Source organism: Hyperolius riggenbachi, chromosome 10, assembly GCF_040937935.1.
Source record: "Hyperolius riggenbachi isolate aHypRig1 chromosome 10, aHypRig1.pri, whole genome shotgun sequence".
Lineage (NCBI taxonomy): Eukaryota > Metazoa > Chordata > Amphibia > Anura > Hyperoliidae > Hyperolius > Hyperolius riggenbachi.
In genome coordinates, this window is record NC_090655.1 from 296,211,744 (window position 1) to 296,283,832 (window position 72,089).

A 72,089-nucleotide genomic window follows, 5' to 3' on the forward strand; every position below is an offset into this window, starting at 1 on the left:
TTATAGCTTGCGTGGGGCGTTGGCTGTTGCTGTTGTTGGGAGTGCTGCTCACAGCGGAGGTCTCTGGGGAACTCATGTTGAGCTCATATAGTGGTTGACGGTGAGTGGAGTATTACTGATCCCAGCAATATACACACTGACTGGCAGAGTACGCAATGCTATATAGTGTGGCTGAGCGGTGTACACAGAGTGGCAGTAAACACAATGCTATATAGTCTGGCTGAGCGAGCGGTGTACTACTGTTCCCAGCAGAATCAGAGTGGCAGTAAACAATGGTATATAGTCTGGCTGAGCGGTGTACACAGAGTGTCAGTAAACAATGGTATATAGTCTGGCTGAGCGAGCGGTGTACTACTGTTCCCAGCAGAATCAGAGTGGCAGTAAACAATGGTATATAGTCTGGCTGAGCGGTGTACACAGAGTGTCAGTAAACAATGGTATATAGTCTGGCTGAGCGAGCGGTGTACTACTGTTCCCAGCAGAATCAGAGTGGCAGTAAACAATGGTATATAGTCTGGCTGAGCGGTGTACACAGAGTGTCAGTAAACAATGGTATATAGTCTGGCTGAGCGGTGTACACACAATGCTATATAGTCTGCTATATAGTGTCAGTAAACAATGGTATATAGTCTGGCTGAGCGAGCGGTGTACTACTGTTCCCAGCAGAATCAGAGTGGCAGTAAACAATGGTATATAGTCTGGCTGAGCGGTGTACACAGAGTGTCAGTAAACAATGGTATATAGTCTGGCTGAGCGAGCGGTGTACTACTGTTCCCAGCAGAATCAGAGTGGCAGTAAACAATGGTATATAGTCTGGCTGAGCGGTGTACACAGAGTGTCAGTAAACAATGGTATATAGTCTGGCTGAGCGGTGTACACACAATGCTATATAGTCTGCTATATAGTGTCAGTAAACAATGGTATATAGTCTGGCTGAGCGAGCGGTGTACTACTGTTCCCAGCAGAATCAGAGTGGCAGTAAACAATGGTATATAGTCTGGCTGAGCGGTGTACACAGAGTTTCAGTAAACAATGGTATATAGTCTGGCTGAGCGGTGTACACAGAGTGTCAGTAAACAATGGTATATAGTCTGGCTGAGCGGTGTACACAGAGTGGCAGTAAACACAATGCTATATAGTCTGGCTGAGCGAGCGGTGTACTACTGTTCCCAGCAGAATCAGAGTGGCAGTAAACAATGGTATATAGTCTGGCTGAGCGGTGTACACAGAGTGTCAGTAAACAATGGTATATAGTCTGGCTGAGCGGTGTACACAGAGTGTCAGTAAACAATGGTATATAGTCTGGCTGAGCGGTGTACACAGAGTGGCAGTAAACACAATGCTATATACTCTGGCTGAGCGAGCGGTGTACTACTGTTCCCAGCAGACACAGAACAGTGAACAGAATGCTATATAGTGTGGCTGAGCGAGCGGTGTACCACTATTCCCAGCAGACACAGAACAGTGAACAGAATGCTATATAGTGTGGCTGAGCGGGCGGTGTACCACTATTCCCAGCAGACACAGAACAGTGAACAGAATGCTATATAGTGTGGATGAGCGAGCGGTGTACCACTATTCCCAGCAGACACAGAACAGTAAACAGAATGCTATATAGTGTGGCTGAGCGAGCGGTGTACCACTATTCCCAGCAGACACAGAACAGTGAACAGAATGCTATATAGTGTGGCTGAGCGAGCGGTGTACCACTATTCCCAGCAGACACAGAACAGTGCACAGAATGCTATATAGTGTGGCTGAGCGAGCGGTGTACCACTATTCCCAGCAGACACAGAACAGTAAACAGAATGCTATATAGTGTGGCTGAGCGAGCGGTGTACCACTATTCCCAGCAGACACAGAACAGTAAACAGAATGCTATATAGTGTGGCTGAGCGAGCGGTGTACCACTATTCCAAGCAGACACAGAACAGTGAACAGAATGCTATATAGTGTGGCTGAGCGAGCGGTGTACCACTATTCCCAGCAGACACAGAGTGGCAGTAAACAGAATGCTATATAGTGTGGCTGAGCGAGGTACACAGAGTGGCAGTAAACAGAATGCTATATAGTGTGGCTGAGCAAGCGGTGTACTACTATTCCCAGCAGACACAGAGTGGCAGTAAACAGAATGCTATATAGTGTGGCTGAGCGAGGTACACAGAGTGGCAGTAAACAGAATGCTATATAGTGTGGCTGAGCAAGCGGTGTACTACTGTTCCCAGCAGTGACACAATGACAGGGGGGACCCTGGCTAGCGTGGCTGGAGCGCGAACTACCCTGCCTGCCTACCCAAAGCTAAACCCACAGACAAATGGCGGAGATATGACGTGGTTCGGGTATTTATTTACCCGAACCACGTGACCGTTCGGCCAATCAGAGCGCGTTCGGGTCCGAACCACGTGACCCGTTCGGCCAATCACAGCGCTAGCCGAACGTTCGGGGAACGTTCGGCCATGCGCTCTTAGTTCGGCCATATGGCCGAACGGTTTGGCCGAGCACCGTCAGGTGTTCGGCCGAACTCGAACATCACCCGAACAGGGTGATGTTCTGCAGAACCCGAACAGTGGCGAACACTGTTCGCCCAACACTATTGCCAATGACCAGCGAAGGCAGGTCAGCTGACGCGCCTTCTTCCAGCATAAAGGTCCTGTCTCCATGCGTGCCCACGTGAGACAGCGACCCTATGAGCAAGAGACAGTAGCGTTCCCGGTGTGCTAGACGCCGACGGAATGGATGAAGCCTGTGAACAGGAAACAAAGGCGGCTGCGGGTATACCATGCATGTCTGCACTCCGCAGCCGCCATAGTTGCAGATGTTACAGTACCCCCCCTCTAGGCGTGGACTCCGGACACGATCCCCCTGGCCTGTCAGGATGCAATCAATGAAACTGCTCCCTGAGTTCTTCTTCTGCATGCATGCGAGAAGCAGGTACCCACGATCTCTCCTCTGCACTATACCCTCTCCAGTGGACTAGGTACTGTATGGAGTTACGCACCACCCAAGAATCCAAAATCTGCTCTATCTTGTACTCTGGTTCTCCATCAATCACCACAGGGGGGGGGGGGGGGGGGCGGAACCTGTGCAGGTTTCAAGAGGGACACATGAAACGTTCTACCACCCATGAAACTGGGTGGGAGCGAGACACCATAGGTAACATTGTTGACCCTTTTGGACACAGGGTATGGCCCTATAAATTTGGGACCCAGTTTAGCAGAAGGTTGCTTTAAGGCAAAGTGTCGAGTAGAAACCCACACTAAATCTCCTGGGACTAAATTCCATTCCAAAGAACGTTTCTTATCTGCCTGTCTTTTCTGGGTGGCAAAAGCCTTTTTTAAGTTCCCTTTGACTTTCCCCCAGATCTCCTTTAATGTCCCTTGCCACTCCTCCAATGCCGGGAAGGGTGATGACACCACCGGCAGAGGAGAGAATTTCGGTGATCTCCCCGTTACCACCTGAAAAGGGGAGAATCCCGAGGAGGTACATTTCAAATTATTATGGGCAAATTCTGCAAAAGGCAAGAATTTGACCCAATCCATCTGAGCATCAGCCACGTAACATCTAAAGAACTGCTCTAAAGATTGGTTGACCCTTTTGGTCTGCCCGTTTGTCTGTGGGTGGTAGCCGGAGGAAAACGATAGATTCATTCCCATTTGATGACAGAAGGCTTTCCAAAATCTGGACATGAACTGGACTCCCCTATCTGACACCACATTTTCCGGAATCCCATGCAGTCTGAAAATGTGATGGATGAAGAGCTCTGCCAGCTCCTGTGCAGTGGGGAGTCCGTCCAAGGGAATAAAATGGGCCATCTTGCTAAACCTATCGACTACCACCCACATGACTGTTTTACCTTCTGATCTTGGCAGTTCCCCCACAAAGTCCATGGACACATGGGTCCAGGGCTGCTCAGGCACTGGAAGTGACTGTAAGGTACCCACAGGAGCCCGTCTAGACGACTTACTCCTAGCACAAACGGAGAAATTATTGACAAATTCCTTACAATCCGACACTATCGAGGGCAACCAGACGCAACGGTATAACAACTCTGTGTACGAGCAATTCCTGGGTGACCAGCATTCTTATGGGTATGGAATGCATGAATAATCTTAAATCTGAATTGTAATGGTACAAACAGAACCCCCTCTGGTTTCCCTTCAGGGACCTCTTGTTGGAATGGGCTTAACGTAGGTACCCAATCTTCCCAGGTATCTATCTCAGGGGGTTCAGAGGATGACTCAGAAGTCCCGTCCACTTGAAGTTCGGTGGCGGCTATGGTAACTTTCTCCAAATAATGATGATGACAATAAGGAGACCAACAACTGTCTGGAACTCCAGTCAATGTGAGGAGAATGTTTTTTAAGCCCCGACATACCCAGAATGACGGTGGAGGTGGACATTCTGAGTACCAGAAACTGTATTTGTTCCTTATGTCAGACCCCTAGTTGGCATAATAATACAGGAGTCTGGGTGATTGACTGTTTAATCAGTAATGGGGAATCATCCACTGTGGTAATCTGTGCCTGACGTCCCACAGGAGTTAAAGGAAAACCGAATTTGATAGCAAAATCATAAGCCATGACATTCACAGCCCAACCTGAGTCTATAAACTCCTGAGTGGAGTGAACCTGCTCCCTCCAGGTGATAGAGCACGGGAGTAATAATCGTTTATTGCTTAGAGGTAAGACTGGATCGCCTAGGGTAGTACCTCCAGCTACTCCTAGGCGATAGAGCACGGGAGTAACAGACGTTTATTGCTTAGAGGTAAGACTGGATCGCCTAGGGTAGTACCTCCAGCTACTCCTAGGCGATAGAGTTTTCCGCCTTCTTGGGACAAGCCGCCACTATTTGCCCTTTCTCAGCACAATAAAGACATCATTTGTCATTGCGTCTCCTGTGTTTCTCGACCTCTGTGAGCTTGGTTTGCCCAATCTGCATTGGCTCATCATGAGGTGGAGAGGAAGACACTGAAGCAGAAAAGGTACCAGAAGCAAATCTCCCTGGTCCTTTACCCCGAGCTTGCTTCTGATAGCGAACTCGCCGATCAATGTTGATAGCCAGTGAGATGGCCTCGTCCAATGATTTAGGTTCAGGATGTCCCAACATTAAATCGGCAACTGTATTAGATAACCCCGATAAAAAGCAATCTAAAAGTGCTGATAGCCTATGGGTGACTGCAGGTGGCGGGGAGGATTTGAGTGAAGTTGCGGAGAGCGACTAAGGAGCCGTGTTACTGAGCGGCAAAAGTGAAGAGGGGCGTGACGTAGCGCTGGGGAGCGTATGACGCGGTCCGTGTTTGTTGCGCATGAGTAATAAGTGAGCGTACCCATGTGTCTCAATTAGATGGTGGGTAGCTCGTATGTGTTATATGCGCATGCGCAAATGGTAGCATGTGCGGCTAAGGCCATATTTGTTGCGGGCAAAACGGCCAGAGGGTCGGAACATGATGGTAACAAATAGAAAGAAAGTTTAGCTTTTAAGAATATAAGATGACATAAGTGCAGGATATAGGGTATTTATGGACAGTGAGAAAAATATAAAGATTGGCAACTGTAAAAAGGGAGAAAAGATTCTATCCTTATGGCAATGTTTGTTATAATGGGCTGCTGCCATCTGGTGGCAAAAATTAAGAATGCATATTGGTATAAATAGTTATCAGAATATCAGTAGTGTACAGTGTGTATAAAAACATTGAAACAAACTAACATGAATAAATAGATAAATCATTAACATCAAAAATAAAAAACGGATAATCTTTCTTTAAAAAAGGCGTAAAAATGAATGATGATAACAACAATAGTAATAATAATGATAATATCCATGATAATAAAATGTAGAATAATAATATGTAAAATAATAGTAGTAGTACAATATAAATAGAAATAAAAGAAGATCCAGAATGACTGCTAAAAGAAAGGACCGAATTAAAAAAGAGAAAAGGATTCGCTGTTGGTGGGATGAGCAAGGCCGGGCCGAGGCATAGGCTGGAGAGGCTCCAGCCTCAGGGCGCAGTGTAGGAAGGGGCGCACAATTCATTCAGCTGTCATTCCTAATTGTGTATGAAGCAGAGAGAAATAAGAAAAGGGGATACGTAGCAGTGACTGCAAGCCAGATAACTAGAGATTAAGGTGTTGGGGAGGTTGGGGGCCCTGTGGCGCCTCTTAGTCTAATAGCAATCAGTGTGTGACAGCTGGGGTGGCAGGGATGGAGGGGCGCACTGGTGTCTCAGCCTTGGGTGCTGGAGGACCTTGTCCCGGCTCTGGGGATGAGTTAGTAGACTTTTTCCAGTACTTCATTGAGACTGTCTGGAGTTCGAGTTTTGAGTATTTGGATCTAATGCATTTCACGTTTCCAAGAGTCAGAGCGATTGTGCGGGATGGATTCCATGAGTGTGATACGGAATAAATCCGGATTATTGTTGTGGTGAGTGGAAAAGTGACGTGATACACTGTGTAGGGGAAATTTGTTCAGTATATTCCTTTTATGTTGCCCTATTCTACTTCTGGCTAGTTGTGTGGTTCTACCCACATGCTGCAGCTGGCATGGGCATGAGATTACGTAGATAATATATTTGGATTTGCAGGTGATGACGTCCTTTATTTCATATTCTATATTGGTAACAAAGGAGGAAAGGGATGAGGTGTCAAGAATAAATTGACAGGCTAGGCACCTACTATGGTTGCAGGGTGCACTTCCTGGTATCTGGGTAGTGTGGGGGGCGTGTGGTGTCAGTTGGATTCTGTCGTAATCTGCTAGGAGCTAGAATGCTGCGGAGCTTGGGGGCCCGTCTGTAGGTTATGGCGGGTTTGATGGGTATAATTGGCCATAAATGGGGATCTTGTAAAAGAATCTCCCATCTATTGTTTAAAATGCTACGGATGGAATTATATTGGTGGCTGAATTTCGTGATGAAGCGGGGCATGTCGGGATTCTGACTGTCGGATGGTGGTGGTGGTGGACCGTGGGTTTTGGCTTTAAGTTGTGCGTCCTTCAAAAGTTTTTTAGGGTACTTCCGGTCTGTGAATTTGGATGTCAAGATGTTGGACTGGGTGTTATATTGTGATACGTCTGTACAGTTTCGGTATATTCTTTTGTATTGACTGTATGGGATGCTTTTTGTCCGCACATGCTACCATTTGCGCATATAACACATACGAGCTACCCACCGTCTAATTGAGACACGTGGGTACGCTCACTTATTACGCATGCGCAACAAACACGGACAGCGTCATACGCTCCCCAGCGCTACGTCACGCCCCTCTTCACTTTTGCCGCTCAGTAACGCGGCTCCTTAGTCGCTCTCCGCAACTTCACTCAAATCATCCCCGCCCCCTGCAGTCACCCATAGGCTATCAGCGCTTCCTGCCCCCACACCCACCACTTGCCGACCTAATCGTAATATGGCTATTTAAAGGTCCCACGCTGACACATGGCCACAGAGGTGCCAAGCGCCGTATACTGGACCACTAGCTGGTAAGTCTTATTAATCGCATGCACAATAGCCTAAGGTGTATTACTCCTCAGTGCTTAAAGGTATATTTATTTTTACTTGAGATTCTCCCCTCGCTGTCCCCCCACCCCTCCTTTTACCTCACCAAGCCCCCGCTCCCTGACACAACAAACAAACCCCCCTCCCCTTCCCTCCACATGTCCCCACTGCATGTACATGTACAGTTATGGTGGCATATGTGTGTATATATATGTATATATGGGCACGCATGAGGGGATACTCATGTATCTATATCCGCATATTTGAATACATCCTCTCAGTACTAATGTAGTGGGGGTGTCTCAGCACCTTGCAGGAAAAAAATATAGGAGACAAATACGGGAGCCCAATAGTGTAGTATATTAGTATGCAATTGAAAAAAGGAATTTCAATAAATTACTACGCACAAAAGGAGGGTTGCAAGGGGCAACCAACCGTAGGAAGCAGGTGGAGACCATAAACCCGACTCCACTCGGGGTAGTCCCAGCCGGGACCTGGATGTGGTCGCTCTCCTTGGAAAAGTAGGGACAGGTGTCCACTGTGGAGCACCCACAGGTGGTCTGTCACCACCCCTCAAACACAGATTGTTTGGGGGTATAGCTATGCACAATTGAAGGTAAAGAGGCGCCCTGGTTGAAATAAAAGCATCTAAAAACAGCTTAAAATCGAGGAAATAATATGAGGTGGCTTACCTCAATAGCGAAATCCTTGTATGTGACAAAAGATTTTTATTTAGCTCAGGCAACGCGTTTCGCGAGTCCAAGCCCGCTTCATCAGGCCAATAAAAGTGCTTACAATAGTGAAAGAGCTCCTCAGTATAACTGTATTGACAGCGTTATAGGTTAATACAATGAATACTTATGCATTATACATGTATATCCTAATAGTATACATACCATTATGGTTAAATGAAAAACGATCAAATGATTCGATAGATCCATCAATCAGAAAAACGATTTTTCAAAAAAGTAAATATAACCTAATTTAAGGATCTGGACTGCTGATCTAAAATGGGAGATGGTAAATATGCAAATGAATTTTTGCATATGCATATATGCAATATGCAAATATGCAAGTGCATTTGCATATTTACCATCTCCCATTTTAGATCAGCAGGAGTCAGGTAGAAATACAATAAATAAATACATAAATAAATTCATAGGTAAATCAATGCAGCAGGCCAGCAGGAGGAGGAGGAGGAGTCGTCACGTATGGCAGGCAGCAGGCAATGTATTGTAATTCCCAGGCAGGCACCTCATGTCCTCCTTTCGCCAACAACAGGTGCCAGGAACGTGCTTTCTATCCAGGCCTGGTTAATCTTCAAAAATGTCAGTCTGTCCACACCCTCTGTGGACAGACGAGAGCGCTTCTCGGTGACCATGCTACCGGCCGTACTGAAGCTCCTCTCAGACAGCACGCTGGAAGGGGGGCAAGACAATACCTCCACGGCGTACTGCGCAAGCTCCCTCCAGATGTGCAAGCACTCCACCCAGTACTCCATGGGGTCCACAGGCTCATCGCTGCCGGTGTCAAGCCCACTGAAGGACCCCATGTAGTCGGCCACCATCCGGATCATGCGCTGGCTGTGACTCTCACCGAAGGTGGCTGCTGCCCGCACCTCCTCTCTCGGCTGCTGTACCTTCATGTAGAACGCCTGCGTCAATGACAGAAGGTCTCCTGGGCGCCTGATGCAGCTGCTGGCCGCAGGCACCTGCTGCTGTGCTGCTGGCTGCTGGACAGGGACAGAGGGAGTGGAAGGCGGGTGGAAGGCTTCCTCCAGTCACCGAACAAGGATCTCCTGAAACTCCCTTGCTCGCTGCTCACGGTCTCTGGCAGGCAGAAACTGATCCCACCTCCCCCTCAGCCGTGGATCCAGGATCATGCTGATGCAGGCGTCCTCCCTCGCTTGCATCCGCTTGACCCTGGGGTCTGTGCGCAGGCAGCGCAGCATGTGCGCTGCCATGGGGAACAGGGTGGACCGTCTAACAGAGACATCAGGGTCAGTGTCTTCCTCCTCCTCTTGCCCCTGAGACTCTTCCTCCTCTCTCCACCCTCGCACCACTGCTGCTGCGCTCCGATGTTCCCCCCCAGCAGCAACGTCCAGCACCTCCAACTCCTCCTCCTCCTCCTCCAGGGACTCAAATACCTGCGGAGCAGTGGACTGCACAGGCGGCTGATGTTCCAGCTGCTTCAGGGCCTCCTCTCCCAAATCCACCAAATCGCCAAGTGCCCCGTCCAGCAGACAAACAAAGGGCACCCACTGGCAGAGTGATGCCCGTTGTTCACTCACCAGGTTGGTCCCTGCAGGAAGGGAGCCAACACCAAGCAGACCTGCTGCATCTGCCCCATTGTGCGTTGGTGAGGAGCTGGAGTCTGGTGCTGCTGCTGCCGGCGACAGTGGCATCATAGATGTACCGGTTGACAGCCCTCCTCTGCTCAACCAGCCGCTTCAACATCGCCAGGGTGGAGTTCCAGCGAGTTGGCACATCTATGATGAGGCGGTGTCATGGCAGGCCCTCCTGCTGCTGGATGTCTGCCAGTTTTGCTGCGGCAGCTGCTGAGCGGTGGAAAGTGCGCACAATTTTCCGCGCCGCTTCTAACAGCTCCTCCATCCCCAGGTAGGTGCGCATGAACTTTTGCACCACCAGGTTCAGGACGTGGGCCAAGCAAGGGACGTGCAGCAAGTCTCCACTGCTGATGGCAGCCAGCAGGTTGGCGGCATTGTCGGACACCACCAATCCCACAGTGAGGCCTCTGGGGGTCAGCCACATCCTCTCCTGCTCCCTGAGGTACCGAAGCACGTTAGTTGCCGGCAAGGAGTGTTTCCCCAGGCTTTTCATCTCCAGCAGCGCTTGGCAGTGGCGGGCCTTCACGCTGCTGGAGAGACGGGATCGCTTGGTGGTGGGAGCTGCTGCTTCTCCCCTGACCCCGCGCGGTGGCATCACGTAGTGGGCGACTGGTGCTGCTGCGCCCGAGGATGGACCTGCTGCTTCCTCGCTCGGGCTTTCCACCAGGCTGACCCAGTGGGCCGTAAAGGACAGATAGCGCTCTGTCCCAAACCGGCTGCTCCAGGAATCCATGGTTATGTGGATCCGCACACTCACAGCGTGATCCAGCGTGCGGCCTACGTTCTCCATGGCAAAGCAGTGCAGTGCTGGGATCGCCATGCGGGAGAAATAGTGGCGGCTGGGGACTTGCCACTCCGGGATCCCAACCTGCAGCAGCGCTCTGATGTCACTCCGCTCCTGCACAAAGGAATATGGCAGGAGCTGGGAGCACATGGCCCGGGCAAGCAACCCGTTCAGCAACCGGATGCGCCTGTGGGCGGGAGGCAGCACCTTGGTCACACCGGGGAATGCTTCGCTGAGCAAGGTCTGGCGGCGTTTGCCTGCACGGGAGGATGAGGAGGCCACTGTGGAGGGAGCTGATGAGGCCACTGAGGACTGGCTGCCCAAAGGGGGGGGGGGGGGGGTGGGAGTTGCTGCTGTGCTCCTGCTGCTGCTGCTGGATGGGCAGGAGGGTCGGCTGCTGCTGCTGAAATCTGTGCAGTGGCTGCCTGGCTCTGACCACTGCCTGCACCACTTTGCATCAGCTTCTCCAACTCATTAAAGTCCTCAAAATGTCTGCTCTGTAATTGGGTCTGCAGGCACGAGGTACCCAACTTGAGCAGATTGCGACCTCTGCTGAGCCTGACACCGCAACTGTTGCAAATTGCACGTGTCGCGTCCACTGGGCACTTGGTGAAGTAGCGCCAGACTGGGGACTTCAACCTGCTCTTTGCGCTTGAGGGCTGGGGTTTTTGGGTGCCCTAGGAGGATTGTGCCTTTTTGGTTTTAGTTGGAGGTTTTCTGCGGGTGGTGGTAGCGACTGAAGCAGTAGGCTGTGGCTCCTGCCTTCCACGCCCTGTGCTGGCAACTTTGCTGCTGCTGCGCCTCTGCACCAGAGATGCCTCCTCCTCCGATGACGAGCTGCCTTCAACCAACTGTGCTGGTGGTACTGGTGGCACATAGGAAGTATCCAGCAAGTCATCATCATCAACCCCAAACATATCCTGTGAGCCCGCCTCAACCAACTCCTCTACCCCAACATCCCCTGCATCACGCCCCTCCTCCTCAGCGCCAACAACAAACTTCTGCACCTCAAACTCCTCCTCCTCCTCCTCCTTGGATGGCCCCATGATCTCCAACTCATACTTCTCAAAAACATTCCTGTACATGGTCACAGTCTTAGGGGAGAAGAGCGTGCTCATTGAGGGCAGGCTGGTTGATGGGGTCACCGTGACCATGGCCTCAAGCGCTGGTGGAGGCCTGCTGCGGAACGGAGTGCTGGTGGTGGTGGCACTGGTCTCGCTGGTGCTGGAGGCCTGGCTGGTAACGGTGGCTTCCTGCTCCGCCATCATTTCCACCACAGCCTGCACCTGACTCTCCACAATGGGCCATAGGTGACGACCCATCTCAAAGATGTGCGCAACATGCTGCTATTGCGCCTCTGCTCCCTCCTCCCTGTGGTCAGTGGCTGGCAGTGGACCAGTCCCAGACCTGCTGCTGCTGGCAGTGGCTCCTGCAATGGCGCTGCCTCTCCTGGTGGTGCCTCGCCCTCTAACTCTGCCAGTCAATGTGCACTATACAAATACAGTTAAAAAAAAAAAGTAGAAGAGGGCGGGAAAGGGTGTAAACTTTAATAAAGTCTGTGTAGGTGGTGACTTGGTGGTGACTAGTAGTAGTAGTAGGCAGTAGTAGTACGCACGCACGCAGGTAACTAAGAAATACCTCGTGTACTACACTATAAGTAAGGCGTGCGGCAGACAGTCGGTGACAATTACAATCGGTCACACACGGTCAGACGCAATCAATCAATCAATAGGCTCAGGCAGGTGACAGACAGTCACAGGTCACTCACAACGGATGCTGGTGTGGTGGCCTGTATGTGTCGTAACTCTTATTTATTACACACTACAGATGATAATAAAATCACACAGTAACAGTTAAAAAAAAAAATAAGTGAACGGGTACTAGTAGTATAGTAGTAGACACTAGTAGTAGTACGCACGCAGGTAACTAAGAAACACCTAGCATACTACACTATAAGTAAGTCATGCGACAATTACAATCGGTTACACATGGTCAGACGCAATCAATCAATCAATAGGCTCGGGCAGGTGACAGACAGTCACAGGTCACTCACAACGGATGCTGGTGGTGGCCTGTATGTGTTGTAACTCTTATTTATTACACACTACAGATGATAATAAAATCACACAGTAACAGTGAAAAAAAAAATAAGTGAATGGGGTACTAGTAGTAGACACTAGTAGTAGCACGCACGCAGGTAACTAAGAAACACCTAGCGTACTACACTATAAGTAAGGCGTGCGGTAGACAGTCGGTGACAATTACAATCGGTCACACACGGTCAGACACAATCAATCAATCAATAGGCTCGGGCAGGTGAGGTGACAGACAGTCACAGGTCACTCAGATGCTGGTGGTGACGGCCTGTACAGTCAGTAAGTAACTAACACAGTACTGAAACTAATAAAGTAACATACTACAGCAGTAAGTAATAAATAATTAACTACACTAGTACTAAGTAAGTACACAACTAACTAGAATACCTAACCTACCTAAGCTAGAATTAGGCTAATGTATTATGAACTGAACAGAGGCGCCAAAAGGATAAAAACAATATTTAAAATGTTTAAAAAATGCTTAGGAGGCAGTGGTGGACTTACCTCCCTCCAGCAGACACAAGAATGCTGTGTTATTCAACAAAGGTAAATTTAATGGTACACTCCAGGGGTTTAGTACAACGCATTTCGCAGGTCTACACCCGCTTCATCAGGCAGTAAAAATAGGAGTACACAGCTGGCGACAAAAGGCAAACGTTATGTATTCAATGCTGCTGCGCTTTAAATCCTCATAGGTTCATCCATTAGCATATGTGGGGGGAAGAAGGAAACAACATATAGTGTGTAACGTTTGCTTAATAACACCCTCAGTAATAAGCACACACTTCTGAATAATGTGATAAAGCCCCCAACCAGGAGAACCTCCACCACTTGCTATAGAGTGGCCGCTCACCCTCAGTTTTCTTGTAAACAAGCCCAACTCCTGGCAGCCATTGCCTCTGTAAAAAACTTCCTAGAGCCAATATAAAGGTAAAACATAGCGTAATTCCGTTTATTAAAACAAAAAGATCCCTGCTAACAAAACTGCTTACAATGTAATCTCTTGGGTATGAGCATATCGTATAATATACTGCACCAGGTCATCAGCGCGTCCGCCGGCCAAGTGTGACTGTAAACCTCGCTCCTTCCCCAGTGTGCGTGCGTGCGTACGTCCAAGCTCCGCCCAATTATTATTGACACTCAATGATTATTGACAAAAGGCAAACAATGGTGTGTAATCAGAAAAGACGTGTCAAATATATTACTCAATTTCTTTACTGTGTTGTGTGTATTTTTTCAGATAGGGAGATGTGGAGGACGGGTAACTGGGGTTGTCGTTCCAAAAGGGGGGGGGGGGAGTGGTGAGTTTTGTTTAAGGGGGGGGGGGGCAGTGAGGGAAGAAAGTTAGGTTTAATTGTCAAGGGAGGCAGTGAAAGTAAGGTATGGTGGTGGGGATAGGCAGGACTGGTTGGTGTAGATAGTGGGTTAGAAACACATAGTGCTGTGGTGCTGTTTCAATATAATAATGGTGGGATGATAGTACACAGTATGCTAATGGTGAAGAACACATGGACATTTATTCGTATGGAGAGTAGATGGTACAGGATTAGTGTAAATCAATGGGAGGAATAGAGGTGGGGGAGATAAAAGGCAGGAAAAGCATACAGGAGAGTTGAGAAATGATTCATGGAACTTACCAGCGTAATGTCAGAGTCACACCTGGCGCCTTTGTGCTCAGGTGTTGCTGACATGCTGTTTAAATAACCCAGGTAACGCCCCTAATTGCTTGATGACTGGGCGGGCAGTTGTGGTCGCGCTGGAGGTGAATGTGACCATCTAGCCGCGTCATCAGAGGGCGCCTATGTACCGCTATGATGCAGCACGTAGGGTAGTGACGGCGGCTTTGATGCGTGCAAATTTCCGCATTGGGAAGTATGGGGCATCACGTCACTTCTGCCAGGCGGCGGAAGTGCTATGGAGGGCTAGGGGCGCTGTATGTGCGCATGTGTAAGTTGAAGCTGCGCCATATTGTTTGTGGGCAATGTCCAGGAGGGGTCGTATATATTGAGACAGGGACGGGGGAATGGATCGAGGGGCTATGATGCGGCTCTTTGTAATACATAGATAAATAAAGTACTTAATGTGTTTATAACTTATGTGTTTAAGTTATTTTGGCCTCGATTTATAAAGCATTACCTCATGCGGTAATGCTGAAAACAGCAGACTTTCCCAACCACTTAGCAAAATGTCAATTCATAAAGGCTGTTACCGCATGAAAGCTGACATTACCGACCAGGGAGCTAAATTACCGACTTGGCTGCAGTTATCTCCAACACATTGTGTTGTCAGCAAATGTCAATTCATAAAGCCTGCAACAAGTGGTAATCCTGGCGGTAGTTACCGACACCTCTGGTGAGGCGATAACAAGTTACCGACAGCTCTGACAGCTCTGATGAATGCAAAAGTGCAGAGATCCGAAGTCTGTTTGCGTCATCTGTGGAGAGAGCCAGAGAGCCCTCTGTGCGAGTCATTTCTGCAGGCAGGGAAAGACTGTGTGACTCATCTGTCTGAGTCATCAGTGGAGAGAGCCGGCTGTGTGATTCATTTCTGCAGGCAGGGAAAGACTGCGTGACTCATCTGTCTGAGTCATCTGTGGAGAGAGCCAGAAGCCGTCTGTGTGAGTCATTTCTGCAGGCAGAGAAAGACTGTGTGACTCATCTGTCTGAGTCATCAGTGGAGAGAGGCTCTGTGTGAATCATTTCAGCAGTCAGGGAAAGACTGTGTGACTCATCTCTCTGAGTCATCAGTTGAGAGAGCCGTCTGCGTGAGTCATTTCTGCTGGCAGGGAAAGACTGTGTGACTCATCTGTCTGAGTCATCAGTGGAAAGAAAAAAAAAACGTTTAAAAACACACGATTGGTTCGCACGATGGCCAGGGGCCCCGGACCTCTCTCACTGGCCGGGGCCCCAAGGCCAATGCGCGATACCTGGAGGGGAGTGCAGGTGGGCCTGGACCTCTCACACCCAGGCTATGGACCTCTCACATCCAGAAAACCCACCAACACTGCCTCCATACTGAATGCTAAATTCGACACACACAAGCAATAGAACACAGCAATACATGCATGCAGCTACATTTGAGTCGTCAGCAGGTGCTCGTCAGCCAATCAGGATGCACTGTCATACACCCTTTACCTGCCATACCACATCTAGCAGCCATTAGCATTCAGGTGGGAGGCTTCAGTTGGACGCAAATCGCAAGATTGTGTCGCTAGCAGGACCGCCCCGTGTAGGCATCCCTCCCACAGGGGTCCCTCCCTAACCGCTCACCTGTCCGCCATGTCCTAGAGCTGAAAAAAAAAACGTTTAAAAACACACAATTGGTTCGCACGATGGCCAGGGGCCCCGGACCTCTCTCACTGGCCGGGGCCCCAAGGCCAATGCGCGATACCTGGAGGGGAGTGCAGGTGGGCCTGGACCTCTCACACCCAGGCTCTGGACCTCTCACATCCAGAAAACCCACCAACACTGCCTCCATACTGAATGCTAAATTCGACACACACAAGCAATAGAACACAGCAATACATGCATGCAGCTACATTTGAGTCGTCAGCAGGTGCTCATCAGCCAATCAGGATGCACTGTCATACACCCTTTACCTGCCATACCACATCTAGCAGCCATTAGCATTCAGGTGGGAGGCTTCAGTTGGACGCAAAACGCAAGATTGCGTCGCTAGCAGGACCGCCCCGTGCAGGCATCCCTCCCAAGGCTCAAATGTAGCTGCATGCATGTATTGCTGTGTTCTATTGCTTGTGTGTGTCGAATTCATCAGTGGAAAGAGCCAGAGAGCCGGCTGTGTGAGTCATTTCTGCAGGCAGGGAAAGACTGTGTGACTCATCTGTCTGAGTCATCAGTGGAGAGAGCCCTCTGTGTGAATCATTTCAGCAGTCAGGGAAAGACTGTGTGACTCATCTGTCTGAGTCATCAGTGGAGAGAGCCGTCTGCGTGAGTCATTTCTGCAGGCAGGGAAAGACTGTGTGACTCATCTGTCTGAGTCATCAGTGGAAAGAGCCAGAGAGCCGTCTGTGTGAGTCATTTGTGCAGGCAGGGAAAGACTGTGTGACTCATCTGTCTGAGTCATCAGTGGAAAGGGCCGTCTGTGTGATTCATTTGTGCAGGCAGGGAAAGACTGTGTGACTCATCTGTCTGAGTCATCAGTGGAGAGAGCCGTCTGTGTGAGTCATTTGTGCAGGCAGGGGAAGACTGTGTGACTCATCTGTCTGAGTCATCAGTGGAGAGAGCCGTCTGTGTGATTCATTTGTGCAGGCAGGGAAAGACTGTGTGACTCATCTGTCTGAGTCATCAGTGGAAAGGGCCGTCTGTGTGAGTCATTTGTGCAGGCAGGGAAAGACTGTGTGACTCATCTGTCTGAGTCATCAGTGGAGAGAGCCGTCTGTGTGAGTCATTTGTGCAGGCAGGGAAAGACTGTGTGACTCATCTGTCTGAGTCATCAGTGGAAAGGGCCGTCTGTGTGAGTCATTTGTGCAGGCAGGGGAAGACTGTGTGACTCATCTGTCTGAGTCATCAGTGGAAAGGGCCGTCTGTGTGAGTCATTTCTGCAGGCAGGGAAAGACTGTGTGACTCATCTGTCTGAGTCATCAGTGGAGAGAGCCAGAGAGAGCCGTCTGTGTGATTCATTTCTGCAGGGCAAAGAGAGAATCGAGACACTGCTCTGCTCTACCGCTCAATGGGCTGCGGTAATTTACCGACCTCCAAGGGCAGCTGGGGAAATCTTTATGAATTAGCACACAGACCGGGAGAATACCGAGTGCGGCATTTTCCCGACAAGATTCTTTTTATCGCACTGCTGTTTATGAATCGAGGCCTTTGCGTTCAAACGTTGTAGAAGGTTGACGTAATCTTCATTGTTGTGTACTAGTGACATCTAGTGGACAATGTTGGTAGTGTTGAATAAATAGGTTTCCATTATAGTGTGAGTTTCCAAATAAAAATAAGAGCGTAAAAATTATACAAGATTGAGAATTTTTTTTTTAATTGACAACAACATGATAAAAGAATGGAAACGTAGTGACCTAATTATAATAAAAAAGTAGTATATACACTAAAACATAAATAAATTACATACAGGTTCTAATAATGAAAGATCAAATAGAAGTTTACATACTGGTTTTGTAGTGGGGGTGTTGGCCCAGGGATCAGTGAATAATGGCGGCGCACAGCGCCTATGCATAAAAATGGCGCCGCATTAAAAAGATACGCTTATCGCTATTTATCGTTAGTACTGCATAGTAATGGCGCACAGGGAAAAAAGGAGAAAAACGGCACACACTAACGTTATTTATGAATAGTGGCACACACTAACATTATTTATCAATAGTGGCACACACTAACGTTATTTATCAATAGTGGCACACACTAACATTATTTATCAATAGTGGCACACACTGACGTTATTTATCAATAGTGGCACACACTAACGTTATTTATCAATAGTGGCACACACTAACGTTATTTATCAATAGTGGCACACACTAACATTATTTATCAATAGTGGCACACACTAACGTTATTTATCAATAGTGGCACACACTAACGTTATTTATCAATAGTGGCACACACTAACGTTATTTATCAATAGTGGCACACACTGACGTTATTTATCAATAGTGGCACACAGTAACATTATTTATCAATAGTGGCACACACTAACATTATTTATCAATAGTGGCACACACTGACGTTATTTATCAATAGTGGCACACACTGACGTTATTTATCAATAGTGGCACACAGTAACATTATTTATCAATAGTGGCACACACTAACATTATTTATCAATAGTGGCACACACTGACGTTATTTATCAATAGTGGCACACACTAACGTTATTTATCAATAGTGGCACACACTAACGTTATTTATCAATAGCCCCCTACAGAAGCCAAACTGCAGACGTTATTTAACTGCAAAACAGTGAATGGATTTAATGTAACACTGTCAAGGTTAGGGTTAGGCACCACTGGGGGGGTCTTAGGGTTAGGCACCACCAAGGGGGTGGTTAGGGTTAGGCACCACCAGGGGGGTCTTAGGGTTAGGCACCACCAAGGGGGTGGTTAGGGTTAGGCACCACCAGGGGGGTCTTAGGGTTAGGCACCACCAAGGGGTGGTTAGGGTTAGGCACCACCAGGGGGGGTGGTTAGTGTTATAAACTGTTCTTATCACCTTGCTTCGACACCATCGTCTCACAGACTGTGAGATCACTTGACTCTCCACACAGCAAACAGTAGATAGACTTTCTCAGGCTTCTCCAATGTTTCCGTTATTTATTCAAGTCACAGAAAGACAGATAGATACAGTCATCATATCCTAGCTATGCAAATCTTCATGTTGCATTACAAGCTCATGATTAGACTCCCTGCGGAAGTCTATCAGGTACCTTCTTCCTACCTACGTTACACTACTAAACTACCTATGTACATAGCATACATTATATCAGCTTACATAAAGGAAGAACATGCTTAGAGAAATAATTGGGTTCCAGTCAGTATTGCGAGCTAGTGCAGAAGGAAGAAGCAGAAGTGAGTTCCCCATCGCTCGCTCCAGATTTAATACCGACTAGGAAAGAGTTAAATATGACATCATCTTCGCCACCCCCTATATCAGTCTATTGGTGGACCCACTCGTGGTGTCATCATACCCGCCTACTCGATTAATAATCAATGAGGCACTTGGCCCAGATGCAGGACCGTGGATGTTTAGTAAACATGGCCAATGTTTTCTGTCCCTGTGGTTGAGGTCAGAGTAGTCCGATGGCCTTCTGTTAGGAACATGTTCTCAGTATCTGCGTGTATCCTCTGCTACACGCAGACCCTGAGATGCCTCTGCCTGCATCACAAAACCTCTATTGATTTTAAAGGCATACACTGCGGACAAGCCTTTTACATAAAACTCAGGCCAAGTAACTGAGGCCTACTTAAATTATAACAATCCCCCCTAAAACGGCTTGACCTGCAGCAGTGGCGGCTCCAGGAAATTTTTTTAGGGGGTGCTATGCAGGTGCTGGACCAATTTCCGGGGGAGCTGACGATGCGCCGCGGCAAAAAATGGGTGTGGCTACAACCTGCGGCGCGCAAAGCGCGCCGCGGCTAAAAAATGGGCGTGGTCATGACCGGATGAGGGCGGGGCTAACTGTAATTTAAAGTGAACCCAGGGTGAGAGTGATATGGTGGCTGCCATATTTATTTCCTTTTAAACAATACTAGTTGCCTGGCAGCCCTGCTGATCTATTTGGCTGTAGTAGTGAACTGAATTACACCAGAAACAAGCATGCAGCTAATCTTGTCAGTTCTGACAATATTGTCAGAAACCCCTGACCTGCTGCATGCTTGTTCAGGGTCTATGGTTGAAAGAATAAGAGGCAGAGGACCAGCACGGCAGCCAGGCAACTGGTATTGCTTAAAGGGAGATAAATATGGCAGCCTCAATATTATTCTCACCTCGGGTTCCCTTCAAAAGTGCAACGCAAAGACAGAGGGCCCACGTTTTGGTGACCCTTTTCCCAGAAAATTCACATAATGTGAGCAGATTTTAACAAAAAACACGTCCAATGACCCCAATATGCACAATCGTTATCAGATATGGCTCCAATATGCACAATCGTTATCAGATATGGCCCCAATATGCACAATCGTTATCAGATATGGCCCCAATATGCACAATCGTTATCAGATATGACCCCAATATGCACAATCGGTAGCAGATATGACCCCAATATGCACAATCGGTAGCAGATATGACCCCAATATGCACAATCGGTAGCAGATATGACCCCAATATGCACAATCGGTAGCAGATATGACCCCAATATGCACAATCGGTAGCAGATATGACCCCAATATGCACAATCGGTAGCAGATATGGTCCCAATATGCACAATCGGTAGCAGATATGGTCCCAATATGCACAATCGGTAGCAGATATGGTCCCAATATGCACAATCGGTAGCAGATATGGTCCCAATATGCACAATCGGTAGCAGATATGGTCCCAATATGCACAATCGGTAGCAGATATGGTCCCAATATGCACAATCGGTAGCAGATATGGTCCCAATATGCACAATCGGTGGCAGATATGGTCCCAATATGCACAATCGGTGGCAGATATGGTCCCAATATGCACAATCGGTGGCAGATATGGTCCCAATATGCACAATCGGTGGCAGATATGGTCCCAATATGCACAATCGGTGGCAGATATGGTCCCAATATGCACAATCGGTGGCAGATATGGTCCCAATATGCACAATCGGTGGCAGATATGGTCCCAATATGCACAATCGGTGGCAGATATGGTCCCAATATGCACAATCGGTGGCAGATATGGTCCCAATATGCACAATCGGTGGCAGATATGGTCCCAATATGCACAATCGGTGGCAGATATGGTCCCAATATGCACAATCGGTGGCAGATATGGTCCCAATATGCACAATCGGTGGCAGATATGGTCCCAATATGCACAATCGGTGGCAGATATGGTCCCAATATGCACAATCGGTGGCAGATATGGTCCCAATATGCACAATCGGTGGCAGATATGGTCCCAATATGCACAATCGGTGGCAGATATGGTCCCAATATGCACAATCGTTATCAGATATGGCCCCAATATGCACAATCGGTGGCAGATATGGTCCCAATATGCACAATCGTTATCAGATATGGCCCCAATATGCACAATCGTTATCAGATATGGCCCCAATATGCACAATCGTTATCAGATATGGCCCCAATATGCACAATCGGTAGCAGATATGACCTCAATATGCACAATCGGTAGCAGATATGACCCCAATATGCACAATCGGTAGCAGATATGACCCCAATATGCACAATCGGTAGCAGATATGACCCCAATATGCACAATCGGTAGCAGATATGACCCCAATATGCACAATCGGTAGCAGATATGACCCCAATATGCACAATCGGTAGCAGATATGACCCCAATATGCACAATCGGTAGCAGAAATGACCCCAATATGCACAATTGGTAGCAGAAATGACCCCAATATGCACAATCGGTAGCAGAAATGACCCCAATATGCACAATCGGTAGCAGAAATGACCCCAATATGCACAATCCGTAGCAGATATGACCCCAATATGCACAATCCGTAGCAGATATGACCCCAATATGCACAATCCGTAGCAGATATGACCCCAATATGCACAATCAGCACCACCTGAAAAAGAAAAGAAAAACCCATTTATTCACCTACAGCCAGAAGACCTTCTTTCCCGACCTCCTGTCCCGAGTCCCGACCTCATTGTGGCGCGCAGCGCCCGCGCGCCCACGATCCTCTTCCTTCCCGACGTCACGACGAGACTTCCTGCCTGCATGCAGAGAGCAGGGCTACGGGAAAATGGCCGCCCGAAGCCGACTTGAAGTCTGCAGAACAGGGCTCCGGGCGGCCATCTTACCGTAGCCCTGCCTGCTGCTCCGTGCTGCCGCTGTGTGAACTGACTTGGCGTCTTTTAGACGCCTGAAGTCAGTTCACTCCAGGGGGTGCTTTGGGGGTGCTTGGACAATTCTAGGGGGTGCTCGAGCACCCCCTTGCACCCCCCTGGCGCCGCCCCTGACCCGCAGATCCCAGCGTCTGAACCTCTCCCAGTACCTGGTTTCTTTCTTGTATGTTTCACTTTTCGATGTTCGTGCTCACACAACTTCTCTGCTCTAGGCGGTTACCCCTGGGAGAGAGAGCAAGACCTCTTGGTCTTCCTGTAACCAGGCTCTCTGGGGGGGCCCTACTTCTAAGTCCCTCTATACCACATGCTCAGCATTTGCGTCACTTGCGTATCACTCACAAACTTGCATGACCACAGAAAAGTGAAACTCGTTTGGTTGTTACTCGATGGAGCAGTGCCAGGTGCCTTCTAAAAGAGCGCCTTTATACAATCAGCCCCATCACAGGTACTACTAAACCTATACCCGTAACCCTGTATATCCCTTAATTTAAACTATTGGTTCAGTAGATTGTTTATGAGGCACCAATCTCTGGACCAGGTTAATTTATTTTACGTAATTTTAACCCGCAACCTCACCTGGATAATGATGCCTAAAGTTGTCATCCCCATCCAGACGACCAGTGGGTGCAGAAAGAACTTTGGAACTGCAGATGCCCCGTCCGAGTGTCCCTGGAACATCACCGGAAACCTTTTCCACCAGGTCAGACTGGAACTCACCTGCTCATTTTTGTGTTCTACCTCGTTAAGATCACCTGTATCATGGTGAAATCTTACCTCTAACTTAGTGTTCTGTTTGTTTAACCTTTGTAACAACATGTGGCCGTCTTGGATCAAAACCTGTTCCCCTTTGTCCCATGTCGTGTTCTCTTTCAGGACGGGAACTACCCGTGAAACTTTGACCTTTAGAGTTCTCTTAACAATTTGAGAAACAACGTCATCCAGCCTGGATGACTGGATCCATATGGGATCTCCACTCCCACAATATGTTCCCCTTGGAAACTCCCCCTTCTCGGAACAATTATGAGTATATACCTTGAATGGATCATTAGACCTTATGTTAAAAAACCAAACCTTTCCTTCAGCCACCGGAGCTATCGGTTTGGCTTCAGGGTGGATCTTTTGAATGGTAGCCTCGCAGTCTGCGTTATTGAGCCCGCAGGCTTCTTCACTAAATTTGGCTTGCCCCGGCCAACGCAGATACTTCTGCAAGAATTGCCCGCATGAGGACAACTCTACTCACTTCACCTCCCCGTCTAGCACCAAAAAAGGTTGACCTCTCAGGTCCTGGTGTAAGACACGGGTTGAGGTGGGAACTAAGGAAGTAGCGGTGCCTAAAGGAATCTTGCACCGTTTCCATTTGTTCACCCAAACATCTCGAAGCTGCCATGCAAAAGATCCTTCTCCAGAAAAGTTACTATACCTCCCCTTGTCCAATCTCTCGCTGACAAAATATGTCCCCAGCTGTCCTGATTGGACCTCTTCCCCCCTTACGTCCTGAGGCACAATATGTACCTGAGGTCGGGAAGACTGTACTCTCTGCAATCGTTCGATTAAGAGTACCTCTTCACTTACCCAACTATCATGAGGATAAGCTGCTGCATATGGACTGTGTAATATCCTCCCCTGTTGTGACCCGTGTAGTGTGGATGGGGTTCCCTGTGTTGGCTTTCCCTCCCCCGGGACCGCTCTCCCCACCCTCTTTGTCACCTGGAAATGTGGCTTGATCTCGATTTTTACTTCTTGTTTCGAGAACCACCAACCCTCGGCTTTCCAGCCTTTACGTGTGTATAGTTGTTTCAGAGACACCCTCTGTTGGTAGCTCCAGAGTGTGATGTTGTCCCCTGCGTCTCTCTGGTAAGAGAATTGACGCCTCCTGCTCGTTCCTCTCCAATCTGGAACCATCTCACTCTGCATAACCAAGACAAGGTACACCTGAATCACACACTCCACCTTTTGCATGTACCCATTGTACTGCAATGTACCTTTTAACAAACCTTTGGATCGGTGCATTGATTCTGGGAGTGTGGCATTCAATAGCACATTTACACTGCCATTCAATCCCCACTGCCCGCACACTTGACCCTTCAGACCTTTCACCCACCTTGTGCCATGAAATTTGCTTTCTCCTGGCACAAGTGTACTTTTCCTCCGTCCCTGCATGGTCCGTCTGTGCCAATCAGAGGGAGGTGTGAAAGGATTAGTACCTTTGTCACCCAACATTAACATGCTTGGGCCTTGCATTCTCATTAACCCCTTATTATACATGAGAATGTCCTCTCTTCGTTCTCCTAGGACGAAATGGCAACCTAGGATCACCATCAGCACGGTACTCCTCATTATAAAAGCACCCCCTTGGGAAAGAAAAACATTAGCAATTTGCATTATGCTTTGCTCAGACAGTTCTTTTAGACGTTTTCCGATCTCAGGAACCTCGGTTTTTAGTCTCTTTCCCATTTCAGGAATCTCGTGTTTTAGTCTCTTTCCACTCTCAGGAATCTCGTGTTTTAGTCTCTTTCCAATCTCAGGAATCTCGCTATGCAAGGATACAGAGGCGCCAGTAGGATAAAACAAGATAAAAGGTTTAAAACGGTTTAGGTGGCGGTGGTGGACCGTCCACACACAAACAGACAAAAATCGCTGTTGATTGTAGAAAAAAATCACAATTTATTCACATACTCCTACATAAAAGTGCAACGCGTTTCACGGGCAAACATCCCGCTTCATCAGGCAATAAACGAACGGAGTATCTCACTGCAAAATGACAGAGATGTAAAGCATGTCAGGGAGCTGTATACAGACGTAGAAACTGTCAAAGAAAAACATCTCTTTTCTTGTTGGTGCAAAGTATGTCAACTATTATAATAGTATCTGTGGGGTAGTGGAAAGCATGAGGGGGGGAAAATACTATAGTGGGGGAATGTGAGCAGGGAGGGCAGGGTGGTGGGTTGTGACCAGGGGATGGAAAGTACTGGCAGGGATAGGTAAATATAGCTGAATTGAGAACAAGCTATTGGGGATGTGTGTCCTGTGATATAATTAAGTAATTAATTCAGGAGTGAGCGATCCAAATCAACTCATTAGACAATTAGCCTCCCTATTTAAACCCCACACACAGTTACTATAGCACAGAGGTGCCAAGCTATCAATATACTCAGAGCTGGTAAGTTTGATCATCATCATTGTTTTCATGCCTGTCTTTTTTGTCAGTTTTGTCTTTTTCCTCAACCATAGACAGCTCCTTTTCAGACACTCTGGGTATTTACCTTTGCTAGTTTTGTTGTTGAAAATTGCCTTGTAAGCTACACCATCCCCATTCCACAAAGTTCATTATATCACAGGACACACATCCCCAATAGCTTGTTCTCAATTCAGCTATATTTACCTATCCCTGCCAGTACTTTCCATCCCCTGGTCACAACCCCCCACCCTGCCCTCCCTGCTCACATTCCCCCACTATAGTATTTTCCCCCCCTCATTCTTTCCACTACCCCACAGATACTATTATAATAGTTGACATACTTTGCACCAACAAGAAAAGAGATGTTTTTCTTTGACAGTTTCTACGTCTGTATACAGCTCCCTGACATGCTTTACATCTCTGTCATTTTGCAGTGAGATACTCCGTTCGTTTATTGCCTGATGAAGCGGGATGTTTGCCCGTGAAACGCGTTGCACTTTTATGTAGGAGTATGTGAATAAATTGTGATTTTTTTCTACAATCAACAGCGATTTTTGTCTGTTTGTGTGTGGACGGTCCACCACCGCCACCTAAACCGTTTTAAACCTTTTATCTTGTTTTATCCTACTGGCGCCTCTGTATCCTTGCACATTAAGTTGTCCACCCTTGGTGGAAGGGTGATATACCCTCTTTTCCTATCTACAGAGAGCGACATCTTAGTCCTGAGTGGGGTCAGGCTTAATCTCCCCACCTGCGTATACAGTGGTTGCCTTAGAGCAACCCAGGTTTGTAAGTATAATACTTACTTTTAACATTTTTCTCTATTTATACAACATACTACACTATATTGGGCTCTCGGTCTCCCTTTTCTCAGGAATCTCGCTGTTCTCCAAACTTAGATTGGCATCTGGAACCTTTCGCTTATCCGACTGACATCTCCATCTTTGCTGCCAGCTCTGCAGCTGTCTCAATTCCATATTGCCAAACACCTGAAATCGAAATACAAACAAATCAATTCTTATTAATGATTTGGGATTCGCCCTGCGGCTTGTACTCTGTACACTTTAAATTGATCAATATATATCGTAACGTAATTGATCTCGTTGCTTTATGGTTCTCATGAACTCTGTTTACTCTTATTGGTAGATTGGAGTTAAACTTCACCCCCCTACCTCAGTACTATCCTTAGTACTTACCTGTTTAAAATATGCTCCCGCGGACTTCACCTTTGGAAGCTCGCTTCACCTTTGGAAGCTCTCACCCCATTGCAGCTCACTCCACATCCCCCCTTATCTGTCCATGCGCGGCCGTCGCATGCACAGATTACGGATGCCACACCTGATGCTGCTTTGCAGGTGAGCCTGCAATGCTCTTACTCATTATCGCATTTACTTATCTAGAACTTCATCGCGATACCAGCTCTGCTAGAAGTTCTGTGTGTTGTACCCTCTGATCCATGTTTGCTGTGCCAATACCCCCAGACTTCACAAAAAAAACGGCTGCCTCCCTGTAGGAAGGAGCACTTTACACTTAAACTATACAGGGTGCAGGGCTAAGCATACCAGCGTCACATGCCTGTATGCAGATCCCTGAATGCCCACATGGAAGGTAGTCACATGGCAAACAGCGTACTGATACACTGTCACTCTGTAAACGGCAATTTTATCATCTGTATAATTGCCCCATGAACTGTTGTCAATCCTTGTTCTTTGTGCTACAATTGATAGGAGCTGGAAAAAACATATTTGACCAATCAGTGAACGAAAAAAAAAAACGCACACAAAAACAGCTCCAGCCCAGCATAGACCTCTCAGTCCAGCTCTGGCCCTGTTCACGACAAAACCGGAAAAAACATTACCGCTCTGCAGAAGCGGCGACGGAAACCCGAATTGGTCAACTCCCTTTTTTCCAACTCCGGCACCCCCCTGATGCACTGTCCCCCCCTATACTCTATTGGGAACTCATGCTGCACCACCCATTAAGGTGCCCCACTTACAGGAATAATCCCATAAGCAACCCAGTACAGACCCTTTCCTGATCTGCACTGCTACGTGTGTCCCCGCACCTAGCTGGGAAACACTTCCTATTCTGGCATTCCTTTCCATGGACCCAGGGAAAAGCTCTGGGGAAATACTTTGAGAACCGAGACACACAGGAGAATGTCTCTGTATTTCTACCCCCCTTCCTTTCAGCTGCTCTGCCCGGAGCCGCGAGCACAGCCTGACGTGACGTGGATCCCCCAGCCCCTCCTCCCCCCCTGCCATGACGTGTGGGGGCCATGACTCACGGGGGCGGGCTCTCTCCACTGCCGCCATTTTGAGTCCTGGACTGCCAGCCAAGATGGCTGCTCCCATAGCAGCCTCTCGTTCCTATAACCTTAGGAAAGAAAACAAACCTCAGACAGAACAAACATTTGTTATTCATAGTTACACAGCATCTATACATTTTACCGAGAGTCAGCCTTCCGCTACCTATACTCTCTGGGATGCTTGCCAAACTTGAGACAAACCGCGTCACAGCTGCAATGCTAAATATTTTACATCCTAGCATCACCCAGGAACGTGGAACCCTCTCCCTCCTCACAAAACATCAGAACAACAGAACAACAGACGAGCTGGCTGAACAACATAACAGATGCAGATATTTACAAGCATGTTAGCAGCTCTGACTGGAAATAGATAAGCTTGCACCTCTCACTACACTCCTCTCTATCACCTCTCCCTCACATCCAGTACTAACAGAAGCACCGCTGGCTTATCTCCTGCTGCGGGGGACCCCCCCTTTTTTCCCAGCCTCTGTAGAGACGGGGAGAGAAGAGAAGAGAAAAAAAAACCCAATCGACTTCTTTTCAGCAAAAACATGCCTGAGACAAATGCAGAGATAACCACTACGTAAATATACATGCTTGAATCCGAAGAAAAAAAAAACAAGCACCTAAACTCTGAAAGCAGCCTCCCCCCTCCCACCACGCGCGAGAGAGAAGAGAAGCCCGCAGCCACCATGCTGCAATTAACACAGAATGTACACATTAACACATTATCCTCCTCTCATACAATTAAGATAATGCAACCCAACAACGTAAAACATACTTGCCTGAGCAGAAGACTTTGTAAGCCTGCGAATTCGACCAGCTTTTGGCAACTTTCCACGACACTGAGTGGATCTCTGGAACTACTGAGCGTCAGCTCTGTGTACCCACACTGGCTCAGCGGATCAATCTCCAGCGGCAGCTGCCAGCCGGCCTCGGAGCTTCCAGACACCTGCGATCCGGTTTAGGCTAGGACTGATGTGCACTTTCAGTCTAAGTTTAACATCCACGAGTGTCGCCGCTGGTTCTCTCGAATTGCTCGGCTCCCACACACTACTCACACCAGCTTATCAGTCTCAGCTTGATAAGCTTTACAGTCCGTGTCCGTCTATTCCGCTTGTTTTGCTGTGGAATATCTTGAAACCACTTTCTTCGGCCCCGGCCCCGTCTGCCTGTATTGTTAGGCAGGGAAGGATTTCAGGCACCACTGTTATAAACTGTTCTTATCACCTTGCTTCGACACCATCGTCTCACAGACTGTGAGATCACTTGAATCTCCACACAGCAAACAGGAAATAGACTTTCTCAGGCTTCTCCAATGTTTCCGTTATTTATTCAAGTCACAGAAAGACAGATAGATACAGTCATCATATCCTAGCTATGCAAATCTTCATGTTGCATTACAAGCTCATGATTAGACTCCCTACTGAAGTCTATCAGGTACCTTCTTCCTACCTACGTTACACTACTAAACTACCTATGTACATAGCATACATTATATCAGCTTACATAAAGGAAGAACATGCTTAGAGAAATAATTGGGTTCCAGTCAGTATTGCGAGCTAGTGCAGAAGGAAGAAGCAGAAGTGAGTTCCCCATCGCTCGCTCCAGATTTAATACCGACTAGGAAAGAGTTAAATATGACATCATCTTCGCCACCCCCTATATCAGTCTATTGGTGGACCCACTCGTGGTGTCATCATACCCGCCTGCTCGATTAATAATCAATGAGGCACTTGACCCAGATGCAGGACCGTGGATGTTTAGTAAACATGGCCAATGTTTTCTGTCCCTGTGGTTGAGGTCAGAGTAGTCCGATGGCCTTCTGTTAGGAACATGTTCTCAGTATCTGCGTGTATCCTCTGCTACACGCAGACCCTGAGATGCCTCTGCCTGCATCACCAAACCTCTATCTATTTTAAAGGCATACACTGCGGACAAGCCTTTTACATAAAACTCAGGCCAAGTAACTGAGGCCTACTTAAATTATAACAGTTAGGGTTAGGTACAGGGAGGGTTCTGTGTGAGAGTAGGGTTAGATATAGTTACAGTACAATATACACCACCAGGGGGGTGGTTAGGGTTAGGCACCACCAGGGGGGTGGTTAGGGTTAGGCAGTACCAGGGGGGGGGGGGGGGTTAGGGTTAGGCACTACCAAGGGGGTGGCTAGGGTTAGGTATATGGAGGGTTCTGTGTGAGAGTAGGGTTAGATATAGTTACAGTACAATATACACCACCAGGGGGGTGGTTAGGGTTAGGCACCACCAGGGGGGTGGTTAGGGTTAGGCACTACCAGCGGGGTGGTTAGGGTTAGGCACCACCAGGGGGGTTTAGTGGTTAGGGATAGGTACAGAGAGGGTTCTGTGTGTTAACGCTAAATAACGATAAGGCTTTAACGCTAAATAACAATAAGGCTTTAACGTTAAATAGCGATAAGCGGCAAACGGATTAGCGGCAACACTGTGCGCCATTATTCACAGGCGCCATTTTCAGATGGAATCGTTGGCCCCGGTGTTCTATGAGGTTTCTCATAATATTGTCCTAGAAGGATTCTATTGAAGGAAAATATCAGGGGTCAAGTCCTGCGTGAACGCGGGTGAACGGCGTCCACCCACTTTTTCTTGAAAGTGAACGCCGTTCACCCTGGCTTGTGTGGAGGGGGGCAGAGCAGGGAAGGCGAGCTATAGGGACAGCGGGGATGGGCGGACATCTCCCCCCCCCATCCCTCACCTTTGTGCTCCCCTTCCTGCCTCTCCCCTCCAGCGTTTTTAAGTGTCGGGCCGGCGGCGAAAGTAGGCGGAGACTTCCTGCATTCCAGTCGCATGGGACGCTCCGCTCTGTGTGCGGCTAGTCTGGTCTTCCCTGCTCTGCTCCCTCCGGGTGGGGGCACACCTGGCTACCTGGGCACATATACCCCTGCCTACACAGGGCCGGATTTGTACTTCTTACCGCCCAAGGCCGACTATTACCAGCCGCCCCAACCGAAACCGTATCCTACCACCTCTCTCCACACACACCCAAAAAACTTTGGCCCGATGGTGTACACTATTGCGGCTAATGCCAAGGTCTCCATGGCAACGGTAAGTGAATCAATCACGTCACATGGGGGAACTGGTCAATCAAGCGATCTACAGGTGATGGGTGTGGTGGGAGCCATCCACCACACACACATAGTCAAAAGTGGCTCACAATTGGACTTTGGGTGGGGTCATCAACACGTAAAAGTGAGTCCTGTACCCACTGCTGTCTCCAGGGTAACAGCGCTGGCCAATCAATAATTAAGAAATGGGTACTGTGAGATGCTGCCTTCTGTATTCTGTACTATTTGCTGGTGCTGCCCCTGGTCCTTTCATCCCCCACACCAAGTGCGTGAAACCCGGCCTTCTGTAACTGCCTGCAGCTGCTGCTATGTCATTGGACAAGGTCTGGCTTTTTGCTAGTCACACACTGTTCATAAACGTTTGGTTACTGGACTGCAGCTGCCTGTAGCACAGCACAGGCAGATGCCAGCTGGTACTAATAGTGCAGTTATCCTGGCCCCTTTCATTTGTTTGGACACTTGCAAATAATGCCCTGCAAATAATGCCCACTGTCTGCAGGCCGCCCCTTGTTTATCTGGTGCCCTAGGCCATGGCCTATGTGGCCTTGCCAGAAATCCGGCCATGTGCCTACATATACTGGGGACATATACACCTGCCTACATATACTGGGGACATATACACCTGCCTACATATACTGGGGACATACCCCTGCCTACATATACTGGGGACATACCCCTGCCTACATATACTGGGGACATACCCCTGCCTACATCTACTGGGGACATATACACCTGCCTACATATACTGGGGACATATACACCTGCCTACATATACTGGGGACATACCCCTGCCTACATATACTGGGGACATATACACCTGCCTACATATACTGGGGACATACCCCTGCCTACATATACTGGGGACATACCCCTGCCTACATATACTGGGGACATATACACCTTCCTACATATACTGGGGACATACCCCTGCCTACATATACTGGGGATAGCCCTGCCTACATATACTGGGGACATATACCCCTGCCTACATATACTGGGGACATACCCCTGCCTACATATACTGGGGACATATACACCTGCCTACATATACTGGGGACATACCCCTGCCTACATATACTGGGGACATACCCCTGCCTACATATACTGGGGACATATACACCTTCCTACATATACTGGGGACATACCCCTGCCTACATATACTGGGGACATATACACCTGCCTACATATACTAGGGACATATACACCTGCCTACATATACTGGGGACATATACCCCTGCCTACATATACTGGGGACATATACACCTGCCTACATATACTGGGGACATACCCCTGCCTACATATACTGGGGACATATACACCTGCCTACATATACTGGGGACATACCCCTGCCTACATATACTGGGGACATACCCCTGCCTACATATACTGGGGACATATACACCTTCCTACATATACTGGGGACATACCCCTGCCTACATATACTGGGGATATATACCCCTGCCTACATATACTGGGGACATATACACCTGCCTACATATACTGGGGAAATATACACCTGCCTACATATACTGGGGACATATACCCCTGTCTACATATACTGGGGACATATACACCTTCCTACATATACTGGGGACATACCCCTGCCTACATATACTGGGGACATACCCCTGCCTACATATACTGAGGACATATACACCTGCCTACATATACTGGGGACATATACACCTGCCTACATATACTGGGGACATATACACCTGCCTACATATACTGGGGACATATACACCTGCCTACATATACTGGGGACATATACACCTGCCTACATATACTGGGGACATACCCCTGCCTACATATACTGGGGACATACGCCTGCCTACATATACTGGGGACATATACACCTTCCTACATATACTGGGGACATACCCCTGCCTACATATACTGGGGACATATACCCCTGCCTACATATACTGGGGACATATACACCTGCCTACATATACTGGGGACATATACACCTGCCTACATATACTGGGGACATATACACCTGCCTACATATACTGGGGACATACCCCTGCCTACATATACTGGGGACATATACACCTGCCTACATATACTGGGGACATACCCCTGTCTACATATACTGGGGACATATACCCCTGCCTACATATACTGGGGACATATACACCTGCCTACATATACTGGGGATATATACACCTGCCTACATATACTGGGGACATATACACCTGCCTACATATACTGGGGACATATACACCTGCCTACATATACTGGGGACATATACACCTGCCTACATATACTGGGGACATATACACCTGCCTACATATACTGGGGACATATACACCTGCCTACATATACTGGGGACATATACACCTGCCTACATATACTGGGGACATACCCCTGCCTACATATACTGGGGACATACCCCTGCCTACATATACTGGGGACATATACACCTTCCTACATATACTGGGGACATACCCCTGCCTACATATACTGGGGACATATACCCCTGCCTACATATACTGGGGACATATACCCCTGCCTACATATACTGGGGACATATACACCTGCCTACATATACTGGGGACATATACACCTGCCTACATATACTGGGGACATATACACCTGCCTACATATACTGGGGACATATACACCTGCCTACATATACTGGGGACATATACCCCTGCCTACATATACTGGGGACATATACACCTGCCTACATATACTGGGGACATACCCCTGCCTACATATACTGGGGACATATACACCTGCCTACATATACTGGGGACATATACACCTGCCTACATATACTGGGGACATATACACCTGCCTACATATACTGGGGACATGTACACCTGCCTACATATACTGGGGACATACCCCTGCCTACATATATTGGGGACATATACACCTGCCTACATATACTGGGGACATACCCCTGCCTACATATACTGGGGACATACCCCTGCCTACATATACTGGGGACATATACACCTTCCTACATATACTGGGGACATACCCCTGCCTACATATACTGGGGATAGCCCTGCCTACATATACTGGGGACATATACCCCTGCCTACATATACTGGGGACATATACACCTGCCTACATATACTGGGGAAATATACACCTGCCTACATATACTGGGGACATATACACCTGCCTACATATACTGGGGACATACCCCTGCCTACATATACTGGGGACATATACACCTGCCTACATATACTGGGGACATATACACCTGCCTACATATACTGGGGACATATACCCCTGCCTACATATACTGGGGACATATACACCTGCCTACATATACTGGGGACATATACACCTGCCTACATATACTGGGGACATATACACCTGGCTACATATACTGGGGACATATACACCTGCCTACATATACTGGGGACATACCCCTGCCTACATATACTGGGGACATATACACCTTCCTACATATACTGGGGACATACCCCTGCCTACATATACTGGGGACATATACCCCTGCCTACATATACTGGGGACATATACACCTGCCTACATATACTGAGGACATATACACCTGCCTACATATACTGGGGACATATACACCTGCCTACATATACTGGGGACATACCCCTGCCTACATATACTGGGGACATATACCCCTGCCTACATATACTGGGGACATATACACCTGCCTACATATACTGGGGACATACCCCTGCCTACATATACTGAGGACATATACACCTGCCTACATATACTGGGGACATATACACCTGCCTACATATACTGGGGACATATACACCTGCCTACATATACTGGGGACATATACACCTGCCTACATATACTGGGGACATACCCCTGCCTACATATACTGGGGACATATACACCTGCCTACATATACTGGGGACATACCCCTGCCTACATATACTGGGGACATACCCCTGCCTACATATACTGGGGACATATACACCTTCCTACATATACTGGGGACATACCCCTGCCTACATATACTGGGGACATATACCCCTGCCTACATATACTGGGGACAAATACACCTGCCTACATATACTGGGGACATATACACCTGCCTACATATACTGGGGACATATACACCTGCCTACATATACTGGGGACATACCTCTGCCTACATATACTGGGGACATATACCCCTGCCTACATATACTGGGGACATATACACCTGCCTACATATACTGGGGACATATACACCTGCCTACATATACTGGGGACATATACACCTGCCTACATATACTGGGGACATATACACCTGCCTACATATACTGGGGACATATACACCTGCCTACATATACTGGGGACATACCCCTGCCTACATATACTGGGGACATATACACCTGCCTACATATACTGGGGACATACCCCTGCCTACATATACTGGGGACATACCCCTGCCTACATATACTGGGGACATATACACCTGCCTACATATACTGGGGACATATACACCTGCCTACATATACTGGGGACATACCCCTGCCTACATATACTGGGGACATATACACCTGCCTACATATACTGGGGACATACCCCTGTCTACATATACTGGGGACATATACCCCTGCCTACATATACTGGGGACATATACACCTGCCTACATATACTGGGGATATATACACCTGCCTACATATACTGGGGACATATACACCTGCCTACATATACTGGGGACATATACACCTGCCTACATATACTGGGGACATATACACCTGCCTACATATACTGGGGACATATACACCTGCCTACATATACTGGGAACATATACACCTGCCTACATATACTGGGGACATATACACCTGCCTACATATACTGGGGACATACCCCTGCCTACATATACTGGGGACATACCCCTGCCTACATATACTGGGGACATATACACCTTCCTACATATACTGGGGACATACCCCTGCCTACATATACTGGGGACATATACCCCTGCCTACATATACTGGGGACATATACCCCTGCCTACATATACTGGGGACATATACACCTGCCTACATATACTGGGGACATATACACCTGCCTACATATACTGGGGACATATACACCTGCCTACATATACTGGGGACATATACACCTGCCTACATATACTGGGGACATATACCCCTGCCTACATATACTGGGGACATATACACCTGCCTACATATACTGGGGACATACCCCTGCCTACATATACTGGGGACATATACACCTGCCTACATATACTGGGGACATATACACCTGCCTACATATACTGGGGACATATACACCTGCCTACATATACTGGGGACATATACACCTGCCTACATATACTGGGGACATACCCCTGCCTACATATATTGGGGACATATACACCTGCCTACATATACTGGGGACATACCCCTGCCTACATATACTGGGGACATACCCCTGCCTACATATACTGGGGACATATACACCTTCCTACATATACTGGGGACATACCCCTGCCTACATATACTGGGGATAGCCCTGCCTACATATACTGGGGACATATACCCCTGCCTACATATACTGGGGACATATACACCTGCCTACATATACTGGGGAAATATACACCTGCCTACATATACTGGGGACATATACACCTGCCTACATATACTGGGGACATACCCCTGCCTACATATACTGGGGACATATACACCTGCCTACATATACTGGGGACATATACACCTGCCTACATATACTGGGGACATATACCCCTGCCTACAAAAACTGGGGACATATACACCTGCCTACATATACTGGGGACATATACACCTGGCTACATATACTGGGGACATATACACCTGCCTACATATACTGGGGACATACCCCTGCCTACATATACTGGGGACATATACACCTTCCTACATATACTGGGGACATACCCCTGCCTACATATACTGGGGACATATACCCCTGCCTACATATACTGGGGACATATACACCTGCCTACATATACTGAGGACATATACACCTGCCTACATATACTGGGGACATATACACCTGCCTACATATACTGGGGACATACCCCTGCCTACATATACTGGGGACATATACCCCTGCCTACATATACTGGGGACATATACACCTGCCTACATATACTGGGGACATACCCCTGCCTACATATACTGAGGACATATACACCTGCCTACATATACTGAGGACATATACACCTGCCTACATATACTGGGGACATATACACCTGCCTACATATACTGGGGACATATACACCTGCCTACATATACTGGGGACATACCCCTGCCTACATATACTGGGGACATATACACCTGCCTACATATACTGGGGACATACCCCTGCCTACATATACTGGGGACATACCCCTGCCTACATATACTGGGGACATATACACCTTCCTACATATACTGGGGACATACCCCTGCCTACATATACTGGGGACATATACCCCTGCCTACATATACTGGGGACATATACACCTGCCTACATATACTGGGGACATATACACCTGCCTACATATACTGGGGACATATACACCTGCCTACATATACTGGGGACATACCTCTGCCTACATATACTGGGGACATATACCCCTGCCTACATATACTGGGGACATATACACCTGCCTACATATACTGGGGACATATACACCTGCCTACATATACTGGGGACATATACACCTGCCTACATATACTGGGGACATATACACCTGCCTACATATACTGGGGACATACCCCTGCCTACATATACTGGGGACATATACACCTGCCTACATATACTGGGGACATACCCCTGCCTACATATACTGGGGACATACCCCTGCCTACATATACTGGGGACATATACACCTTCCTACATATACTGGGGACATACCCCTGCCTACATATACTGGGGACATATACCCCTGCCTACATATACTGGGGACATATACACCTGCCTACATATACTGGGGACATATACACCTGCCTACATATACTGGGGACATATACACCTGCCTACATATACTGGGGACATACCTCTGCCTACATATACTGGGGACATATACCCCTGCCTACATATACTGGGGACATATACACCTGCCTACATATACTGGGGACATATACACCTGCCTACATATACTGGGGACATATACACCTGCCTACATATACTGGGGACATACCCCTGCCTACATATACTGGGGACATATACCCCTGTCTACATATACTGGGGACATATACACCTGCCTACATATACTGGGGACATACCTCTGCCTACATATACTGGGGACATATACCCCTGCCTACATATACTGGGGACATATACACCTGCCTACATATACTGGGGACATATACATCTGCCTACATATACTGGGGACATATACACCTGCCTACATATACTGGGGACATACCCCTGCCTACATATACTGGGGACATATACACCTGCCTACATATACTGGGGACATATACACCTGCCTACATATACTGGGGACATACCCCTGCCTACATATACTGGGGACATACCCCTGCCTACATATACTGGGGACATATACACCTTCCTACATATACTGGGGACATACCCCTGCCTACATATACTGGGGACATATACCCCTGCCTACATATACTGGGGACATATACACCTGCCTACATATACTGGGGACATATACACCTGCCTACATATACTGGGGACATATACACCTGCCTACATATACTGGGGACATATACACCTGCCTACATATACTGGGGACATATACCCCTGCCTACATATACTGGGGACATATACACCTGTCTACATATACTGGGGACATACCCCTGCCTACATATACTGGGGACATATACACCTGCCTACATATACTGGGGACATATACACCTGCCTACATATACTGGGGACATATACACCTGCCTACATATACTGGGGACATATACACCTGCCTACATATACTGGGGACATACCCCTGCCTACATATATTGGGGACATATACACCTGCCTACATATACTGGGGACATACCCCTGCCTACATATACTGGGGACATACCCCTGCCTACATATACTGGGGACATATACACCTTCCTACATATACTGGGGACATACCCCTGCCTACATATACTGGGGATAGCCCTGCCTACATATACTGGGGACATATACCCCTGCCTACATATACTGGGGACATATACACCTGCCTACATATACTGGGGAAATATACACCTGCCTACATATACTGGGGACATACCCCTGCCTACATATACTGGGGACATATACACCTGCCTACATATACTGGGGACATATACACCTGCCTACATATACTGGGGACATATACCCCTGCCTACATATACTGGGGACATATACACCTGCCTACATATACTGGGGACATATACACCTGCCTACATATACTGGGGACATATACACCTGGCTACATATACTGGGGACATATACACCTGCCTACATATACTGGGGACATATACACCTTCCTACATATACTGGGGACATATACACCTTCCTACATATACTGGGGACATATACACCTGCCTACATATACTGGGGACATACCCCTGCCTACATATACTGGGGACATATACACCTGCCTACATATACTGGGGACATACCCCTGCCTACATATACTGGGGACATATACACCTGCCTACATATACTGGGGACATACCCCTGCCTACATATACTGGGGACATACCCCTGCCTACATATACTGGGGACATATACACCTTCCTACATATACTGGGGACATACCCCTGCCTACATATACTGGGGATAGCCCTGCCTACATATACTGGGGACATATACCCCTGCCTACATATACTGGGGACATATACACCTGCCTACATATACTGGGGAAATATACACCTGCCTACATATACTGGGGACATACCCCTGCCTACATATACTGGGGACATATACACCTGCCTACATATACTGGGGACATATACACCTGCCTACATATACTGGGGACATATACCCCTGCCTACATATACTGGGGACATATACACCTGCCTACATATACTGGGGACATATACACCTGCCTACATATACTGGGGACATATACACCTGGCTACATATACTGGGGACATATACACCTGCCTACATATACTGGGGACATATACACCTTCCTACATATACTGGGGACATATACACCTTCCTACATATACTGGGGACATATACACCTGCCTACATATACTGGGGACATACCCCTGCCTACATATACTGGGGACATATACACCTGCCTACATATACTGGGGACATACCCCTGCCTACATATACTGGGGACATACCCCTGCCTACATATACTGGGGACATATACACCTGCCTACATATACTGGGGACATATACACCTTCCTACATATACTGGGGACATACCCCTGCCTACATATACTGGGGACATATACCCCTGCCTACATATACTGGGGACATATACACCTGCCTACATATACTGGGGACATATACACCTGCCTACATATACTGGGGACATATACACCTGCCTACATATACTGGGGACATACCTCTGCCTACATATACTGGGGACATATACCCCTGCCTACATATACTGGGGACATATACACCTGCCTACATATACTGGGGACATATACACCTGCCTACATATACTGGGGACATATACACCTGCCTACATATACTGGGGACATACCCCTGCCTACATATACTGGGGACATATACCCCTGTCTACATATACTGGGGACATATACACCTGCCTACATATACTGGGGACATACCTCTGCCTACATATACTGGGGACATATACCCCTGCCTACATATACTGGGGACATATACACCTGCCTACATATACTGGGGACATATACACCTGCCTACATATACTGGGGACATATACACCTGCCTACATATACTGGGGACATACCCCTGCCTACATATACTGGGGACATATACACCTGCCTACATATACTGGGGACATATACACCTGCCTACATATACTGGGGACATACCCCTGCCTACATATACTGGGGACATACCCCTGCCTACATATACTGGGGACATATACACCTTCCTACATATACTGGGGACATACCCCTGCCTACATATACTGGGGACATATACCCCTGCCTACATATACTGGGGACATATACACCTGCCTACATATACTGGGGACATATACACCTGCCTACATATACTGGGGACATATACACCTGCCTACATATACTGGGGACATATACACCTGCCTACATATACTGGGGACATATACCCCTGCCTACATATACTGGGGACATATACACCTGCCTACATATACTGGGGACATACCCCTGCCTACATATACTGGGGACATATACACCTGCCTACATATACTGGGGACATATACACCTGCTTACATATACTGGGGACATATACACCTGCCTACATATACTGGGGACATATACACCTGCCTACATATACTGGGGACATACCCCTGCCTACATATATTGGGGACATATACACCTGCCTACATATACTGGGGACATACCCCTGCCTACATATACTGGGGACATACCCCTGCCTACATATACTGGGGACATATACACCTTCCTACATATACTGGGGACATACCCCTGCCTACATATACTGGGGATAGCCCTGCCTACATATACTGGGGACATATACCCCTGCCTACATATACTGGGGACATATACACCTGCCTACATATACTGGGGACATATACACCTGCCTACATATACTGGGGACATATACACCTTCCTACATATACTGGGGACATACCCCTGCCTACATATACTGGGGACATATACCCCTGCCTACATATACTGGGGACATATACACCTGCCTACATATACTGGGGACATATACACCTGCCTACATATACTGGGGACATATACACCTGCCTACATATACTGGGGACATATACACCTGCCTACATATACTGGGGACATATACCCCTGCCTACATATACTGGGGACATATACACCTGCCTACATATACTGGGGACATACCCCTGCCTACATATACTGGGGACATATACACCTGCCTACATATACTGGGGACATATACACCTGCCTACTTATACTGGGGACATATACACCTGCCTACATATACTGGGGACATATACACCTGCCTACATATACTGGGGACATACCCCTGCCTACATATATTGGGGACATATACACCTGCCTACATATACTGGGGACATACCCCTGCCTACATATACTGGGGACATACCCCTGCCTACATATACTGGGGACATATACACCTTCCTACATATACTGGGGACATACCCCTGCCTACATATACTGGGGATAGCCCTGCCTACATATACTGGGGACATATACCCCTGCCTACATATACTGGGGACATATACACCTGCCTACATATACTGGGGAAATATACACCTGCCTACATATACTGGGGACATACCCCTGCCTACATATACTGGGGACATATACACCTGCCTACATATACTGGGGACATATACACCTGCCTACATATACTGGGGACATATACCCCTGCCTACATATACTGGGGACATATACACCTGCCTACATATACTGGGGACATATACACCTGCCTACATATACTGGGGACATATACACCTGGCTACATATACTGGGGACATATACACCTGCCTACATATACTGGGGACATATACACCTTCCTACATATACTGGGGACATATACACCTTCCTACATATACTGGGGACATATACACCTGCCTACATATACTGGGGACATACCCCTGCCTACATATACTGGGGACATATACACCTGCCTACATATACTGGGGACATACCCCTGCCTACATATACTGGGGACATATACACCTGCCTACATATACTGGGGACATACCCCTGCCTACATATACTGGGGACATACCCCTGCCTACATATACTGGGGACATATACACCTTCCTACATATACTGGGGACATACCCCTGCCTACATATACTGGGGATAGCCCTGCCTACATATACTGGGGACATATACCCCTGCCTACATATACTGGGGACATATACACCTGCCTACATATACTGGGGAAATATACACCTGCCTACATATACTGGGGACATACCCCTGCCTACATATACTGGGGACATATACACCTGCCTACATATACTGGGGACATATACACCTGCCTACATATACTGGGGACATATACCCCTGCCTACATATACTGGGGACATATACACCTGCCTACATATACTGGGGACATATACACCTGCCTACATATACTGGGGACATATACACCTGGCTACATATACTGGGGACATATACACCTGCCTACATATACTGGGGACATATACACCTTCCTACATATACTGGGGACATATACACCTTCCTACATATACTGGGGACATATACACCTGCCTACATATACTGGGGACATACCCCTGCCTACATATACTGGGGACATATACACCTGCCTACATATACTGGGGACATACCCCTGCCTACATATACTGGGGACATACCCCTGCCTACATATACTGGGGACATATACACCTGCCTACATATACTGGGGACATATACACCTTCCTACATATACTGGGGACATACCCCTGCCTACATATACTGGGGACATATACCCCTGCCTACATATACTGGGGACATATACACCTGCCTACATATACTGGGGACATATACACCTGCCTACATATACTGGGGACATATACACCTGCCTACATATACTGGGGACATACCTCTGCCTACATATACTGGGGACATATACCCCTGCCTACATATACTGGGGACATATACACCTGCCTACATATACTGGGGACATATACACCTGCCTACATATACTGGGGACATATACACCTGCCTACATATACTGGGGACATACCCCTGCCTACATATACTGGGGACATATACCCCTGTCTACATATACTGGGGACATATACACCTGCCTACATATACTGGGGACATATACCCCTGCCTACATATACTGGGGACATATACCCCTGCCTACATATACTGGGGACATATACACCTGCCTACATATACTGGGGACATATACACCTGCCTACATATACTGGGGACATATACACCTGCCTACATATACTGGGGACATACCCCTGCCTACATATACTGGGGACATATACACCTGCCTACATATACTGGGGACATATACACCTGCCTACATATACTGGGGACATACCCCTGCCTACATATACTGGGGACATACCCCTGCCTACATATACTGGGGACATATACACCTTCCTACATATACTGGGGACATACCCCTGCCTACATATACTGGGGACATATACCCCTGCCTACATATACTGGGGACATATACACCTGCCTACATATACTGGGGATATATACACCTGCCTACATATACTGGGGACATATACACCTGCCTACATATACTGGGGACATATACACCTGCCTACATATACTGGGGACATATACCCCTGCCTACATATACTGGGGACATATACACCTGCCTACATATACTGGGGACATACCCCTGCCTACATATACTGGGGACATATACACCTGCCTACATATACTGGGGACATATACACCTGCCTACATATACTGGGGACATATACACCTGCCTACATATACTGGGGACATATACACCTGCCTACATATACTGGGGACATACCCCTGCCTACATATATTGGGGACATATACACCTGCCTACATATACTGGGGACATACCCCTGCCTACATATACTGGGGACATACCCCTGCCTACATATACTGGGGACATATACACCTTCCTACATATACTGGGGACATACCCCTGCCTACATATACTGGGGATAGCCCTGCCTACATATACTGGGGACATATACCCCTGCCTACATATACTGGGGACATATACACCTGCCTACATATACTGGGGAAATATACACCTGCCTACATATACTGGGGACATATACACCTGCCTACATATACTGGGGACATACCCCTGCCTACATATACTGGGGACATACCCCTGCCTACATATACTGGGGACATATACACCTGCCTACATATACTGGGGACATATACACCTGCCTACATATACTGGGGACATATACCCCTGCCTACATATACTGGGGACATATACACCTGCCTACATATACTGGGGACATATACACCTGCCTACATATACTGGGGACATATACACCTGGCTACATATACTGGGGACATATACACCTGCCTACATATACTGGGGACATATACACCTTCCTACATATACTGGGGACATATACACCTTCCTACATATACTGGGGACATACCCCTGCCTACATATACTGGGGACATATACCCCTGCCTACATATACTGGGGACATATACACCTGCCTACATATACTGAGGACATATACACCTGCCTACATATACTGGGGACATATACACCTGCCTACATATACTGGGGACATACCCCTGCCTACATATACTGGGGACATATACCCCTGCCTACATATACTGGGGACATATACACCTGCCTACATATACTGGGGACATACCCCTGCCTACATATACTGAGGACATATACACCTGCCTACATATACTGGGGACATATACACCTGCCTACATATACTGGGGACATATACACCTGCCTACATATACTGGGGACATATACACCTGCCTACATATACTGGGGACATACCCCTGCCTACATATACTGGGGACATATACACCTGCCTACATATACTGGGGACATACCCCTGCCTACATATACTGGGGACATACCCCTGCCTACATATACTGGGGACATATACACCTTCCTACATATACTGGGGACATACCCCTGCCTACATATACTGGGGACATATACCCCTGCCTACATATACTGGGGACATATACACCTGCCTACATATACTGGGGACATATACACCTGCCTACATATACTGGGGACATATACACCTGCCTACATATACTGGGGACATACCCCTGCCTACATATACTGGGGACATATACCCCTGCCTACATATACTGGGGACATATACACCTGCCTACATATACTGGGGACATACCCCTGCCTACATATACTGAGGACATATACACCTGCCTACATATACTGGGGACATATACACCTGCCTACATATACTGGGGACATATACACCTGCCTACATATACTGGGGACATATACACCTGCCTACATATACTGGGGACATACCCCTGCCTACATATACTGGGGACATATACACCTGCCTACATATACTGGGGACATACCCCTGCCTACATATACTGGGGACATACCCCTGCCTACATATACTGGGGACATATACACCTTCCTACATATACTGGGGACATACCCCTGCCTACATATACTGGGGACATATACCCCTGCCTACATATACTGGGGACATATACACCTGCCTACATATACTGGGGACATATACACCTGCCTACATATACTGGGGACATATACCCCTGCCTACATATACTGGGGACATATACCCCTGCCTACATATACTGGGGACATATACACCTGCCTACATATACTGGGGACATACCCCTGCCTACATATACTGGGGACATATACACCTGCCTACATATACTGGGGACGTATACACCTGCCTACATATACTGGGGACATATACACCTGCCTCCATATACTGGGGACATATACACCTGCCTACATATACTGGGGACATATACACCTGCCTACATATACTGGGGACATATACCCCTGCCTACATATACTGGGGATATATACCCCTACCTACATATACTGGGGACATATCCCACTGGCTACATATACTGGGCACATATACCCCTGGCTACATATACTAGGCAACTATACCTCTGGCTACATATACTGGGGACATATACACCTGCCTACATATACTGGGGACATATACCCCTACCTACATATACTGGGGACATATACACCTTCCTACATATACTGGGGACATACCCCTGCCTACATATACTGGGGACATATACCCCTGCCTACATATACTGGGGACATATACACCTGCCTACATATACTGGGGACATATACACCTGCCTACATATACTGGGGACATATACACCTGCCTACATATACTGGGGACATACCTCTGCCTACATATACTGGGGACATATACCCCTGCCTACATATACTGGGGACATATACACCTGCCTACATATACTGGGGACATATACACCTGCCTACATATACTGGGGACATATACACCTGCCTACATATACTGGGGACATACCCCTGCCTACATATACTGGGGACATATACCCCTGCCTACATATACTGGGGACATATACACCTGCCTACATATACTGGGGACATATACACCTGCCTACATATACTGAGGACATATACACCTGCCTACATATACTGGGGACATATACACCTGCCTACATATACTGGGGACATATACACCTGCCTACATATACTGGGGACATATACACCTGCCTACATATACTGGGGACATACCCCTGCCTACATATACTGGGGACATATACACCTGCCTACATATACTGGGGACATACCCCTGCCTACATATACTGGGGACATACCCCTGCCTACATATACTGGGGACATATACACCTTCCTACATATACTGGGGACATACCCCTGCCTACATATACTGGGGACATATACCCCTGCCTACATATACTGGGGACATATACACCTGCCTACATATACTGGGGACATATACACCTGCCTACATATACTGGGGACATATACCCCTGCCTACATATACTGGGGACATATACCCCTGCCTACATATACTGGGGACATATACACCTGCCTACATATACTGGGGACATACCCCTGCCTACATATACTGGGGACATATACACCTGCCTACATATACTGGGGACATATACACCTGCCTACATATACTGGGGACATATACACCTGCCTCCATATACTGGGGACATATACACCTGCCTACATATACTGGGGACATATACACCTGCCTACATATACTGGGGACATATACCCCTGCCTACATATACTGGGGATATATACCCCTACCTACATATACTGGGGACATATCCCACTGGCTACATATACTGGGCACATATACCCCTGGCTACATATACTAGGCAACTATACCTCTGGCTACATATACTGGGGACATATACACCTGCCTACATATACTGGGGACATATACCCCTACCTACATATACTGGGGACATATCCCACTGGCTACATATACTGGGCACATATACCCCTGGCTACGTATACTAGGCAACTATACCTCTGGCTACATATACTGGGGACATATACCCCTGCCTACATATACTGGGGACATATACCCCTACCTACATATACTGGGGACATATCCCACTGGCTACATATACTGGGCACATATACCCCTGGCTACATATACTAGGCAACTATACCTCTGGCTACATATAATGGGGACTACTATACTCATGGCTACTTATACTGGGGACACCTATAGACCTGGATACCTATGCTGGGGGTACCTATTTTGGGGGAACTGCTGTCAGATTATCTGCATTTTTGTGGAATCGCTGTTATGTATTTTGGGGAACAGCTGCCAGATTGTGTATGTTTGGGGGACCACTACTGCCAGATTATATGTCCTTTGGGTGTACGTGTATTTTGGGGAACTGCTGCCAGATTATGTGTATGTTAGGGGAACGCCTGCTGCCAGGTTATGTGTATTTTGGGGAACTGCTGCCAGATTGTGTATGTTGGGGTACCACTGCTGCCAGATTATGTGTATGTTAGGGGAACGGCTGCTGCCAGATTTAGCGTATTTTGGGGAACTGCTGCCAGATTGTGTATGTTTGGGGGACCACTGCTGCCAGATTATGTGTATTTTGGGGAACTGCTGCCAGATTGCGTATGTTTGGGGGACCACTGCTGCCAGATTATATGTCCTTTGGGTGTTACGTGTATTTTGGGTGATCCGCTGTCAGGTTTCGCATATTTGGGGGAACTGCTTCCAAATTATGTGTATGTTGGGGGAACTGCTGCTGCCACATTGTCTATTTTGGGGGAACCACTTTCATATTATCTGTATTTTGGAGGAACTTCTACCAGATTATGTGTCTTTTTGGTGAAATGCTGTCAGATTACATCAATTTTTGGGGGATACACTACGGCGGAGCTCAAACTTCCTCGGCAGACCTTTCACATCACTGCTAAGGTCATGTATATTTGGCCCCACCCATGACCACGCCCATGGTGTGCTTGACCACGCCCATTTTTGGCACGCCGCAGAGGTTCTCCAGGTGAGTCCACTCACTTCTTTTCCCAGGACTAGACCCCTGGAAAATATACAGTATTGGACACAGCGTATCGGGATCAATGTATACTAAAGATGTACAGTATAAAAATGGAAATGTTTTTTTAGAGGAGTAAAAGTAGACATAATAAAATGACATATATACTGGAACATATATAATGGACATCAAACTGAAAAGGCTTAGGAATCAGCATGTCAATAAAAATTAATAAAATGAAACAAAGATGATAAAAGAGGTGACTATGAGGATAAAAGAAATTATTTTTTTAGGGTGATTAGTGGATTTTTTCTAGCTGTTCATTGAGACCTTCCGGCGTGAGGGTCTTTAACATTTGGATCCAAAACATTTCCCTTGCCCTCAATTTTTCAAAAGCGTTGTGCCGTTGTGGTGTGACGGATTCAATCAGGGTGATGCAGAACAGAGAGGGGTCGCTGTGGTGATGGGTGCCAAAGTGTTTTGATTCGCTATGAAGTGGAACATTTTTGAGTATATTTCTTTTGTGCTGTCCAATTCTGCTGCGTGCTGGTTGGGTGGTAGGACCCACGTACTGGAGGTGACAGGGGCAAGTGATGATGTAGAGCACGTATCTGGAGGTGCAGGTTACGTGGTTTTTGATTGGGTATTGCAGCTGAGTAATATTGGATTGAAAGGCAGTGGTGGTTTGCAGAAATGGGCAGGCCATACATCTGGTGTTATGGCAAGGTGAGCATCCGGGTATGTGTAGATTGTGGGTATGATCGATAGATATGTGTGTTCTTAGCCTACTGGGTGCTAGGATACTTTTTAGGTTAGGTGCTCTTCTAAAGGTGATAGCGGGGTTATGCGGTATGATTGAACGGAGGTATGGGTCCTGTAATAGGATTTCCCATCTATTCTTAAGGATTAATCGGATCTGGGGGTGTTGGGCATTGAATTGAGTGATGAACCGAGGGCAATCATTGGTGGTTGATTGTTCCAAGTTTGACAGTGGGTTGATGGTTTTGGGTTTTTTTTGCTTTGAATATGGCGCCCTTGAGTTTTTTTGGGTATTTACGGGCTTGAAATTTGTTTGAAAGTATCTCGGATTGTGAGTTATAATCGGTGATGTCGGTGCAGTTGTTATGGATCCTTCTGAACTGACTGTAGGGTGTGTTGATGGTCCAGGGGCGGTAATGGAAGCTGTCAAAGTGTATTGGCATCTACCGGTTTAAAAAATGTTTTGGTTTTAATGTGATTAGATTCAATAAAAAGCGTTAGATCAAGGAATTCAATAGTTATCGGGTCATGTTTTGATGTAAAATGTACCGTATTTTTCGGACTATAAGACGCACTTTTTCTCCCCCAAAATTGGGGAGAAAAAGTCCCTGCGTCTTATAGTCCAAATGTGTCCCCTAACGCCAGATGCAGAAAGCACAGCTGAAGGAATTACCTATCAGCGTGCTCCATGGGGCTCTTTAGAGCAGGCCACTCCATGGCAGGACGATCCAGGCATCTCAGCATGGCGGCTCGGAACTCCTTGTGTTGGCGGCGGTTGGAGCAGAAGATCCGTGATCCGCGTGGCTGCAGCCGCTGTCATTAGTGTCCCCATGCTGGCGGTGGTGGTGAGGCAGAAGAGCGGCGATCCGCGTGGCTGCAGATGCTGTCATTAGTGTCCCCATGCTGGCGGTGGTGAGGCAGAAGAAGAGCGACGATCCACGTGGCTGCAGCGGCTGTAATGAGTACCGATGTCTTTGTACTTCCTGGTTTACCGGCGCCCCCTCATGACCATGTGCGTCACACGTCATGAGGGGGCGCCGGTAAACAAGGTAGTACAAAGGCATCGGTACTCATTACAGCCGCTGCAGCCGCGAAGATCGTCCTTCTTCTGCCTCACCACCGCCAGCATGGGGACACTACTGACAGCGGCTGCAGCCACGCGGGTCGCCGCTCTCCTCACCACCACCGCCAGCATGGGGACACTACTGACAGCGGCTGCACCAACGCGGGTCGCCGCTCTCCTGCCTCACCACCACCGCCAGCATGGGGACACTAATGACAGCGGCTGCAGCCACGCGGATCGCCGCTCTTCTGCCTCACCACCACCACCAGCATATGGGGACACTGACAGCGGCTGCAGCCACGCGGATCACCGCTCTGCTGCCTCACCACCGCCAGCATGGGGACACTAATGACAGCGGTTGACTCAATTAATCCAGCCATGTGGATCGCCGCTCTTCTGCCTCACCGCTGCCAGCATGGGGACATTAATGACAGCCTCTGCAGCCAGGTGGATCACTGATCTTCTGCTCCAACCGCCACCAGCACAGGGAGTTCGGAAGCCCCCTGGTGTGCTGAGATGCCTGGATCGTGCTGCTTGAAAAGGACAGAGAGTGCCTGGATGGACACCTGGATAGGTGAGATAATCTACTTTGCAGCTGTTATGTTTAGTTAGTGTAGCTGGTGGGGGAGGCAGGGGTAGTTTGATGTAGTGAAGTGTAGTGTTACTAGTAAGGCAGCAGGGGTGGTGTAGTGTAGTGTAGTAACTGCTGGTGACTTCAAGGACTAGTGTAATGTAGTGTAGTGCAAGGTTACTGGTGGGGCAACAGGAGTAGGTTAGAGTAGTGTAGTAACTGGTGGGGTCATCAGGGATAAGTGTTATGTAGTATAGCGCAATGTTACTCATGGGGCATCAGGGGTTAGTTTAGTGTACTTAGTCTGGCTGGTGGGGGCAGCAGGGGATAGTGTAGCTGGGAATGGAAGCTTAGACAGGGACAGCTTGGGGGAAAAAGGTCTACAAGACACCCCTGCACTATAGATGCACCAGGTTTAGTATATTATTTTTTTCCCCTGGATTTTGTCCTCTAAACTTAGGTGCGTCTTATAGTCCGGAGCGTCTTATAGTCCGAAAAATACGGTAATCCGGCCGGGTTTGAATTTAGATGATTAAGGAAAAAGGGGATGAGTTCAATACTACCATGCCAGATGAAGATGAGGTCGTCAATATAGCGTTTATAGAATATAATGTTGTTAGTATAGGGATTATTGGATTGCATGATTTGGGATTCAAGGAGGCCCATGGACAGATTTGCGTAGGAAGGAGCGAAGAACGAACCCATTGCTGTGCCATTAGTTTGATGATAGGATTTGTCCATGAATTAAAAAAGATATTGTTTTGTAGGATGAATTCAATGCAGTTAGCTAGGAAAGACTGTTGGCTATGGGGCATTAGGGGGTTTGTGGATAAGAAATATTTGATTGCCGAAATTCCGTATGAGTGAGGTATGTTTGTGTATAGGGAGGCAACGTCACAGGTGAGCCAGGAGTCCTTTTGGCGCCTCTGTTCAGTTCATAATACAGTATATATCCACCCTTGGTGGAGGGGGATACCCCTTTTTCTTCACGTCTACAGAGAGCAACTTCTTATCCGCCCTCGTCTTCCTCCAGAAGAAAGACAGAGAAGACGTCAAGGAAATGTATATTTCTATTGTGGTGCAGCAGGCCATTTCCTAGAAGCATGCCCGATCCGTATGCCTGGTAAGAAGCAAGCGCCATGGATACGTCCTGTAGGTAATTTCCAGATTATCCGACCAGCCTATAATCATTTCTCTGCCCCTGTTTCTTTTCAGTTAACCGGAGGAAACCTTGAAGTTTCAGCCATCATCGATTCCGGCGCATGTAGTTGCTTTATGGATATTACATTTGCTACCACTCATCAAATTCCTATGCAGTATAAAAAGAATCCCCTTCTCATTCACCTAGCTGACGGTAGTGAGGTCAGCTCTGGACCTGTCATCTGGGAGACATTACCCATAGCCACCACTATTCAAGGGTTCCATGAGGAACAGCTAACATTGGATCTCCTTACGTCACCTCTACATCCCGTCATTTTAGGATTACCGTGGCTTCAGGCGCATAACCCTACTATTAACTGGTCTTCTGGCACCATATCTTTTCCCTCTACCTACTGTGACAAGAGGTGCCTGGCTCTTCTACTGACCACATATGCTATTGCTCTGTTGTTATTGCCTGATGAAGCAGGATCAAACCTGCGAAACGCGTTGCATATTTGGAGTTCATAAATAAAATATATTGACTGTGTTTACTACAGTCATTGTGTGTCTACTTGGAGGTGGTAAGTCCACCACTACCTCCTCTATTTACCAAGAATTTGGTTTTTAAGCTCATTTAGCTTCCTTTTATCCTTTTGGCGCCTCTGTTCTCCTACATAAGAGTTGTATAAGGGAGCGGTCAGTATCAGTAGGTACTCTTCTTTGTACAACTTCTTTACAAGAAGTCATACCTGAACAATACCATGCCTTCCTTGATGTTTTTGATAAGAAAAAAGAAGACGTACTACCTCCTCACCGACCATACGATTGTCCCATCGACTTACTTCCTGGTTCAGCCATCCCCTTCAGCCGAATGTTTCCTCTGTCAGAGCCAGAACAGGAGGTGTTGAGAGAATACATCGAGGAAAATGTAAGGAAAGGCTTCATTCGACCTTCAAAGTCCTCTGCTGGTGCTGGAATCTTTTTTGTACAGAAAAAGGATGGGACTCTCAGACCTTGCATCGATTACAGGGAATTGAACAAAGTCACGATCAAGAATAGGTACCCTTTACCACTGATGCCAGAACTATTTCAGAAACTATGTGATGCTAAGATCTTTACAAAGCTGGATCTCAGGGGGGTCTATATTCTAGTAAGAATAATGGAAGGAGATGAATGGAAGACCGCCTTCAGATCACGCTACGGTCATTACGAATACCTGGTCATGCCCTTTGGGCTCTGTAACGCACCGGCCACTTTTCAGCACTTCATTAATGATGTACTAAGGGAATTTATCGATTACTTTTTAGTAGTCTACTTAGACGACATCTTGATTTTTTCAGCATCTTTGGAAGAACATAGGAAACAAGTCTGTCAGGTACTGGAACAATTACGATTGCATAGTCTGTATGCGAAGGCCGAGAAATGTGAGTTCGAACAACATACAATTCAATTTTTGGGACTCATTATTTCTGCTGAGGGGTTCACCATGGATCCACAGAAGGTCCAAGCCATTCTGCAGTGGCCAGCTCCCGTCAACCGGAAAGCAGTTCAAAGATTTGTAGGGCTTGCAAATTTCTACAGGAAGTTTATTAGGAATTTTTCTGCCATCATCTTACCCATTACAAGTCTAACCCGGCAACACATTCCGTTTAAATGGACTGCTGAAGCCCAGTGTGCCTTTGAAAAGCTCAAGAAATTATTTACTTCTGCATCCATTCTCAGACACCCTGACCCAGTATTACCATACATTATTGAGGTGGACGCTTCAGACTCGGCAGTGGGTGCAATCTTATCTCAGAGATCAGGTGAAAAAGCCGTGCTTCATCCCATAGCATTCTTCTCTAAGAAATTATCTAACGCGGAAAGGAACTATGACGTAGGGGACAGGGAGTTACTGGCTATCAAATATGCCTTAGAGGAATGGAGGTATTTATTAGAAGGAGCATCCCAAGATATACTGATTTACACGGATCATAGGAACCTGGAGTACCTGAAGACAGCGAAGAGACTCAACCCCAGACAGGCGAGATGGGCACTTTTTTTTTTTCAAGATTTTCGTTTCATATCACATATCGACCTGGTTCAAGAAACACTAAGCCGGATGCGTTGTCTCGCATGTTTCCTGAAGATGATACGTCACCTGTAATGGACACTGTTCTTTCTAAACAGAACTTTCTATTGATACAACCCGATCTGATGGAGCAACTTCATCGGAATTCTTCAGATCCACCAGATAAAATTGAAGCACAGTTGGTGGCCAAGGATGGTTTGTGGCTCTTCAAGAATAGGATCTTCGTGCCTGAGGATCATCGACGGGAAGTGTTCAAACTATATCATGACCATCAGTGGACTGGGCATTTTGGCAGTGCAAAGACATGGGAATTAATTCAGCGCACTTTTTGGTGGCCAGCTCTACGAAAAGACTGTGAGAAATATGTTAAGTCTTGTCAGGTGTGTAATCGGAGTAAGGGTTCGAAGCTTAAACCATGGGGGTTGTTGGATCCTCTGCCTGTTCCTCCTAGACCGTGGCACTCAATTTCTATGGACTTCATTGTAGAATTACCAAATGCGGAAGGTTCAAATACAATTTTTGTGGTGGTGGATCGATTGACAGAAATGGCGCACTTCATTCCCATGACGGGATTACCTTCCGCCAGAATCACGGCTACAGTATTCATCAAAGAGATGGTACGTTTGCATGGGGTTCCTAACAACATTGTGTCAGACAGAGGGACTCAATTCACGTCACAATTCTGGAAAAGTTTGTCAATTACTCAATATACAGTTGCATTTCTCATCCGCTTATCATCCCCAATCCAACGGACAAACAGAGCGCACCAACCAGACATTGGAACAGTACCTCAGATGCTTCATTTCAGGATTACAGGATAACTGGTCTCAGTTGTTACCATCTGCGGAATTTGCGTATAATAATTCTGTACATTCTTCTACTAAACAAACCCCATTTTTTACTAATTACGGTTACAATCCTTCATTTTTGCCTGGAATAATAGAAGAATCTCCGGTTCCTGCTGTGGAGGAATTAGCCAAATGGCTGGCTCAAAATAATCAACTCCTGCAACAATCTATGGCTCAGGCTCAAGGGGACTTCAAGAGGAAGGCTGATTGTCACAGGAGAGGAGATTTGGACTTGGGAATCGGAGATCGTGTGTACTTATCAGGAATCTGAAAACTCTCATGCCCGTCCAAGAAATTAGGTCCCAAATTTATTGGACCTTTTGAAATAAAAAGGATATCGGACAAGCATCCTATGAACTCGAACTTGCCAGCAGTTTCAGAATACACCCTGTATTTCATGTTTCTTTATTGAAACCGGTATCACCGGAACTATTTCTGGGACAAAACTCTGTACCACCTCCACCGGATATTGTGGATGGTGAAGAGGAATTTGAAGTGGAGGATATCCTTGATTCCAGATGCAGGAATGGTGGTCTACAATACTTGATCAAGTGGAAAAACTATGGAATTGAGGACAACTCTTGGGAACCAGCCTCGTTTGTCCATGCAACCGCATTGGTGAGAAGATTCCTTTAGAAGTTTCCTGATAAACCAAATCCAAGAGGCATCTGGAGGCTGCCCGTAAGGGGGGGGGGCATTGTCACGGTCAGTTACCTGTCCAGGCGAGGCGGCTGGCACATGCGGATGCTGGCAGGCGTCCTGGGGGGTCCTGGCGGGCCTCCTTGCAGGGTGATCTGTCGGTGCTCGCCGGTGCGCATTGCATTGTGTGGCGTGAGCATTGGCGCCGAAAGGCGTTGGTGTGAGGGCAGTGCACGCGTGGGGCATCTGTTTTATGCATCTTCCTTGTTTGTGCGCGCTTGCGCGTATGCGGATGTGTTTGTGCATGCACGCGTTCGTGTATGCGCATGCAGCACGTTGCGCCGTGCACGCATTGCGCGGTGCGTGCCAAAAGGCCTATTTAAGCCTGGAGAGCCCAGACCTCTGTGCTGTAGTATTGCAGCTAGTTTGGTTCCCGACGGTCAGTGGCGTAGCTAAGGAGCTGTGGGCCCCGATGCAAGTTTTACATGGGGCCCCCAAACACTCTATACATAACAATTGATACAGCACGCCAAAACCTGCCAATGGCAACTACAGTGTCAGAGGTGCAATAAGGGGATGGGGAACAGTTTGTTAATGATCACTACTATTCAAAGCATCTATAGAAGTGATTATTATGAGCACAGGATCAATAGAGAGCTAATAATGCAGTTGAGCGAGGGCCCTTCGGGGCCCCTCTGGCCCAAGGGCCCCGATGCGGTCACAACCTCTGCAACCCCTATTGCTATGCCCCTGGTTCCCGTGACCTGACATTCTGTCTGCCTGTTTACTGATCCTGCTCCATGCTGGCCTTGGCTTGTCTGACTATCCGCTCTGGCTTTGACCCTTGCTACGTACGACTACCCGCTCTGCTGCTGACCCTTGCCCATCTGAGAACCCACTCTGTTGCCGAACCCTGCTTGTCTGACTACCCGCTCTGTTACCGACCCCGGCCTGTTCACGGATCTGCTCTCCTGTCTACCAACTACAGGATCTGCGTGTCAAGACCAACACTGGTGTACGGGTCATTGCAGTGCCAGACCCATCCTGCGGAAGCCTCCAGTTCCGGTTTACTCCAACTACTGGTTCTGCGAGCACTTCTGCCCCGTGCCAACCAGAGTACCCTGTTCCCAGCTCAGGGCCTTTGGTTGGTAAGTTGCAGGAGTTGCTGCCCTCAGCATAACGGTCTCCATAACTCCAGGTACGAGACAGGGCGCTGGAATGGGGGTAGCAAACAGTGTAGACATAGAAGGGATGACAGAGGTCATTCAACAATTCGGCACATTGGGACAACAGAATGTGGGTACCCAACATCATCTGAACTTGGTTTTGGAACAGTTAATGCACAACACATATAAAGTTCAAGGGTACACTCAAAGGCACATTCAAATAATTCTTCAGAAGATGATTGCACATGCTAGGGGTACTGCATGGGAGACAGCATGCCTGTCTATGCAGACAGAGTTAACAGCGGATTTTAAGATAATGCTGAGACTTGACAAGGAGAGATTTATCGATTTTCCTGGAGAAGGATCTTTTGCATGGAGGCACCGAAATGTCTGGGTAAGCAGGTGGAAAGGATGTGACAATTCTTTATGCACCACTACTTCCTTAGTTCCTACCGTTGGAGAAACCCAGGTAGTTTTTCCAGTAGTATCTCTGGGTATGCCTGTTTCCTCAACACACGTCTTACACCATGACCTGAGAGGTCAACATTTTTTGGTGCTAGTCTGGGAGGTGCAACAAGTAGATTTGTCATCATGCGGGCATTTCTCAGAGAAGTATCTGTGTTTGCCGGGGCAAGTCAGATGTAGTGAGGAAGCCTGCTGGCTCAATAACACAGAATGCGCAGCGGCCATCCAAAAGATCCATTCCAAAGCCAAACCAATATCTCCGGTGGCTGAAGGAAAAGTTTGTTTTTTAAACATGATGTCTAATGACACATTCAGGGTAGATTTTAATAATTGTTCCGACCAGGTTGATCTTTCAAGAGGAACATATTGTGTGAGCGGAGATCCCATATGGATCAAGTCATCCAGGTTTGACTACGTTATCCCTCAAATTGTTAAGAGAACGCTAAAGTTCAAAGCTCCACAGGAAGTGCCCATCCTGAGGGATAACACGACATGGGACAAAGGGGTACAGGTTTTGACCCAAGACGACACACTTTGTTACAAAGGTTAAACAAACAGTACACTAAGTTAGAGGTAAGATTTCACCATGATCCCGGTGATCTTCACGAGGTAGAACACAAAAATAAGCAGGTGAGTTCCAGTCTGACCTGGTGGACAAAGGTTCCGGTGATGTTCCAGGGACACTCGGACTGGGCCTCTGCAGTTCCAAAGTTCTTCCTACACCCACTGGTCGTCTGAATGGGGATGACAACTTTAGGCATCATTATCCAGGTGAGTTTGTGTGTGAAATTACGCAAACAAATTAACACAGTTAAGAGATTGGTGCCTCATAAACAATCTCATGAACCAATATTTCCAAATGAAGGGATATACAGGGTTACGGGTATAAGTTTTAGCACTACCTATGATGGAGCTGGTTGTATAAAGGAGCTCTTTTAGAAGGCACCTGGCACTGCTCCGTTGTGTAACAGACAAACAAGTTTTACTTTTCTGTGGTCATGCAAGTTTGTGAGTGATACGCAAGTGACGCAAATGCTGAGCATGTGGTATAGAGGGATTTAGAAGTAGGGCCTCCCCAGAGAGCCTGGTTACAGGAAGACCAAGAGGTCTTGCTCTCTCTTCCAGGGATAACGAACATCGAAAAGTGAAACATAAAGAAAAGAAACCAGGTACGGTTAGAATCAGAAGTAGCGATCTGCAGATCAAGCCTTTTTAGGGGGGATTGTTATAATTTAAGCAGGCCTCAGTTATTTGGCCTGAGTTTAGGTCAAAGGCTAGGTGTGCAGAATATACCTTTAAGATGGGTTTTTCGCAGAAGAGATGATGCAAGCAGTTACCAGGAACATGTCCCTGGTGAAAGGCCACAGGCCTAAACTGGCCTAAACTGCCCCAGTGTAACAATCATGGAAGAGGCAGCCGCGGGGAACAGCGCTACCTCCGCGGTTTCCTCCAGCTCCCTGTCTAGCAGTATATCCGTGACTCAGGTGTCTAGCACACCGGGGACGGGTCTGTCTGTTGCACATAAGGTTGCTTTGTTGCGTGCGCACAGACAGGATCTTTATGCGGGGAGGAGGCGTGTCAGCTTACTGGCCGGTCGGCTGACGTCAGAGGAGACGCTCGCTGCTCCTCATTGGCTGATTGGAGGGGGCGTGCCTGGAAGGTCTCCTCTGCTTCATAAGCCTAGCTGTGTCACTCACAACTTGTCTGCTGTTGCGAATACTCTGTGTTAGCGCTCAGACCCTTAGATAGTTCCGGTGTGCTTTGATCTGGGAGGAAACCGGGGATTTCACACAAGATAGGAATTGTTTGATAGGCTTAAAGATTATTCATTGCTGTGTTATTATCTGTGTATGACTCTGGCTTGTTCTGACTACTTTTCCACTAAGTGATTCTGTACCTCTGCCCATCTGATCTTACTGCCGACTCTGCCTGTTTATACCTTCCTGTCTCTGCCTTCTGATTTTGTTCTGCATCTGTCTGTTTCCAACTCGATTTGTCTGACCACTCTACTCTCATCAGAGGGCCCTTGTCTCTGGTGAGGGGCTCTGTACTGTTAGTACCCACCAGCTCCTCTGGTGAGGTATAGCTAAACCTAACAGTACTACTGTTGCACCAAGAACTATACTTGCTTTTTAACTATCACATCAGCTTCTGTTATACCAGTATTATTGGTGATTCTGCAGATCACCATATAATCACGTATACATCTGCATTATAGGTGATACTGCAGATCACCTAATAATCAGAATTCTGTTCCTTGCTGACACATATCATTACAGAACAGCAGACCAAAATGTCTATGGACGCACTGTGTAACCAGGTTGGGGCCTTGACAACAGCGGTGGACAATTTAATTGTATTGGTCAATACCCAACAGACTCAGATCACTCAGCTGTCTGGGGTGGTTCGCACCCTCCAGACTGCAACTGGACCAGTGCAGTCCCCTCCAGTTATAGAGCCTAGAATGCCCATGCCAGGGAAATTTTCAGGACACACATCTGATTTTCAGAATTTCAGGAACTGCTGCCTCTCTTACTTTTAGATGAGACCTGTTTCACCAGGGACTGAGAGTCAGAAGGTAACATTCATTAAAACACTTTTATCAGGGGATTCACAGACATGGGCCTACAGTCTTCCTAGTGGTCATGAGGCATTAACTTCAGTTCAGAATGTTTTCAAATCCATGGCTATCATATACGATGATCCAGATATCGCAGTCACTGCTGAGAGGAAACTCAAAATTCTCAGGCAGGGACATAACACCACAGAGACCTATGCTGCAGAGTTTAGACGGTGGGCAGTATCGGCTAGGTGGGGACAGTTTGCCTTGTTAGACTGTTTCTTATCAGATTTATCTGACTCTGTTATAGATGTAATGCTAAGTCATCCTGAACCCAATGCTGGATACACACGGTGCGTTCGTGCACTCGATTTTCCCGTCGATTCCCGTCGATTCGTTTATTTCCAACATGTCCGATTTGGATTTCGATGGATCGTTAGGTCGATTCGGCATACTTTGCATGCGAATCGACCTAACGATCCATCGAAATCCAAATCGGACATGTTGGAAATAAACGAATCGACGGGAATCGACGGGAAAATCAAGTGCACGAACGCACCGCGTGTATCCAGCATAAGACTGTTGATGATGCAATCTCACTAGCAGTAAGAATAGATCGCCGTATTCGTTATCAGAGGCAAGCTCGTGGTAGACACTCTGTGAGGTCTGTTCCCGTCACCTCTCCTACCCCTTCTCTTCCTCAGGATGAGCCGATGCAGATCGGACATTCAAAAGTCAGAGGTCGAGAAAAATCGGTCTGAGGGGCTCTGTCTATATTGCGCAGAAAAAGGCCATATAGTACAGAACTGTCCTAAGAAGGCAGAAAACTTTGCCGCCTAGGAGTAGCCAGAGGTACTACCCTAGGCGAGCCAGTGTTACCTCTACTTGATAATCGGTTACTACTCCCTTGTTCTATTTCCTGGGAAGATCAAGTCCAGTCTACCCAGGCATTAATAGACTCGGGTTCAGCCAGGGACGGATCTAGACCAAGTTGCCCCAAGTTGCGCCTGGGGCAAGGTCAGGTTTTGGCGTTTAAACTGCCATTCCCCATCCACATTTTGCCGCCTTTTTAAGAATTCAACAAACTGCGCCTGGGGCAAGAGACCCACTTGCCCCCCCCTAGATCCATCCCGGGGTTCAGCCGCTAATCTTATAGATTATGATTTTGTTAAGAAACTGGGGATTCCCCTGCTCCCCTTAGACAGACAGATTTTTCTCACTGCAGTTGATGACTCTCCACTTCAAGGGAGTCAGCCCCTGTCTCAAACTCCGGGTTTGTTATGGAGTACTGCATAGAGAACTAATACAATTTTTTGTGCTTAAAATGGCCACTTCCACTGTAATCCTTGGGATGCCATGGCTGCAAAAGCATTCCCCTCAGATAGATTGTAGATTGGAGTTCAGGCCAGTTGCTTAGCTGGTCCTCCTTTTGCCATCATCATTGTATGGAGAAAGTTACTGTTTGCACCACCAAGATTCAGGTGGAAGGGTTACCTGCACAATATGCGGAATTCGCTGATGTATTCTGTCCTAAATCGGTGGACAAACTTCCCCCGCACAGAAGTTTTGACTGCCCCATTGAATTAAGGCCCCTTTTGTATGCCTCCTAGAGGTCATTTGTATAACCTGCCTGCTCCAGAAAAACTCGCTATGCAGGACTACATTAAAGAAAACCTTGCCAAGGGTTTATCCGTCCTTCTAAGTCTCTGGCCGGAGCAGGGTTCTTTTTTGTTCAGAAAAAGGACGGTGGGCTTCGCCCCTGCATAGATTATCGAGAATTGAATAAAATTACTATAAAGAATTGTTACCCACTCCCGTTGATTGATGACTTGTTCTCCCAAGTTGCTGATGCATGTGTCTTTTCTAAACTCGATTTGAGAGGGGCATACAACCTGGTACGCATAAGGGAGGGTGACGAATGGAAGACGGTATTTAACCCACCTGACGGGTACTACGAGTACCTGGTTATGCCTTTCGGGTTGTGTAACGCTCCTGCCGTCTTCCAGGAGTTGGTCAATGAGATTTTATGAGAGGTCCTGGGATGATTAGTCTTGGTATATCTGGACTGATTTACTCACCCAGTCTAGCTAAACATAGAGAACATGTGAGGTTTGTCCTACTCTTGCTAAAATGGAGAAATGTCTTTTTGAGGTGTCAGAAGTTCCTTTCTTGAGGTACATCATTTCTACCTCAGGACTCTCCATGGACTCCAAAAAAGTATCTGCTGTTTTGGAGTGGCCACAACCCATGGGGCTGAAGGCACTCCAAAGATTTCTTGGCTTTTCCAATTATTATAGAAAATTTATCAAGTGATTTTCTTCTGTGGTGCCACCTCTCACTAACCTCACCAAAAAAGGAGCTGACACTTATAAATGGTCACCTGAAGCACATTCTGCTTTTTCCTCTTTGAAGAACTTGTATTGCTCCGCCCCTATTTTGAGACATGTTGATGTCTCTTGTCCCTTTATTGTTGAGGTGGATGCATCAGAGATTGGAGTTGGGGCTGTGCTGTCTCAACACTCGGGTTTCCAAGGCAGATTGCATCCCTGTGCCTTCTTCTCACGTAAATTCTCTCCCGCGGAGAAAAATTACGATATCGGTAACCGAGAGTTGTTGGCCATAAAACTCGCATTTGAGGAATGGCATCATTGGCTCGAAGGGGCAGAACATATGATTACAGTCTATACTGATCACAAAAACTTGGAATATATCGAAGGGGGTCAAAAGACTTAGTCCTAGACAGGCTCGCTGGTCATTATTCTTTTCAAGATTCAGATTTATCATCATGTATAAGCCAGGGAGTAAAAACGTTAAGGCAGATGCCCTGTCTAGATGTTTTGAGCCCGAGACAGTACAGCCGCCAGCTCCCGAGAACATTCTGCCCGAGAAAGTTGTCGTAGCAGCCACTGAGACCTGGGAGGATTGGTCGCTTACTTTGGGGCCTTATCAACAGGATGTTCCCGAAGGGAAACCTGACGGAGTTCTATTTGTGCCACTTCAGTTTCGTTTACAAGTTTTGCAGTTGTTTCATGCACATAAGAATGCAGGGCATCCTGGGTTGGCCAGAACGCAGGATCTATTGTCTAGGTGTGTGTGGTGGCCATCACTGGTCCTAGATTGTAGGGAGTTTGTCGGAAACTGTACAGTTTGTGCTAGGAATAAGCCTTCCAGACAGGCTCCTGTGGGCACCCTTCAGTCATTGCCAGCACCTAAGGAACCATGGACCCATTTGTCTATGGACTTTGTGGGCGAACTCCCCAGGTCCGAGGGGAAAACAGTCATATGCGTGGTAGTCGACAGGTTCAGCAAAATGGCTCACTTTATTCCACTGGACGGACTCCCCTCGGCTCAGGAACTGGCTGATCTCTTCATTCAACACATTTTCCGCTTACATGGCATACCAGAGAATGTGGTGTCAGATAGGGGAGTCCAGTTTGTGTCCAAATTCTGGAGAGCCTTTTGTCATCATCTTGGAATGAACCTGTCATTTTCCTCCGGCTATCACCCACAGACCAATGGGCAAACTGAGAGGGTTAATCAGTCTTTAGGGCAGTTCCTTAGTTGCTATGTGGCTGATGCGCAGTTAGAATGGGCAAAGTTCCTGCCATTCGCAGAATTTGCGCATAAAAACTTGAAAAGTACCTCTTCAGGCTTTTCTCCCTTTCAGGTGGTGACAGGGAGATCTCCCAATTTCTCCCCATTGCCAGTGGTATCTTCTCCTTTCCCTGCTCTGGAAGACTGGCAGGGATCTTGTAAGGAGATTTGGACTATTGTCAAAAGGAACTTGGAAAGGGCCTTCCATACTCAGAAGAAGCAGGCTGATAAAAAGGGGTGTGTAGAGTGGGACCTTGTACCCGGAGACATGGTGTGGGTTTCTACCCGACATCTGGTGCTGAAGCAGCCATCAGCAAAATTGGGCCCCAGATTTATAGGCCCATACCCTGTTTCCAAAATGATTAATAATGTCACTTATGTCATTTCTTGTTAAATCTATTTTTATTAAATGTTATAACAAGCAGATAGTTTACATGTTCATTTCACTTATACAGACATTTCAGAACATAATGTATAACAGATTTGCCTATGTAAAGTATAACATGCAAGTATCGGTTAGAGATTTATTTATTTATTTTATTTATTTATTGTATTTATAAAGCGCCAACATATTACGCAGCGCTGGACATTAATTTAGGTTACAGACAATATTTAGGGGTGACATACAGCAATATGACAATACAGGAAGACAAGAAAACCAGATCACACAGCAGAGTATGAGTACAAGGTAATGCTTAGTCAGTCACTGGATGGGAGCATGGAGTTAGGCAAGTTAGGTTCACTCAGATGCATAGCATGGGTTCACAGTAATGGAGGTGCCAGATCAGGTAGGACACAAAAGGAGGAGGACCCTGCCCAAAAGCTTACAATCTAGAGGGAGAGGTAAGGACACGAATGGTAGGGGACCAGAGTTCAGCTGTAGGTTTAGAGCACTTGTGAGGGCAGTGGCGTAGCTAAGGAGTTGTGGGCCCTGATGCAAATTTTACAATGGGGCCCCCCAAGCACTCTATACATAGCAATTGATACGGTGCACCAAAACCTGCCAATGGCAACTACAGTGTCAGAGGTGCAAGAAGGGGGTGGGGAGCAGCTTGTTACTGATTACCCCCAAGCACTCTATACATAGCAATCCCTGCCAATGGCAACCACAGTGTCAGAGGTGCAAGAAGGGGATGGGGAGCAGCTTGTTACTGATTACCCCCAAGCACTCTATACATAGCAATCCCTGCCAATGGCAACTACAGTGTCAGAGGTACAAGAAGGGGATGGGGAGCAGCTTGTTACTGATTACCCCCAAGCACTCTATACATAGCAATCCCTGCCAATGGCAACTACAGTGTCAGAGGTGCAAGAAGGGGATGGGGAACAGCTTGTTACTGATTACCCCCAAGCACTCTATACATAGCAATCCCTGCCAATGGCAACCACAGTGTCAGAGGTGCAAGAAGGGGATGGGGAGCAGCTTGTTACTGATTACCCCCAAGCACTCTATACATAGCAATCCCTGCCAATGGCAACTACAGTGTCAGAGGTGCTAGAAGGGAATGGGGAGCAGCTTGTTACTGATTACCCCCAAGCACTCTATACATAGCAATCCCTGCCATTGGCAACTACAGTGTCAGAGGTGCAAGAAGGGGATGGGGAACAGCTTGTTACTGATTACCCCCAAGCACTCTATACATAGCAATCCCTGCCAATGGCAACCACAGTGTCAGAGGTGCAAGAAGGGGATGGAGAACAGTTTGTTAATGGTTACCACTATCCAAAGTATCTATAGAAGTGATTATTATGAGCACAGGACCAATAGAGAGATAATAATGTAGTTGAGGAAGGGCCCTTCGGGGCCCCTCTGGCCCAAGGGCCCCGATGCGGTCGCTACCTCTGCAACCCCTATTGCTACGCCCCTGTGTGAGGGGTGGTAGACCAGAGTGAAAAGGTGAGTTTTGAGGGCTTTCTTGAAGATGTTGAAGGAGGGGGCTGCCCTAATGGGTGGAGGTAGGAAGTTCCATAGTGTTGGAGCAGCTCTTGAGAAGTCCTGGAGGCGTGCATGGGACTGGGTGATTCGGCGGGCGGTTAGGCGAAGTTCATTGGAAGAGCGGAGTGAGCGGCTAGGTGTGTACCTCTGAGTAAGATCAGAAATGTAGGTTGGACAGGTTTTGTGGACAGATTTGTAGGTCAGACACAGTATCTTGAATCTGATTCTGGACTGGATAGGAAGCCAGTGGAGGGATTCTAGGAGGGGATCTGCCGTGGTGGAGCGATGGGAGCAGTGGATAATTCTGGCTGCCGCATTCATGATGGACTGCAGTGGGGCTGTTCGGGTCATAGGGAGACCAGACAGCAGGGCATTGCAGTAGTCAAGGCGGGAAATTATGAGGGCATGGATGAGGAGTTTGGTGGTGGCAGAGGTCAGGAAAGGGCGAATCTTACAGATGTTACGAAGGTGGAAGTTGCAGGACTTAGTGAGGTTTTGGATGTGGGAAGTGAAGGAGAGTGCGGAGTCCAGGGTGACACCCAGACAACGGGCTTGAGAGGCAGGGCGAATGGTAGTGTGGTTATCTGTGACCTGCACATCTGGGAGGTTCATGGATGGCCTGGATGGGAAGATCATAAATTCCGTTTTGTCTAGATTTAGTTTCAGGAACCTAGCAGACATCCAGGAGGAGATGGCGGATAGGCAGGAGGAGACCTTGTCCATGGTAGTGGTGGATATGTCAGGGGTGTGGAGGTAGATCTGGGTGTCATCTGCATACAGATGGTAGTTAAAACCCATGGAGGAGATAACCTTGCCAATGGAGGATGTGTATAGGGTGAACAGTAGGGGGCCAAGGACCGAACCTTGAGATCTTTGAAGAAGAAGACATAATACTCTTTATACAGTGGGACACATATATGTTATATAAGTATAAGTAATGGAGAATTCCCACTAGGTGGTAGTTTATCTTTAGTCAATCTACTTGCAGGAATAGAGAAGAGAACCTGTATGCTGCTGAGTGGGAAGGGGCGGAGGGGGTAGTGAGGTTAGAGGAGGAGAGGAGTGGGGTGAGGAAAATAGGCAGGGAGGGGTATAGGGTTATGATCAGATGGGGGAGAGAGTTGAGGGTAGAGGTTTAAGGCCACCTTCTAATATTGAAAAGACAAATATATACTTACAGTAATTGCTGTTACAATAGTCTGATATCAGTACCATAACCTGGATTTTGACTTAACATAGAAGCATCTCTAATCCACTGATGTATACCTTTTTGGGTGGGCATGTAATCCCTAGGTAGGTTTACCTTGGTTTTTGTAATATATCTAGATAGGGCTGTGACTCTCTATATTCTATCCAAACCGACCAGGTTGAGGTGAAGGAGCTCGGCCTATCTGGGTTTGGTTCGGATAAGTCATCCATCCTCATTAGTTCGTTCATTGCTTCATGCCAGTTTTGTATGGAGGGTGGGGTGGACATTTTCCAGATTCTGGCAATGGCTGTCCTTGCGGCTGTCAAACAGTGTTTAAGAATGCCTTTTTTGGTTTTAGAGATAGAGCCCGGAATGAGGGAGAGGACGGCTATTTCAGGAATACACTCAATCTCAACCAACGTCATAGCTTTGTATATATTGAATATTTTCTCCCAGAAAGGATGTATTAAGGAGCACTCCCACCAAATATGAAATGGAGAACCAGTTTCTCTATCACATCTCCAACAGAGATCTGAAGTTTCAGGAAACATTTGTTTTAATCTTGTAAGACATCTGTACCATAGTGCTATCATTGTATAGTTCCGTTCTTGTAGTATATTACATATTGAGAGGGAGTGTGTAAGAGAGAAAATTTTTGCCATTCCTCCGGGGAGAACTGTTTACTAGTGTTGGGCGAACATCTAGATGTTCGGGTTCGGGCCGAACAGGCCGAACATGGCCGCGATGTTCGGGTGTGCGACCCGAACTCCGAACATAATGGAAGTCAATGGGGACCCGAACTTTTGTGCTTTGTAAAGCCTCCTTACATGCTACATACCTCAAATTTACAGGGTATGTGCACCTTGGGAGTGGGTACAAGAGGGAAAAAAAATTAGCAAAAAGAGCTTATAGTTTTTGAGAAAATCGATTTTAAAGTTTCAAAGGGAAAACTGTCTTTTAAATGCGGGAAATGTCTGTTTTCTTTGCACAGGTAACATGTTTTTTTGTCGGCATGCAGTCATAAATGTAATACATATAAGGGGTTCCAGGAAAAGGGACCGGTAACGCTAACCCAGCAGCAGCACACGTGATGGAACAGAAGGAGGCGCAGGAGGAGAAGGCCACGCTTTGTGAGACACAACAACCCCGGCCTTGCATGAGGGCAAGAAGCGTGCGGATAGCATGCTTTTTACCGCCATGCAGTCATAAATGTAATAAAGATAAGAGGTTCCATAAACAGGGACCAGCAACGCTAACCCAGCAGCAGCAGCAGCAGCAGCAGCACACGTGATGGAACAGGAGGAGGCGCAGGAGGAGAAGGCCACGCTTTGTGAGACACAACAACCCAGGCCTTGCATGAGGACAAAAAGCGTGCGGATAGCATGCTTTTTACCGCCATGCAGTCATAAATGTAATAAAGATAAGTGGTTCAATAAACAGGGACCACGCGGCAACGCTAACCCAGCAGCAGCAGACGTGATGGAACAGGAGGAGGCGCAGGAGGAGAAGGCCACGCTTTGTGAGACACAACAACCCAGGCCTTGCATGAGGGCAAGAAGCGTGCGGATAGCATGCTTTGTACCGCCATGCAGTCATAAATGTAATAAAGATAAGTGGTTCAATAAACAGGGACCACGCGGCAACGCTAACCCAGCAGCAGCAGACGTGATGGAACAGGAGGAGGCGCAGGAGGAGAAGGCCACGCTTTGTGAGACACAACAACCCAGGCCTTGCATGAGGGCAAGAAGCGTGCGGATAGCATGCTTTGTACCGCCATGCAGTCATAAATGTAATAAAGATAAGAGGTTCCATAAACAGGGACCAGCAACGCTAACCTAGCAGCAGCAGCAGCAGCACACGTGATGGAACAGGAGGAGGCGCAGGAGGAGAAGGCCACGCTTTGTGAGACACAACAACCCAGGCCTTGCATGAGGACAAAAAGCGTGCGGATAGCATGCTTTTTACCGCCATGCAGTCATAAATGTAATAAAGATAAGTGGTTCAATAAACAGGGACCACGCGGCAACGCTAACCCAGCAGCAGCAGACGTGATGGAACAGGAGGAGGCGCAGGAGGAGAAGGCCACGCTTTGTGAGACACAACAACCCAGGCCTTGCATGAGGGCAAGAAGCGTGCGGATAGCATGCTTTGTACCGCCATGCAGTCATAAATGTAATAAAGATAAGTGGTTCAATAAACAGGGACCACGCGGCAACGCTAACCCAGCAGCAGCAGACGTGATGGAACAGGAGGAGGCGCAGGAGGAGAAGGCCACGCTTTGTGAGACACAACAACCCAGGCCTTGCATGAGGGCAAGAAGCGTGCGGATAGCATGCTTTGTACCGCCATGCAGTCATAAATGTAATAAAGATAAGAGGTTCCATAAACAGGGACCAGCAACGCTAACCCAGCAGCAGCAGCAGCAGCACACGTGATGGAACAGGAGGAGGCGCAGGAGGAGAAGGCCACGCTTTGTGAGACACAACAACCCAGGCCTTGCATGAGGACAAAAAGCGTGCGGATAGCATGCTTTTTACCGCCATGCAGTCATAAATGTAATAAAGATAAGTGGTTCAATAAACAGGGACCACGCGGCAACGCTAACCCAGCAGCAGCAGACGTGATGGAACAGGAGGAGGCGCAGGAGGAGAAGGCCACGCTTTGTGAGACACAACAACCCAGGCCTTGCATGAGGGCAAGAAGCGTGCGGATAGCATGCTTTGTACCGCCATGCAGTCATAAATGTAATAAAGATAAGTGGTTCAATAAACAGGGACCACGCGGCAACGCTAACCCAGCAGCAGCAGACGTGATGGAACAGGAGGAGGCGCAGGAGGAGAAGGCCACGCTTTGTGAGACACAACAACCCAGGCCTTGCATGAGGGCAAGAAGCATGCGGATAGCATGCTTTGTACCGCCATGCAGTCATAAATGTAATAAAGATAAGTGGTTCAATAAACAGGGACCACGCGGCAACGCTAACCCAGCAGCAGCAGACGTGATGGAACAGGAGCAGGCGCAGGAGGAGAAGGCCACGGTTTTTGAGACACAACAACCCAGGCCTTGCATGAGGACAAAAAGCGTGCAGATATAGCAGCAATGCTTTTTGCCGCCATGCAGTCATAAATGTAATACAGATGAGAGGTTCAATAAACAGGGACCGGAAACGCTACACCATCCCAGATGTTCATTGGTCATGTTACTTGGTTGGGGTCCTGGAGTGTTGCGTAGTCATTTCCAATCCAGGATTGATTCATTTTAATTTGAGTCAGACGGTCTGCATTTTCTGTAGAGAGGCGGATACGCCGATCTGTGACGATGGCTCCGGCAGCACTGAAACAGCGTTCCGACATAACGCTGGCTGCCGGGCAAGCCAGCACCTCTATTGCGTACATTGCCAGTTCGTGCCAGGTGTCTAGCTTCGATACCCAATAGTTGAAGAGTGCAGATGGATTGTTCGACACAGCTACGTCATCTGACATGTAGTCCTTGACCATCTTCTCCAGGCGATCGGTGTTGGAGGTGGATCTGCACGCTTGCTGTTCAGTGGGCTGCTGCTGCATGGGTGTCAGAAAATTTTCCCACTCCAAGGACACTGCCGATACCGTTCCCTTTTGGGTACTAGCTGCGGCTTGCGTTGTTTGCTGCCCTCCTGGTCGTCCTGGGTTTGCGGAAGTCAGTCTGTCTGCGTACAACTGGCTAGAGGAGGGGGAGGATGTCAATCTCCTCTCTAAAGTCTCCACAAGGGCCTGCTGGTATTCTTCCATTTTGACCTGTCTGACTCTTTCTTCAAGCAGTTTTGGAACATTGTGTTTGTACCGTGGATCCAGAAGGGTATAAACCCAGTAATTGGTGTTGTCCAGAATGCGCACAATGCGTGGGTCACGTTCAATGCAGTCTAGCATGAATTGAGCCATGTGTGCCAGAGTCCTACCAGAATCCTCATCATCCTCTTGTGAGCGTTGTGATAGTTGTTGTGATGCATCATAGTCGTCACCTTCCTCCTGGTCTGCTTCTGCTGACCATTCGCGTTGAATTGTGGAAGTCCAACGTGCACCGCTCTGGCCCTCGTCAGTGGTGGCATGAAATTCCTGCTCCAACTCCAGCTGTTCCTCCTCCTCTTCTTCGTCATAGCTGCTGGGGCCAGCGTTCCCTGAGGCGGATGGCCTGATGTTGGTACCATCACGCTGATCGTTTTCTCCTTCAGATTCCCCCAGTTGCATCATGACAGCTGTTTCCTTGATTTTCAACATTGACCTCTTCAGTAAACACAGCAGTGGTATGGTAATGCTGACTGAAGAGTTGTCACTGCTCACAAGCAACGTGGATTGCTCAAAATTTTGGAGGACTTGGCAGAGGTCCAACATGTTGGCCCAATCGGATCCACAGAAGCTTGGCAGCTGTCCGGATGCGCCTCGGTACTGCGCCGTCATGTACTGGACCACTGCACTCTTCTGCTCGCAAAAGCGTGCTAGCATGTGCAGCGTAGAATTCCAGCGCGTAGGGACATCACACAGCAAGCGATGGTGGGGGAGATTGAAGCGCTCCTGCATCTTGGCGAGTGCCCCCGAAGCAGTACTGGAATTTCTACAATGTTTGGCCACTCGACGCACCTTCAACAGAAGATCGGCCACGCCTGGGTATGTCCTCAGGAACCGCTGAACTACTAGGTTCATCACGTGCGCCAGGCAAGGGATGTGTGTCAGCTTAGCCAACCTTAAAGCGCGAATGAGATTACTCCCATTATCACACACAACCATGCCCGGTTTCAAGTCCAGCGGTGCCAGCCACAAATCCGTCTGTTCCTTTATTCCCTTCCAAATTTCCTCCCCTGTGTGCTGCTTATCCCCAAGGCAGATCAGCTTCAGCAACGCTTGCTGACGCATGCCAACAGCTGTGCTGCACTGCTTCCACGATCCTACTGCTGCTGGGTTAGCGTTTCCGGATGAGGTACAGCTTTGAGATGCGTTGGAGGAGAAGGAGTCAGAGAGGTAGGTGCTGCTGTTGTTATCCAGTGGGAGGGACGGCGGTGCAGCTGTTTGCGGCGTGGGCAACACCCGCGCCGTAGCAGGTGAGGAATCGCTGCCAGGCTCCACAAGGTTCACCCAGTGCGCGGTAAGGGAGATGTATCGACCCTGGCCGAACGCACTCGTCCAAGTGTCAGTGGTGAGGTGAACCTTGCAGGCAACGGCATTCTTCAAGCTTCGGGTTATTTTGCTGACCACGTGCTCATGCAACTCAGGCACTGCAGAGCGCG